Raw genomic sequence first — 72,089 nt, 5'->3', positions numbered from 1 at the left:
AGGTGCAATGAAAATCATTGCTTAGGTGTCATTTGAGTTAGCATTTTATTAGTTGGTTAATGTTATTATTTGACATATGCTGAGCCTGAGATAGAAAGCCCTAGAAGACGCAGTGAGAGGACGAAGAGAGAAGACGAATAGAGGAGACGATGGATGCTGTGAGGAAGACGAAGACCCAACTTCTAAAAACGGTTAGTTTGCATGTCTCTGATATCTATGAATGTGTGTTATGAATGTGTGTTTACCTTGTTTCGTTTTTCTGAAATGATTAGGTTTCTAGGTTTTTTTTGCCCCTTTTGAAATCTGCTATCATGACATGAATACTTGCTTGCGTGTAATGTTGTGTTTTATTGTTTGTAATGTTAGTTTTCTTGTCTTAGGTAGAAATGACAGATATTATCACATTGACTTTGCATCATAGTGGTGACTTTGTGGATTCTGAAAAAACTGATTATGTGGGGGGTAAATGTATTGAGTTAGATGTAGATGTGGATAGATGGTCATACTTTGAATTGGTTGGTGTTCTAAAAGATTTAGGTTACGCTGAGGTAACCACTATCTATTACAAAGACCCTTCATTTGGGATGTGTGTTCTTAAGGATGATAAGAGTGTAAATGATGTAGTTGACCTCTTTAGGGTACATTTGAAAGTTCACATTTTCGTAGAACATATCTTATCCCAACCAGAATATATTGAAGAACCTTTTAATGTAGAGGAAGAACCCATAGATGTAGAACCTTTAAATGTGGATGAAGAAGGGCTTTTTGATGATTCTATCATGGAAGATCTTTTTGAAGATGTCATAAAGGACTTAAATGTAGGTACTGATGTTGTGAACAATGATGGGAAGAATGATGTGAATAATGATGAGAAGAATGATGTGAACAATGATGGCATTTAGTGATTCTAATCTGAGTGAGGATTATTCCGATGAAAACTTACACAATCTTGTTGAATACGATAGAAACCATGAAGGAACAAGTAAAAGTAAGAAAAAGAAATGGCAAGAATAAGAGAATGGAAGTTTATATGATAGTGAGGAGTTAGATAGTGGATGTGATAGTGAGGAGAGTGATGCACCAAGAAAGAAGAAGTATCCCATTTTTAAGTTAGTGAAAGATATGTCTCAATATAAATGGGAGTTGGGAACTTATTTTAACTCAAAAAGAAGCAATTTAAACCTATGTTGTCCAATGTGGTAGAGCTCTTAAGTTTTTGAAAAATGACAAACAGAGAGTGAGGGTTGTGTGTAAGGAAGGCTGTCAGTGGGAGGCGTATTGTGGAAAGTTGCCTAATGAGGAGACTTGGCAACTTAGGGAATTAGTTTATATACACAGTTGCTCTAGGGAATACAATGTGAAGATGATGAGTACAAAATGGCTTAGCAAGAGTTTGCAAAACTCATTAAAAATAATCCTAAGTTGAAGCTAAAGGATATGAAAGAGAAGGCTCTAAAGAAATGGAATGTGGGGATTAATAAGAAAAAGGCAATTAGGGCCAGATTTTCAGCTAGGGATATGGTTGATGGCTCATTTTTAGGAAATTATACAAGGATATATGATTATTGTCATGAAATTCTAAAGACAAATCCTGGTTCAACTGTGAAGCTAAATGTGACACCAATACAAGAAAATAATGAGGACATAAGGCCTTATTTCAAGAGGTTATATATTTGCTATGTTGCTTGCAAAAAAAGCTTCAAGTTGTGTAGACCTATTATTGGTCTAGATGGATGCTTCTTAAAGGGACTTTGTGAAGGTCAGATTTTGGCAGCCATAGGTACATATCCCAATGACTAGATGTTACCTATTGCTTTCGCTGTGGTGGAAGGGGAAACTAAAGATAGTTGGTCTTGGTTCTTGGAACTACTAATTGATGATCTTGGTGGAAGGGAAGAATGTAGAACATATACATTCATTTCTGATCAGCGAAAGGTACCACTATGTTTAATTTCTAAAATCCAGTTATGGTATAATTTTTCATTTTCAGAGTCTCATTTTCAGTTATGGTATAACTTTTCATTTTCATTTAATTTTGCAGGGTCTTCTTCCTGCAATGGATGAATTACTACCAAATGTTGAGCAAAGATTTTGTGTGAGACACCTATACAATCATTTCAGAAAGAAGTATCTAGAAAAAAATGTTGAAGGAGATAATTTGGAAGGCTGCAAGGGCTATTTACCCCCAAGCATGGGAATGGGAGATGAGAGGAATGAGACAAATACATGAAGATGCATATAAGCACATGATGCAGACTCCACCCATATATTGGAGAAAGTCATTCTTTAGGACAACTTCAAAGTGTGATGTTGTCTTGAATAATATGTCAGAGGCTTTTAATAGTGTGATTGTAGACTCAAGAGCAAAATCATTAATGACAATGCTAGAAGAAATAAGGGGATATATTATGGAAAAGTGGGCAACAAACAGGTTGAAATTCCCTTTATTAAGTGATGGGGATGTTCTGCCAAACATTAAGAAGAAAGTGGGAAATTCCCTTTATTTAATTTAGAGTTTATATGACTTGTTAATATTTGAAGTAATCTGAGTTTATCTTTGGAACAATGATATATTTGTAGGATGTCATCTGAGTTTATATTTGAAGTAAGACACATTGAGCACCAAGGTGACATTTTTGGGGTCAACCTAAAGGACCATGATTGTTCATGCAGAAAATGGCAACTGACAGGTCTACCTTGTGTTCATGCTCTGTCTGCAATGAAGAGTAGAAACATGAATGTTGATGATTACATCCCAGATTTCTATAAGAAGGCAAGGTATATATCTGTGTATAAACCTATCATGTATCCTGTTAATGGGACAAATTTATGAGTCAGAATAGAGTATCCAGATGTGCAGCCACCGAAATTCAAAAAAATGCCAGAAAGACAAAAGAAGAGGAGGAACCGTGAGCAAGGTGAAATTGATGGGACAAATAGAAAAAATAAGAAAAACAGGTATGGTGCTTAGGTGCACCAGGTGCAGACAGATTGGACACAATAAGTCTACTTGTAAGAGGACATAACCACCACAATCAACACAAGCTAATGCAAGTCAGCCAAGGACACAAGCAACACCTACTCAACCACCAGAATCAACACAAGCTAATGCAAGTCACCCAAAAGCACCCAACACCTACTCAACCAACACCTGCAAAAGCTACTGTAAGTCAGCCAAGGGCACGAGAAACAACTACTCAACCAACACCCACTCAACCAAGTCAGCCAAGGAGGAATTTACAAGGCCACAGAAGTTGCCTTATAAGAAGCCAAGACAATCATCTGTTACAATGCCTCGTGCTTCAAAGGGACCAACCACAACATTGAGTGCATCACAAAATGCAGTTGGACCTACCACAAGGAGGACCACTCCAACAAAAAATAACAACACAAAGAAGTCCTTTTAGATTTATGTACTTTCTGTTTTAAGACTATGTTGTTTAGTTTATAATTGTCGTTTTGAACAAGGTTTAGACTTATGTTTTGGTGTCCATAAGTTTTAAGTGCATCACCTAAGTATTAAGTGTCAGTAACAAGTTATGTTTTGGTATGTAACATGCAGTGAATAAGGGTTATGTTTATCAACTTTGAACAAGGAAATGTTTATAAAATTTGAACAAGGTTTATGTCTATCAAATTTGAACTAGGTTTATTTTTATCAAATTTGAACAAGGAAATTTCTGTTATGTTAACAATGTTTGTTTCAATCATGTTTATCAAACTTAAACACTAAAACAAAGAATACAACTTGGATATTCCATATAATTAAGATAAAGAATACAACATTTTGATTACTAAAACAAAATAAAACAACAACTTGAGGTCTCCCACTGTCACAAAATAGAACATAAACTCAAAACAAAATAGAACAACAACTTGAGGTCTCCCACTGTCACAACAACTTGAGATCTCTTACAACATTTTGATTACTAAGACAAATAACACAAACAAAACATAAACTTCCAAATCTTCTTCCACCTAATGGTGTTCTTCAAAGCATCCTCTAATTCCATAGTATTGAGCCTCAAAATTTCAACCTGTTTTTTGGCTTCTTCCATCTCTTCACTAAGCACTTCAAACTTCCATTGACCCTTCATCAAGGTTTGCTCAATTTTACCTTTATCTTCTTCATAGAACCATTGAAAAATCCACAACCAGCATTACTGTAACACCCTTCTAAAACCCCGCGGAATATCAAATAAAATTCAGAGTAAAACATAAAAAGGGTATTACATCTTCATAATATTAAAAACAATAAACCGTGTCATGCATTAGGGGAATCATCAACACATATTATTCAGTAAATATGTTAACACATCGGAAAATATTTCAACAACTGAATAATATAAATAATCGGTATTCACACCAAAATTCACCGATTCAAACCAACAAAACATTATTCTAATATAAGAAATAATCCATCAAATAAATACTAAAATAAACGTCCCCCAGTGTTACAAGACCAGAGCATGACACCGACACAACCGAACTAAACGAAGTAACTCTACAAGTTATCCTCACCAAGAACAAGTCACTACTCCTTAATCTGAAAAATGTCAACAGTAAGGGTGAGTCTCATTCACAATTAATCAATGTTATAAATCCATAAATAATAAGACATCATGCATATTATTCACCCAATCGAACATATTTAGGTATTCAACAATGATACATCAAACACACCAATTAAATCAATTACAACACATTATAACATTGAGCATCTTCCATTCATGTTATAATCATACATACAACCTAATGCAATGCAACTACATGCATGTGGTACCAATCTATGGGATTAACCCATCTCACTGATCCACCATCGTCAAGGATACATCTACCTCCACTCGCCAATTCCATGCAACGGGAATTAGCTACCGCTGATCCAATACCACCAGGATACAACCACAATTATGATTATGTAGGCATGCATCACCTATCGCATGCTAATCATCAACATCAACAACAGTCATGGATAATGTATTCACACCTCAACATAATCCAAACAATCACAGTATATAGTTCACACCGAGTACAATATTTCATCACAACCATATTGTCACAGCACATCCACATTGTCACATTTATCAGTTTATGCACACAATGTACAATACAATACCAAAAATTTAAATCGAGGCATTTAAAATAAAGCCAACTACTATTCCAACACATCATTCACCAATATAGAATATTCTATTAGCTTCACGATGCTCAAAACGGTACTCAAAATGGATAAACGGTTTAAAATATATGAATTTTATAAAATACTTTATTTTTCAAAAACGAACAGCGGTAACCGGTTATCTCACTTCAAGTAACCGGTTACTGCATCTCAAGTAACCCAGGATTATGTTTTTAACAGCGGTAACCGGTTACCCCAATCCCAGTAACCGGTTACTGCCTCCCAGACAGCAACAATACACATTTTCAAACAGCGGTAACCGGTTACCCCAATCCCATTATCCGGTTACTGCACAACGAATGGCACTTCTTCGTTGACGTAACCTCAAGTAATCGGTTACCACACCCAGGTAACCGGTTACTTCGTACCTGCAGTCCCAATAACACAATTTTGACAGCATCTGACCATTTCTATTTCCATCCAATTCGTGCCAAAACGATTCAAACACAAAACAACACCAGAATTCAGGTTATAACACAACAATTACATGTTTGGGGAACCAATTAACACCATATACAATCACTATCATTCCAATTAATCAAATCTTCCCAAAACCCCAAAATTCGCAAAACCTAACATATCTCAATCGAATCAAACAACATACAATCAATCCTACTACTCATGAATCGATAAAAGAGATTAATCGGAAGAGTCCCCCCTTACCTTAGAGTTTGGTTTAGTTCTTCCCCTTCCTATGCTCTTCAGCTCTTTCACGTTCTTCTCTTTTCTCCAAAATGCTCTTTCTCTTCTATTTTTCCAATTCCCTCTGTTTTCCTTCTTTTGTGAAAAATAGACCAACTTTAGTAAAAGGCTCAACAATTGACACCCCCTCTTTACTAACTACAACTCTGGCCCAATAGTCTTATTCCCATAATTCTTCCAATTTTAATTTAATCCCCGAATAATTAAATAAATTCAAATAATTTAATTAAAAATTCACTTAAATTAATTTACGAAATTACGGGTGTTACAATTACTGTGTCCCTGTACATGTTGATAACAAAAATTGGGATGCATTACATAAACATTTCAACAACAATAAACTTATCAGAATTGAAACTAAACCTTACCTTAAAATGTTGACAACCCTAAAATAGCTTTCCATAGTTCTTGACAGTTCTTGCCTTACGAAGAACTGCATTGTCTCCACAACGACATAGAGGCTTCCATGGAAGATTAGAGGTGCTAAATACCTGCGACTCACTTTGGTTTCTATTTGATGATGACGACCGACACATAGAGCTCATGATTAGATAACAATTTAGGTTTCAATTTGGGATTTTGGGAACCAATTTCGTCTAGGGTTGATTTTGGGGAAAAACATGAACGAGCTTCAGCAACAATGGAAGAAGAAGACTGTGCTGACTAGACATTCCACTAGGCAACGAATCCATCCACGTCATCAATTTTAACGCCGTTAGCCATTATTTGACATAAATTACCAATTTGTTTTTGTTAAACAACGTAAGGAGTCAATTTGAACTTTTAAAAGGAAGATGACCAAAATAGACCCAAAGATATAGGTACGGGACCAAAAAAGATATTAAGCCTTAAAGAAATGTTTGAAAACTAGATAGTTTGTTCCATATAGTTGTGTAGTTTAAAGAAATGTTTAAGACTAACAAAAACATAACTATTTTTTTTATGGAATTATACTTTTAGATTAATCTAATATATTTTTGGACTTTTTCTTTACAAAATAAAAACGTGGCTCGCTTAAGCATTACTCCCTCCGTATTTTATTATAAGTCGTTTTAGACTTTTCACACATATTAAGAAAAATAATAATTGTTGTATGAAAATGAGAAATTATGAAGGTTTTTACAAAATTATCCTTTATTAATGACATGTGGAAGATAAATTTATATAATTGAAAGGAGAGAGAATAATAAATATTTAAGGATATAATAGGAAAAATAACATTAATTATTCATTGGAATTGTAAAGCGATTTATATTAAAATACAATTTTTTTTTCCAAAACAACTTATAATAAAAAACGGAGGGAGTATTTTGAAGTATTAGAAATGCCGCCGAAAATACATTTTTAAATTTTGGTGACATTTTTTATTTTTCACCGAAATGAAAAAACACTTTGTAAAATGGGAAAAACAACTCCTTAATTTTAGTTTTAATACTTTAATTTTGAGCTGCAAAATCATTTGCCAATTTTATAATTAAGTAACCATTACATACAAAAATAAAATTTCACGGCTAAGCTTTTGACCACTTTGGCCTTATCTTTTTTTTTATTTTTAAAGTAAAAAAATAAATCAGTTAGCTATCCCTAATTAGAAATACTGGATTTGTACCAGCATTCGGTCATATATTATTGTTCCAATGTGAATTTGTTATACTTTTTTAAAAGAACCTCAGCAAACAATATATATAGATCCAAGTTTAATATGTATTTTGTTAATTCTACCGGTGCAACATATTAAAATGTCAATATTTAAAATATGCAAATTGTCTCTTTAAATATTAATAATTTTGATTTTAGCTCTTATATTTATCATGTTTTGTTTTTAATCTTTTGCTTTTGATATATCGAAAAGTTATTAATATCTAAAACAAATTATTAAAGACAAAAAAATAATCGGTACATTTGCAATTAAAAAATAAGAAGCTCAACATGAGTCCTTATCATTCAATTCAGATCATAAAACATCAAAAAGTTCTTATCATAACACATTGCTAGCAAAATTGGGGATTACACGTACTCTGATTTAGCAAGAATATCATGTGTTCATCGTGGAGCCTAGTAAGAATAGTTTCTATGGAAGAGGTGAATCCACCATTTCATAGAGTAATTATTAAAGAAAAGTGAACAATAATCATATTTTAGTTCAAAGACTTAACAAATCCCCCATCCAAGACATCATCTTCTCGACGAAGGACTACGAATGACTCATACCCCAAGAAGACGACCTAATGGTGATCTAAGTTCATAGTTTTAAGTGGAATTTGAAGACACTCTTAATTGATCTTGGAAATTCTATCGACATCTTGTATTGTAACACATCAAATCATTTTTGCTCATCCTAAAGCAATTGCATCCCTATGAAGAGAGCCTAATGGCCTTCTCAAGAAAACAAGCAAATGCTAGGGGGTTATATCACCTTTAATACCAAATTTAGGTTGGGAAAAAGCTACAAAGTAGTAAAAGTGCATATCATAATTAGGAGACATGTCTTAAATGTAATAAGGGCGGCCTTGTTACCGAAGGAGATACCGCTAATTTGTGGGGTATGAAGGTTATTTTAAGAGCTTTTGAATTGATGTCCGGTTCCCGTATTAACTTCCACAAGAGTAACATCTATGGCTTAAATGTTGATCAATGTTTTATGGAGGCCGCCTCCAATTTTCTCGCTTGTAAAGTAGGAAAGCCCCCTTTCAAATTCCTTGGGGTGAAGGTGGGGGGTGATCCTAGGAAGATTGCGATGTGGAAAGAGGTGACGGCTATGGTGGAAAAAAGATTGGCGGTTTGGAAAGGTAGAAATCTCAACTTGGCGGGTAGGGTGGTTTTGCTAAACTCCGTCCTTAGTGCGGTGCCGTTATATTACCTCTCTTTTTATAAGGCCCCTAAGAAAGTGTTGAAAGAGATAATAGCTATCCAAAGGAACTTTCTTTGGGGTGGATGTGACTCGAGAAAAACGGTCAATTGGGTTTGTTGGGATACGGTTTGCAAACCACGAGAAGAAGGAGGGCTAGGAGTGAAAAACTTAGAAATCATGAATGTGGCGTTACTAAGTAAGTGGAAGTGGAGGATTCTTACGGAGAAGGAGGCGTTATGGAGGGATATCCTTGTTGCTAGATACGGCAAAGTGAAAATGAAGGTCCTAATCGGTGATGTTTCGGTGGTGGGGAAAAACGATTCAATGTGGTGGAGAGACCTCTTGATCTCGGATAATTACGAGAACCTTGCCTTTAATCACTTTGCCGGAGCTATCAAGTGTAAGGTCCGAAGTGGTACTGACATACCTTTTTGGTATGCTTGCTGGTCGGGCAATCAATCTCTCATGGAGGCATACCCGGACTTATACCGATATGCCAAGAACCATCTTACTGACATTTTTTCTGCAGGTTTGTTGTCCTATGGAGCGGCTGACAGCGCCTCTTCCACAGATGCAGATGGCATTTGGCAATGGCAGCTTCATAACATGGTGGAGATGTGTAGAGGGGAAGATACGGAGCTGACTGACAGCGGCGATACGGAGCTGACTGACAGCGGCGGAGATGCTGTCTCGGTACAGCAGCGACATACCCTCATTGCTGGCTTGCTGTCCGATCTTCAGCAGCAAGGGGTGCGCGTGTATGGTGATGGCGAGGACACTTTCGTTTGGAGTGCGGAGGCGTGTGGTGTTTTCACGGTGAGTTCTTGCTATAACCGTTTTAGGAAGAATCTTTCCGGTCCCCCGATAGATAATATCACAGTTGTAGCCTTATCCCATCTCTGGAAAGTTAATGCTCCCCCCAAAATTCTATTATTCGGTTGGCGTTTCATTATCAACAAAATTGCAACGAAAGACCTTTTGGTTAAAAGGGGCATTATTTTGGATGGTGATGATTCTAGATGTGTTTTTTGTGCTAAGGAAAACGAGTCGCTTCGTCACTTATTCGCTCATTGCGAAGTGACAAATAGAGTTTGGAGGAAAGTCTTTGATTGGGTTGGAGTTGACATTTGTTTATCTAGGGAGGAGTTTGTGAATTACTTTCATTATTGCGGGAAAATAACGTGTGTCAAGACTAGAATCATCGGGGCGGTGGTGTGGCTATCAACGGTTTGGAATATTTGGCTATCCCGGAACGCTATCGTTTTCAAAAACGAAACCTTTAGTTTCCTTGGTTGTTGGTCGGAGATCGTTTGTAATGCTTGGAGGTGGTTAAGCTCTTTTTATAATAGAGTCAATTATTGTAATTTGTATACTTGGAATATTCTACCGTTCTCGTGTTTTGAGACGTAGGAGTTTTCCATTTGTATCTTAGGGCGGAGCACCCCTTTTGCTCCGATTAATCCATTGCCTATTAAAAAAAAAACTCTATACATAACTGTTGCCTTAGACAATGGTAAAATCGAAGTACTAAGGGGTGAACAAAATATCTCCTCAAGGCGCTGACAAGGTAGCATGAAGCTCAAACCAACGAATGTTAAAGGCTCGTCCGTTCCACCCACATCAAGTTCCAATGATCTTAAGTCTGTGCAGAACAGGGTTTACCTGGACCAAGAGAAGACTTTCGAGAAACAAGAGTTGCCCCCATCAAGGATGTGAATTTGAAGGAATTGAAAATGATTCCCACCAAGTCACCATTCTCTGGATATCTTTCAAAGAGGTGCAAGAAAGACTCATTGTGACGCTTATTAAAGAAAAACATCGACATCTTCTAAAAATCACCCCTCATGCCTGACATATATAAAGTAAAGTGTGATAAATCATGAGTTGTTCATCGTACCAACTATGAAGCTTCTGGCCTAAAGGAGGCCGTAAATAGGTGATGAAGGAAGAAAAGAAAGTAGTAGAAGAAAAAGTATGCAAGATGAGAAAAACCAATTTAATACGAGAAATCAAGTATCTATTGTGGTTAAAAAAATTGTGTTGATAAAGAAAGCAAGCGGGAAATGGATCATTTGTGTTGAATTCACTAACCTTAACATGGCATGTCCAAAGGACTCGTATACTCAAACCTCATTCCAAGAGCTAATGAAGATTGACTTAGTTAGTAAAGAATTAACTCACACATCGAGGTGTCATGAGTTCAATTTAGGTTGTCGAAATCAGGGTCTCTTTAATAGATAATATGTAAGTACGAGCGCTCTATAAACCTTGAGACTTTTTCGACCCTGGTGAACCAAAATCCAACTTACTTAAACATTTTCTAGTAAGAGAAAAAAACCCACTCCAAAATAGTCTTAAAACACTTTGAAAGTAAGACCGTGACACTATTCAACCAATTTAAAACAATATAATTTTTTCCTCTTGTTTTTCTACAAATGATTCCATATTTGCAACTATCTTATCAAAGAGAATGTCATTGAGTCATTCCATATCAACGAAATATTTCCAGCAGTAGCTAGCCACACTAAAGGAGACAATTACTTAGCAAGCATATTTAACCTAAATTCTAATATAAGAGAGAAGTTATAGATATCAGGAAACTCCCTTATATAAAACCCTAAAAACCTGCCAACAATTATCCTTATTATACGGTAGAAGTGCTTTACTTCCAACTTCCAAGATTCTTATATAAAAGTACCATTACAATATAATCATTTAAACCATAGCTAGGTTTGAGAATATTATGAAAGAAATCACTAGTCTTAGAATTCATCATTACAATTTATCATCTGAATTCTTAATGATGAGAGCATAAATACGGAAACATATCCAATATAGAATGAGACATTTTTCCTCACACTTATTTTCATTTTCATAATCACATCAGAGAGATCAATTAATCCTCAACTTTGGAGAAATGCGCCTTGTTCGTGTTTCTGGAAGACCAATGAATAAGTCAGTCTCCACATCTGAATTTGGACTACTTTGATCTGCATAAGCTTCAACCTCAACTACATTTTCTCTCTCATCCTTTTTTGCTTGCTGTGATGAATAACTATCATACTGCAGAAGAATTCGGATTTTTCGTTATTCCATAATAACCAAAATATCCATAAAACTAAGAGAGAATGTTTCAAGTTTGATACCAAATGTTAAAGTTATCAGATAGAAAGTGAATTCACCTTCTCAGAGAGCCTGGTATTTTCAGCAACTAGGGTTTTTTCCTAAAATATATTCAAAATAATTTTCTTCAGATCAGAATCTGTTTTATGTAATGCTAGGTTGGAGTTTTCTTTTATATACATTATATAAAGACAGCTTACCTTTTCTTTTAGCAGTTCAATTTGTTCTCTGAAAACCTCAGCCTGAAAAATAGAAAGTTTCGTAAGTAAAAAATTTCTATAAACTTTTAAACTTTATATGATTTTATTTTATCATTCTAACCTTTTTAAGTCGAATATTGGTTATACTCCTCTCCAACTGTTGCTCTATCCTTTGCAGTTCATCAATGGAACAACTCCCTAAACCTTCTCCTAAAAATTTTCTGCAAAAGCGCCATATTTTAATCTTAGACATTGATTATTGTAAAAATATTTGTCAGTACGAATATAAATTCGAGATGTTTAACCGTTTTGAAGTCTCAAGAAGATCAATCTTTTTCATCATGTTTTCTACTTCTTCCTTCAAACGCTGTAATATATAAGGCAATGTCATTCAAACTTCGAGTCTCTTACTAGCTACTACTATTAACATTATAAGAATCTGTTAATAATGACAAACGACTATGAACAATCATTTCAAGGAAACACATAATTTTCAGCATCTATGAAATGTTTTCATAATTCAAGCATATAGAAATTCAATCATATTAAAAGAGTATTTAAATTCTAGATGATGAATTGGAACCTGAGTATTTTCAAGTGATTCAGATGTTGTTGGAGTATTATGAATCCTGGTATGACTGCGGTATCTTTCAATTGTTTCTAGAATGCTGCAACATTAAAACCAATGTTACTCAATACTCATTAATTCAAGGTTATATTTGCTAAGTATGCATTTGCTAAGAAAATGGGAGTGGAATTAGGGAATCAATTAACTTTTGTATGAATGAGACAAACAATATGAGTCACAACATAAGACCAAAATCATTTTGAAGTTTAGCTTTCAAAAAAAGTCTTCTTCTGACATTAATAATATGGCTATGCTTTCTCTGGACAATTGAATTATGCCGATGAATTGCTATACAAGAATTTTGTTGTAAGTTGCCAAACTTATTCTAATTGGGTTGGAAATTTAACGTGAATTGAAAGGGTCATCCTATTTTGATGAGAGTTAATTTCAATAGAATTAAGTATAAATATTAATTAATTATTAATTAATAATGAGTCACTCTTCAAAATTTAGTTTTGAGTAAGTAACTCCCTCTTTAAGAGTGTTCGCGGCGGTTTGAGCGGTTTTGACGTAAAAACTCATCCGAACCACAAGAGGAAAAAGTGTGCGATTCGTTTTGGTTCGGTTGACTTTTAAAAATAAAACCGAATCAAACCAAACCAATGCGGTTTGGATTGGTTTGGTTGGTTCAGTTTTTTTTACAAAAATTTATTGAGCCATACATACACATATTGATGACAACATAACTTTGTATTTAGTCATTTATGTGTTATCAAATAACAACAAAATTCATCATATTTGAATAACAACTTTCCATTTAATATACAAAAATAATACCTCTGTTCTTTTATGCAGAGATGTCATTCCCGGCCGCTATCCCGGCGCTCCGTAGCGGAGCGGCCCCCTCCCGCGCGGGATACAGGGTGCGGTAGCGGAGATGCTGTAGCGGGCGCTACACCCGGGAAACCGTATAGCGGATCGCGGATTGTTCCCGGGCGGAGCGGTTTATCCCGTTTTCTATGTTTTTTTAGACTTTTTTTCTGTACTTTGATAAGAAGAGGAGAAGAAATACAGAAGAAACAAGATGAAGAAGTAAAGAAAGCAGTAGCCAAAGAAAGAAGACGAAGAAGGGATACACATTTTCCCAAAAAAATGTTGAAAAGTAATAAAAATAATTAATATATTGAATATTGTACCACCAACAGCTATTTACAGCTGTAAAAGAGAACTTTAATAGGCACAGGTAGGTCCCATCACGTGACTTTCCCTCTTTTTGTCATCTATAACTCTCTCTCATCTTTATTATTCTTTTTCTTAAATTTTTAATTTCACAAAAATAAGCTAAAAAATGACTAAAGTTACAAAGTTATAAATTAACCAAACCAAAGTTACTGAATCCTGTTCCCAAGTAACAACTACTTCTAATTAAATAATATCATTAATAATAAAAAATAATAATAACATATATCAGTTTAATCTATTATTATTTTATTAAGTAGATTTTTTTTAAATTTATTATATAATTTATAGTATTACATGACATGTTTCATAAATTATTATATAATTACTAACATACAAAAATTTATCCCGCTATCCGGGATACCGCTATTCCCACTATTCCCATTCTCGGAGGTCGGCCGCTCCGCTCCGCTATCCGGGATTAACAACTCTGCTTTTATGTAAGAGACCTTTCACTTTTAGATTCATTGAATAATCAATGTATCTGGTATATATAATGACTAGATACATTAATTATTTAATGAATCTAGAAAAGTGAATTGTCTCTTATATAAAGGAACAGAGGTAGTATTAGATAAAAGAGGAATTAAAAACATAAAATAGTAGCATAAAATAATATAAAAAATATTATAATGAAATAGAAAAAAAGAAGAGATGAAATATTAGGGAAAATGAAAAAGAAAGAGAAGAAGAGATGCGATTATATAAGAAGAGGAACATTAAAAATGTAATTGGAAGAGAGAACAGTGGAATAAAATAATAAGATGAAAAAGAAAGAACTTGAGATATGAAAGATTAGAAAAGAATATGTGATATATATTTGGAAAAGAAGATGAGAAGAAAGTGCAATACCGCTAAGAGAGATTTGAGAAGACTTAAACTGAAACCTTAAGTGTGCGGATGAGAAAATCATTCGTAATTGAAAGGTTAAGGAATAATAGGTTTGAGTTTGGGTTAGATATAATGTGGTTTGGTTCGATTTGTAAAATACAAACCGAACTAAACCGCGCGGTTTGTTAAAAAAAGGCCCAAACACATCTGAACAAAATGCGATTTTTTGCGGTTTGGTTTGATTCGGTTCTGTGGTTTTCTATTGGGCCGATTTGGTTTTGAACACCCCTATCCCTCCCATTATTTCTCTCCACTCTCCCATTATTTTCTCTCCACTTAGTTGAATCATTTACTATTAATTTGATTCTTAAGTTTATTGGAAATGTACGCCAGATTTCTAAATTTTTGAAATCTCTCTTCTTCCTCTCTATTCTCTTCATCTCAATACAAATTCTTTCTTCTTTATTTTTCAAGTGGCCTTGTGAGCCATCAACGATTGAAATTGTTTCATATACTACAAGTAGTTTAAACACCATCTGAAAGAGTATTTATTTGAACGATTCATCACAGTGCAAGTGATAATCGTAACCCTTTTGTGAACGAGCTATTTTATCCGGGTGGCGTCGTGGTTATTAATAGTTATTTTGCATAATTTTGGCAGTACCGCGAAACGTCTTAAAGAAAGCGTGTTGTTCCACGACTCTGCCGATAACTTCCTCCGTGATAATCTTTTCAAAATCCGAAAAAACAACAATTTTAAGACGTTTGTATTAACTGCCATGTCTACTAAGGAAATTATCGGAACTACCGCAGCCGCTACTGTGTCTGAAAAACCATTTAAGTTTGAGGGTTCTCACTTCAAAAAGTTGGCAAGCTAAGATAAAATTCTTCTTAATTTTAAAGAAGGTTGCCTATGTTCCGACTGAGGATAACCTTTTTGCTCCTTCTAGATCAATTGAACTAACTAATGGTAAGACACCGGTGGAATCAGACGGGACTCCAAAAACGTCTGATTTAGACTCTGCTGCAAAAACTAAAGATGCGGCAGATAAGTTACAACTTGGGAAGGAAATCGCCCTATGGCAAGAGAATGATTATCTTTGCAAAAATCACATTTTGAACAGTCTTGCTGATGATCTGTACGATTACTACAGTAATTATTAGACTGCTAAACATGTAAGGGAGGCTTTGTAGAAGAAATATGATAGAAGCAGGTCCAAAGATATATGCTGTCAGCCGCTCTTTGAACTATAAGATGGTGGGTGAAAAATCTATGGAAGCTCAGAGCCACAAAACTAAGAAGATCGCTCATCAAATCATTAAAAAAGGTATGCCCCTCAATGAAAATTTCAAACTGGTGATATCATTGACAAATTATCCCCTGGTTGGAAAGATTTTAAAAATGTGCTTCGGCATAAAACGAAAGAGTTTTCAATCAAGAGTCTGATCACTCTCCTCCGAATTGAAGAGGAAGCTAGAAAACTAGATCACAGGATTAAGTCTTAGTTGTTTCTAACAACAAACAGAGATTTAGTGCGGTTCTGAAGCCTACAGGGAAACCGTTAAAGAATCAGAACCGCAATGTTGTGAACCAAATTAAGAATGGGAATCCCTCAAGGGACCCATCTGCTCCGATTTCTAGACAGCAACCACCAACTCAAAGAAATGACGCTCCGATTTTCACTTGCTATAATTATGGAAAACCGAGTCATATGGCTAAGAGATGTAAGAGCAGGCACAAACCTGTTGGCTCTAATGCACAGGTTAACCTGATTGATGAGAAATTCATTTCTATGGTCATTGAAATCAACATGGTTGGTGGAATTGATGGTTTGTAGGTAGACATTGGCACCTTTCGTCATGTCTTCTATGATTATGCTATGTTCAAGTCATACACGAATGCTGAAAAATTAGAAAGTGGTGTTGGGAGATGCTCAAACCACTGATGTTGTTGGAATTGGAGACATTGAGTTGAACTTCACCTCAGGAAAGACTTTAATCTTGAAGGATGTCATGCATGTTCCTGAACTTAAAAAGAATCTTGTTTCTGATTTTCTTTTGAATAAGGCAGGTTTTAGTGAGTCTATAGGGGCAGATTTGTATACCATCACTAAGAATGGTACTTTTGTTGAGAAAGGGTACGCCACTGATGGCATGTTTAAGTTGAATGTTGATTTAAAGTAAATTTCTCCTTCAGTTTACTTTTTGTTTGATTTTAATATTTGGCATGCTAGACTCTGTCACGTTAATAAGCGAGTTATTTCTAATGCAAGCAACTTAGGCTTAATCCCTAAATTAAATGTCATTGATTCAAATAAATGTGACTATTGTAGTCAAGCTAAAATAACTAATACTTTGCATAAATTAATTATTAAAGAATATGATCCCCTATATCTTATACACTCTGATATATGTGAACTAGATGGAACTTTAACTAGAAATAGTAAACATTATTTTATCACTTTTATTGACGATTGCTCTAGTTATACTTATGTATACTTAATGAATAATAAAAGTGAAGCGCTTAACATTTTTAAGATGTATGTAGCTCAAATTGAGAATCAATTTAGTAAAAAGATTAAGAGACTTCAAAGTCATAGGGGAACTGAATACGATTATGGGTTATTTAATGATTTTTAAATTAAACATGGAATTGTACATGAAACGACTTCTCCATATTCTCCTAAAAATGAATGGTAAAGCCAAAAGAAAGAATAAAAATCTTATTGAACTTGTTGTTACAATTATGATGAATTTTGGTGCTGCACCTCACTGGTGGGGGGAAATTTTATTGATTGTTTGCTATGCCTTGAATAGAGTTCCCAAGTCAAAAAGTAAGATCTCACCTTATGAAATATTAGAGATAAGGCAATCAAACTTGTCTTATTTGAGAACTAGGGGTTGTGTGGATTATGTTAGGATTCCAGGTCTGAAACGAGTTAAACTCGCTAGTAGAGCATATTAATGCGTATTCATTGGGTAAGCAGCAAACACTAAGGCATACAGGTTTTATAACCTAAATGCAAAAGTGATCATAGAATCAAATGATGTTTAATTCTATGAAGACAAATTTCCTTTCAAATCGAGAAATAGTGGGGCACCCAATCAAGTCACATTCATGTGATAAGAAGTACAGAAAGCAACGACAATGTAGAAACAGAACATCGAACAAGTAAAAGAGTAAGAGTTGCTAAAGACTATGGGCCCGATTATGCGGCTTATAATGTAGAAGAAGATCCAATAAATCTTCAAGAAGCACTGTCATCTCTGGATGCAGATAAACCTAATTTCCTTTGGTCGATAGAGGAAAAGAGAAGATTTGAATGAGATTTCAAAACAAAAGATTTCTTAGTCATGTATTTAGATGATAATTAACTTTTCTATCTTCATAATTGTAACTCCGCCATATACTCTTGAAATGATATATGAAGTTTATCCAAGTGTCGAGCAAGAAAGAATGAACACACGAGGCCAAGAAGATGGATGTTTCTTATATAAATGCTTCTATAAATTTAGAAATGTTGAAATAATGTTAGAACTTTGTCACTAACAAATTTCTAAGATTTAAGAGTTGGAACCAGAAACCTGATCCGATCCTTAAATCGAGGTATGAGAATATTTACGATTTTAGGAAAAATTGAAGAAGGAAGAATTCATTGAGAAATTGAATGATTTAATTCAATAATTACTAAAGGATGAAGGCATGAGCTCAAGTCCAAAAGAATTCCTAGAAACTTCAACAAACTCCTGTGAATATAAATTAACTTCATAAATCTCATTAGAAAGAAATGGTCTCAGTAGTTGAAAGATCCTCGAAGAATTTAACATAAAAAAGGATATTTTCATCTAGAAGAGATTATAAAGAAAAATATTCATCTAGTGAAATCTTCAAGAGAAGAAAATTGAAGAAAGTCTCAATGATCAACACAATTTAATATTCAGCATCAAGGAGGAACCTCAAAGAATCAACCTCAGGCAAAACCTTCAAAGAATATTTGTCCAACAAAGAAGATGAGGTTTTCTTGAGAGCATCTCATGAAGAAAATGAATGTGAGGTAACAAATATATCATACAAGCAATTTTTTTTATTAAGTGCTAAGTTAATAGACAAAAATTATAATATTAAAAAGCATTATTTAGACCTTAAAAAATATCTTGAGTTTCTAAAAAAGAGTAATGAAACGCTTAAGTACGAAATAGTTCATATTAGAAACCTAATTGGAACATACGAGACATGTGTCTCAATGAAAAAGAAAGTGACATATTTGCATGAAACCCTAAGTAAATTTATTAAGGGAAAAAGAAAACCTTGATTTGATTCTATCAAGTCAAATGTCTTCCTTAAATAAAACTTGATTAGGGCTTAATTCTAGTAGAACACATAGTAAATGATTAAATAGGGAAAAAGTAAATAAACCTATATATAAATGTTCTCAGTGCGATAGATTTAGTCACCTATAGCTTTTATGTTTTGATAAATTGAGAAGATCTAAAGGTGATAACCTTAGACCTCTAGAATTACTAAAGTACTAGGACCGAAGAAAAGTTTGGTACCAAAGGTGAAAACTTAACGTGTTTTTGCAAGGATGCTTTGCAGTTTTAATGAAGTCGTAGTGCATATTACGCAAAGCAAATAATATAATTTCGAGTATGTGGTCGTGCTTACTTGATGTGAAGCTTATGATCCAAGGATGCTCATTGATGGTGTATATCAATGATTATGATTAAAGTAAATTTTTATTGAGGATGGTCTCAACATTTATGATCCATGACGATTAGATGACCTCTTAGTAGGTTGAGAAGATAAGTCTGCGGTGGACGAATCTATCTTGTGTTTAAACAACTCTTAATCCAAAGATCCTTAGAGAAGGACAAATAACATGTTGTTGTAGTTCCCTCGAAACTGGGAGTTATTATCAAATTTATTTTGCAATCGAGGTAGTACACTGTTTAAAGGTTGAATAATCAGAAAATTCTGATTAGTCATTTAAATAAGTGGTCTTTAATTCGCTCATCACTTTAAAAATTTATTTTACTAATAAAATACATGAGTTCTTAGATTTTGTTAAGAAAGAGGTGCAAACAGAATGAGCAAGAGTGCAAAAAGTATGAGAACCAAGGTGGACTTTAACCCAAGGCCAAAAAAATCCAAAAAGCCTGAAAAAATATGCTAAACAATGGATTAGGCTCTGGAACTAATCAATTAGATATATTCAAAATTCAAAATTCAAAATTTTGGTGCAACAAATAATTGATTAGGGACATGAACTAATAGATTAAACCTTGAAAATCAGTGCACCGACTAGCCCCAACGTCCACCTTCCTGAATTGAATGTACCTAGTCAATTAGAATCCTCGTATAATCCATTAGACAGTGAGTATATATAGAGGTATGTTTTCTCATCTTTATCATCTCATTCCACCATCTCCTTTGTGCATTGTTATAGTATTTTTTTTAGAGCTTTTTCATCTCTTCACATCACCACAATAACATCCAAAAGACCTCGCACCTCCTAATCATTATCCTCCTACCACTTTGAAATCTTTTCAATACAAGAACAATAAACCAACTTTACTTGATACTTTGTCGATAGAGCAATCTTTGAATCTCGCTACTTGGATAAGCAAATCTTCAAATAGTTCAATTTTTTTTGAAGCCTTCACCACAGCCGAATTGAGGAACTTTTTCTCCAAAGTACTTTGATAAGTGCCAAGTTGTAGTTATTTGTGTATATAGAATTACGACACTTATCATATCTTTTTCCTCAACTTATGCGTGAACGCGTACATTTTTGTTATACTTGTACATATTAGATATTATTTACGTTTTTGATTCATTTATGTAAAGTTTGATAGTTTTCTAATCATTTTGTAGGTATTGATGCGTATATGGAGCATGAGCAATAAAGTGTCGAAGACACCGCTTCAAACGCGTGATTTTGAGCAATTCATCGGTGGATAAGACTCAAAATAAGGATGATAAAAATCTTCAATTTGGTTTCCATTTATTCATTGTTAGATAGAGCATGGAATATGCTTTCCAACGCTTCGAACCGGGCGCAAATCGGAGTTACGGTTCTCAAGTTATGACAAAAACAAGATTTCATTTTTCTATTGAGCGAGCTTAGCACGGATTTTGGCGCTATGTGCGGTCTGGGAGCATTTTTGACAAGTTTAGCTGAAGAGAGCCCGCTTAGCGTGGATTTTGGAGCTAAGTGCGGTCTCGGTGGTTTGGAAAGTCATTAAATAGAGAAAAATCACATTTTTTAGGTTATGTTTTAGGGTTTTTTTGTTCCCAATCTATCAACCATCATTTTTTGGATAGATTAGCTTAGAAAACAACTATGGAGCTTGCATTTGATTGATCGGAGGTAGATTGATCATCGATCGGAGCTGACAAACCGGGAGATGTTTGGTTCATTTCTCTTCTTCTTTGTGTATTTGTTGGGTTTTGTATATGTATTTACAAATCTTTGTTGATTGTTGTCTTAGATTTTTGCTCTGTACTAGGGATTTGGGTTATTGTAGAGATAAACTTCTTGAATCCTTATCTAGGATGATTATCTGTTAGTTTCTGAAATTTAGATATAGATTTAAACATAACAATCTATATGGGTGTCGAAGCTTAATGCTTTCGTGTTGGTTGTGTCGATTGAGAGATCGTCGATACGATTGATATGAATGTCTGCTGTGTTGTTCAGGTTGGCTGAGAGATTGTCGTCGAGGTGATATAGTAGTTCTTTCTACTTTGGGTTAGAAATGACTCAGGGTGTGAGTGATGCTGGGTGACATTGACGAGTATTGTAGGTTGAGTATAACCAGTCGATAAATTTAAGTTTGTGATAAGTAGATTGTGTGAAATACTTGAAAAGTCTTATCTTTTTAAAGAATGAATTATTTTTGTGTTAATATTTACTTTTCCGTTTTCATATTTCAATTGATTTAAACCCGAGCTCGAAAACATAGAAACCGTTGTACGGCATTCTAACGACCATCTCTGTGGACACGATAATTCCCGGATAAATATCTCCAAATTTTTTGTTGCATGCGCTCTGAAGTTAAGAAGTGTAACTCCCCGAATTTAATTAATTATTTAATTAAATTAATCAAGGATTTATTCGTTGGAATTAGTCGAAGTCGTGACTTATCGGTTTTATTCTAAAGGCGTAATTGGATTAATATGTTGATTTGAGCAGTTAAGTTTATGGTCGGATTTATTAGTCGGATTAGTCGGAGAAATACGAATCGCGAGTTGATATTATTTAAGTTATGGATCGATTGTAGTTGTGGAATATTATTGGGAATAATATTCGTTTATATTATGTGACTATTTAATTATTTACCGTGTATTTTATGATTTATTTGATATAATATAATGTAGTTAGTAGTATTGGGCCCAAGTTAGTGTTAGTAAGTGAGAGGTGCTAATTAGAGCCTATTAGTAATCATATTATTTGGTGTTTTTAATAATTACTTATTTATTTAGTTATTATGTGATGTAATAATTATTTAAGTATTTAATTATGTGTGTGTTTGTGTTATTTGGCTTAATTGAGTAATTAGAGAGATATTATGAATGGGTCTAAGTGATAGAAATATGATACAATAGATGGATTATGGGTTAAGCCCATTAGTGAGATAGTAAGAGTGAGGGTTTTAGAATTTAGTCTTATAACTCATTTTGGGGAAAAAGAGGTAAAGAAGAAAGGAAAAGAGAAGAGGAGAGGAAGCTAGGAAAAACCTCATAACTCTCTAAGGATTGGCATGATGATGTGTATGATAGAGATTAGGCTTCATAATTGAATATCCATGTTTGTGTGAGAATTGCAATCTTGATGTTGTTGATGAATGATTTGTGGAGCATTTGGTGGAATTGATAGAGGTTTATATGATAGAGTAGTGTTGTGTATATGGTTGTGTATGATCTCTAATTCTCTCAATTTCATAAGTTTATAAAATGTTAGGGTTTGGTAGATTTCAAAATATTTTGTGAATCAAAGCATGTTTGATGATGTTTGTATGTGAACCCATGGTTAGAAACATGTTTAGGAACCTTATATATGTGCTAAATTGTTATCAATTCTTGTATAAGTTGTATGAGGGTTAGTGGTTGTTGTATGAGGTGAATGGGGAAGAAAAATGGTGATTTTTGGGTTTTTACGCAGCATGAGTCGACCAATACAATAGGCAGGGTCGACCTGAGCAAACCCGCAGGTTATCCAATTTTTTGACAGATTTTTATAAAGGCCATAACTTGAGTTTCCAGACTCCGATTGATGCACCGTTTGAAGCGTTAGAAAGCTAACGCAATGAACTATACCATGATGCAATAAAATTATTCATAGGATATAGTATCCTATTATGTTTATTAGGATTAAGTGATGAACTATATTGTGCTAACATATGAAGTATGCTCTTTGCTATGAATGGACATAACTGTGTTGTAGTATAACTTGATGTATGTTTTTCTTATGAAGATACAATGCTATTGAGATGATGATACGTACTTTCCTTATGATGAGATAATTATGTATTGTGATGAATTAATAAATAAATATGCTTTTAATTAAGAAGTTGAACTAATATGTTTATGTTGTGTTTTATGGATGTGCATCACTTGAGTCGCATCCATTGCATTGTTTAAGTTGACCTAAATGGCAAATGTTCAAATTGGCCTAAATGGAAAATGTTCAAGTTGGCCCAAATGGAAAATGTTCAAGTTGGCCTAAATGGAAAATGTTCAAGTTGGCCTAAGTGGCAAATGTTTAAGTTGGCCCAAGTGCCAATTGTTTAAGTTGGGAGTTTTACTCCAAATGGTACCACATGCATACGCATAACACGAAGTTGCATTTTGAATTGTTGTGATTATGATGTGAATGTTGTAATGTGTTGATGATTTAGTTATGAATATGAATATGTTGTTATGATGGATTGATAACCTTGTTGTGATGAAAGTTGCATATGATTAAGTCGCATATTAAGTCGTATTTTTGAATGGTTGTGATGATGAAAAATTTGGCATACTGTGTTGATGTTATCGTTGTGAAGTTGAAATTTTTGTTATGCTTTGTTGAGTGTTTGTTTATGATCAAAGCTGTATTATGTGGATAAATTGTATAGTTGTAGTATTTGTTGCATGAAGTGGTGAAATTATGTATGATTTATATCTCCTATATTATTTATCATGAATTCCTTTATATTGTAAGATATCTCACCCCTTCTGCTGATATTTCCCCTACCATAGGAAATGGGAAGGTACTCGAGAATAGCTGTGGATGTTCGAAGTAGTTTTATTAAGTATTTTTGTTGCTCTATGACAAGTCAAGAGGGTCTGACTCTGATATGTTGCACTCGGGAGGATAGTCGTTATTATTTAAGTTGTTGTATTCCAAGTTAACATTTATTTAAAGTTGAATGAAAGATGTTTCTAAGTTGATTCTAATTTATAAGTTGAAGTTGGAAGTTATTGAATAACGTGGTGTTTTCCGAATGCTATGTATCCATGTTAAATGAATTACAAGTTGTTTGTGGTTTTAAGTTAAAATGTGACATCCCATTGTATGTTGAAAATTTTTAAATTACTCTGATTTTCGCTTATAATTTGGGTAGATTTGAGGTGTTACAAGAAGCGTCTCATTCAACTAAGCCTTGAAAAGTTCAATGAAGTTTGATACTTATTGTGCAACAACCAAGTGTATGATGAAAGTGAAGAAGGTAACGAATCCAATGTTGATCTTGCTACTAATTCCTTTTTAACTGATCAAAACTCCATCATTCCCACTCCTTTCACCGTTGGTTTGATACGCCAGAATATTCTATTAGTTCACTATATGGTGAATCATGCTTTCTTCTCGAGAAAGGGTAACTCTAGCTACATTAAGAAATCGGACGTACCTCCTGTTGGTTTTTGGAAAACAGGTTGAGAAAAAGTGGGTTGATGTCGTGATTCATCATATGATGGATAATAGAAAAACACGACTTTACTATATAATGAACTAGTATAGAAAATCCTGATGTACTCTGGCTACGATTTGGAGGGGAGGAATCAGATATCAAAGATCAAAAATAGGAAAGAACACCTTGAGTCAGATGAGGTTCGAAATTAAAAATAAGGAATTCTTGCACCACCTCTAAAGGCACCACCAAGAGGAAGACAACAAGTAGAGAACACTGACCTTCCTCCTTCTTCCTCAAACATCCTCAACAACCTCCGTGAAGATAAAAAGTTGATGATAAGGACGCATATGAGAACAAATTCAAAGCTTTGTCACCTCATTGAGAAACTCAAGAAATCTCATCTTATATCTCTAATTCTATCTTGTGAGGATGATGATGGAGAGGCAAACTAGTTCTTTGCTTAAGAGTTCTTACTCTATTGTTTTTATGTGTCTTGCTCTTTTGTTTTGCAAATGTCTTCCTGTACTTTGATTTTCTATTAAAATATATTTTTCCTTTAATCATAACATAATTAAAAAAGTGGTGGTATCATTATCTTATTATATTATATTGTCGAATTAATTTATATTCGATAAAAATAAAAGTGAAAAACAATTTTAATATACATGTAAAATTAAAGATAACATAAAAATGTAATAAACATCTATATATATTAGATTCTTTTATATTGTATAATTATATTCGTGTCAACTCAAAAGAAGATGTAATGTTTCATATTTTTTAGCAACATCCAAATTACATATCTCATGATGAATTTTTTTTTATAAGTAAAATCATATCTTCAATGAATTTTGATAATGTTGATAATTATTAAGTTAGTGAAAGGTTCGAGTGGGATCAATCAAGACGAAAGAAATTTGTAATAGTATTATAACTTTATTTTAGAATATTAGACGATAAATTTATTTTTATTATTATTTTAAATTAATATAACTAAATTCAAAATTCTAATACTATTATTTCATGTATTTCGTTAAAATTTAATATAAAATTTATATATAAATGTCTTATATATTTTGATGTTATCTTTAATTTTACATATATATTAAAAATGTTTTGCGTTTGCTTATTAATACTTTTTTTTTTATAGAATAAAAATTAATTTGATAATATAATATGATAAGATAATGAGACCACCAAATTAAATTATTATATTTTTATACTTAATCAAATCTTAGTTAATGTGGTGAAGGCAATTATATATTATGCATATAAGAATAGTAACTTTCTTTGCTTTTCTGGTTATAATAGTAGTTATGATTATATTTTATGTGTTTGATATCATTAAGTTTTGATTTTAGTATAGATTCTGTTAAAAACCAGTAGCTTAAAATACAATTTTTTTTATTGGTAATGTTGAATTCTGAGATTTTCAGCCCTCAAATTTCTATATGGTTTGAAATGTTGTGTACTCAAATATTATCAGATTCAATGACACAATTTGAACATAGAGATCAGTAAAATCTAAAACAAAGACAAGGGCACATACCTTGAACTAGAAAATTCATAAATTCTCCCTCTTGGAGAGAAAACAATAAGAGCAACTTCAACATCACACAAAATTGATAGCTCAAAAGCTTTCTTCATCAAACCATTTCTTCTCTTTGAGAATGTTACTTGCCTACTTGTTGCGTTCTCTATACGCTTCATCTGTGTCTTTCCTCTCACCATCTTTGCTGAAATCAAAACAAAACAACAAAAAATGGTATGAAAATTATAAAAAGAAAAGGGGATGAAAATAACAAGAGAATTTAAACATTATTTGCAAGGAAAAAAGAAGAAAATATTAGCTTTTAAGATCTAGAAAAGCTGTAGGAGATGAAAAAATTGCAAGAGGTTTATTAGAATCACTTACCAACCAACTCAACCTAATTTTTAAGGTTGATTGAAAAAATTGAAGAGAAAAACCAAAATATAAAAAGTTTTCAACGCAAAAAGTGACATAATTGTCAAAGTATTTTGATGAGAAAATTAAATAGTGTAAAATAGCTTCCTAGGATGAGGTCTATTACAAACACCTAGGTTAAGGATTTATTTCTCATTTGAAAGAAGTGATTTTTCTCAACTTACCAGCAAGAAAAGCAACTTCAAAAGGAAGCAGATTTGCTCTAAATATTGAGAAAATGAAGGAGAGAAGAGATAGGAATAAAGGGTTGAGTCTAAAAAAGGAAAATAAGGTTAAAAATAAATAAGAGCTAAGGAATCAGAAGAAAGAAGAAACTATGCATCCCCAAAAGTAGTAATACATATAAATGAGGCACTAAGTTTAAAGAAAAGGGCTTGATTTGGATTTTACATTCTTTTTTAGCTAAGAGTGAAAGAAAACACACATAGCAACCTTTCCTAATTAATCAACCTTATAATTTGACATCTTTGTTTCAACAAGCTATACCCCACCATACTAAGAAACCAATCAATTGTTTTATATATTTAAAAGTTGAAACCCTATAATTTGCTTGTTTTGGTAAAATCATTAAATGAAACTCTACTGGCCCATAAAGAGAAATTTCTAGATTAAAGTCAATAGTAATAGTATTATGAAAATGATACCGCAAAATTTTCTACCAAAGGAAAAAATAAAATATTTGTATGTGTGTAAAGTAAGGACACATTTAGGTATTTTTTATTGTGCAGGATTATTTGTTGGTGCAAGGACATGTATGGGTGGTAGTGTTATTAATGAATTCATGAAATATCCTCCTTAATATGCAGAGACATTTGACTGTAAAGACGGGTGTTTGAATCGTTAGTCATAGGGAGAGTTCGACATTTTCTATGGCCCCGCTTCTAGGATAGAGTTGGATTCGTCCATTTATTTGGAGTAATTGGACTCCGTCGATGATGTTTTCTCTTGATAGCGTATGCAAGACAAACTCCTTACTAGAGAGAATTTGTTGAGAATAAGAATTTGTTTTGACCCTACTAGGCTTTATCGTTCCTTCTGTGAGTTTTCAATTGAGTTAGTTTCTCATCTTTTTATAATTTGTGAGGTAGTCTCGTCGGTGTGGTATGAAGTTTTTATGTGGCTGAGATGACAAGTTGTGAGGTGACAAGTTCTTATTCATCTGGATCCTAGGATGAAGTCTTTTCTTTTTTTTAGGAGATAGAATTTAATATATTGGTGGTTATCTTCTAGTTTCGCAAGTTGTAGTATGATCCATTTGAAAATTTTGAAATGATGTCATTTTTAATAGTCACAAAGAGAGAGATAGTGTTAAAGGAGACGAATATCTGTTTGTTTTAGAAATAATTTTTGGATAGATCTGGGGAGAACTCTTGCACCTTCACGAACTGATTTCAAAATCATATTGAGTGGATGTTTGTCTTGATTCAAAGTGTAGTATTGGACCTTTTATTCGTCTTATGATGTGATTTGATATGTTGATAGTAAATCTAGTTCGTTTGAGGTCTAATACGTGAGTAGTAAGGGGGTTCTTAGATAGCATTGGTTTGGTTTTGGGTGGGCTTATCTTTTTAATACTATTTGATTACTTGTGTTATTTTTTTCCTCTGTTATTTATTTCTTATTTGTAGCGATTTTCAGACATTTCTTCTGGTTAGTAGATACTTTATACTTGTTGGTAGTTTTACCTTTATAATATATTCTATTTGCTATTAAAAAAACAATTTATGTTTTTAATTATTTTAAATAAACAAAATCAATTTAATAGAGGAATCATTTAATATTATATTCATAATACGAATATAGAGAATTTTAAATGATTTACATATTTATTGTTATATAATTTAATAGCGTGTTACTTTAAATATAAAATATATTATTTTTAACAACAAAAATTTAACATATAATTAATTAAATATAAATAAATAACTATCTATTAGAGTTTTGTTATAAAACATTAAAAATAGAGAAAAGGGGTGATGCACTGACAGTGTAAAATATTTTTACATTGTCAACCAATCACCATCCATGTATCTAATTAAACCACTTTTTTATTTAAAAAAAAATTAATGACATGGAACATTTATGATTTTCTATTGGATGACAGTGTAAAATTATTTTACACTGTCTGTGCTCTACCTTTTAACTCTTAAAAATAACATTTACAAGAATTCATGAATACAATTTCACCGTCTTAAAAAAAAATAGTTATGTTTTATATTAACGGATTGGATCTTGTTAAAAAAAAGAGAGAGACTTATACTTGAGAGAGAAAAATTTAGATTTAAATGTAAGTGGTTAACTATAAATAAATAAATACAATATTTTTTTTATATATAAATTGGAGTATTCTCTGTGTAATTGTAGAGACTAATCTTTCGGGTTATGTAAAATTATATAGGTGATTAAACTCGATTTTATAAGGTTTAACTGCTTGTTAGGGCATATATTGAACTCATTCTCTAGTTAAGTTGGAAAAAACTATAGTTATCTCATTCAATAATAAATAAAATGTTTAATATATGATAGAAATAATTTATATATTTGATACCAATAAATAGTATCTATAAAGACTAATCTAACTAATAAAAGCACATTCAATTTCATTTTTTAATTTTAATCTAACTAATAAAAGCACATTCAATTTCATTTTTTAATTTTAATATATTCAAAATTTATAATATGTACAAGAACCTTGAAGAAAAAAATAGAGCAATAGTAGTGGTGCATAATGTATACAGCAAAAAAACAAAGGAAAAATGGTACAATGCCACTTGTGTTCGTACATAAACCTGGCCAAGTAGCCAATAACGAATCGTAAACGTAGCACTTTGTCTTCAAGTGTTATCATCATTATCTTATTTTTTAGGTTCTCATTATCATTACTATTTTTGTCCCATCATGATGCCCCTTTTTATTTTCATTTTCTCTTTTTTGTAGTAATGGCTTTTGTACTTTCATACAAATGATATTTTTAAATTACAGTTTATTTTTATATTAGTCAGTCACTTGTTTATAATTAAATGTAGAAATTAAAGGCTATAAATATAATATAACAAAGTTGTGTAACATCTTCTACTTATCTGTTATAGTGTTAGTCACCTTCTACTAAAATATGTAATCAGATGTTCATGTAATAAAATATAATTGAATGATTGTATGAAAGAATTTGCTATTAGTGAAACATGAGAAACCGCAGTTAAGGATAGAAAATAGACAAGACTTAAAAAAAACTAGAAATTTTATTCTTGCATCAGCTGGTAGTGGTAGGGGTAAGCTATATTAGAATTTATAAGACTTGAGTTTGCCCTATGATAGATTTGAAAGGTCTGAGTCTGACTTGTGGTATATAATAAGTCTGACCTAACATTTTTAAAAGCTTGACATGGCTTGGAAGCCTATTTTCATTATTTTCTATTAATTCATATTATTTAAGAAACATTATAAGTCGGCCTATATATGTATATATAGGTTGGCATATTTTATCTTTGTTCTAATATATATGCATATATAGGTTTATCTATTTAGCTTTTTTATATATATATATATATATATATATATATATATATATATATATATATATATATATATATATATATATATATATATATATAGGGCATATCATATGAGAATGCCATATTTCGATAATTTTTCACTTGCCGTTTTTCCAGATTCCATGTTTTTCTTTGTTAATTAGTAATTCTCAAAATATTTGTTATATCAATAAACAAGAATAGACAATAATTGAAAAGGAAATATTTCAATGATAATAAAAAAATAGGACAACAGATAACTATTTCACAAATTCAAACTTCTGACTTCATTCAACTTCAACATTTTCTGTATTAACTATCTCTAACTGAGAGAAAAGTTCATAAAGAACTCTTCCATACGGCATGAAGAAAGTCATTTCCTCCCGAGAGATGATTATCATTTCCTTTAAGAAGTCAAAAATGGTAAGAGGAAAATTAACTCTAACTCTGCGGACAAGGAAGTACAAGAGATGTTTGTTATCCAAAGTAATCGTATCCAGTAGTTTCTCTCTTGGACGGAGATTTTACACTAGAAGTTGAAAAATCAAACTTTTACAATTGAGAGTAGAGTAGCAGAACGGGTGGATTTATCTCTCTTGGCATATATTAGGTGTAGGTGGGTTGAGTAGCTATATGGTTGATCAATCTATAATATTCAACACAACTACCTTCCTCTTTACAATTTATTGTCTGAGAAATTAGTGATGGAGTAATGCTGATAGGAGAGTCATTGACATAGGACTGGATTACCTTAGCATCATGATCAGTTGGCATAACATATGCATTTAACCATAATTCTTTAACGAAATTAATGTAGATGGGATCATGAAGAATGTCAAAGTAACCATTCAACTTTTTTTTGGAATTATATTTCCTTATATCAAACTTGTGTTTTTCAAATCATCCAAATCAACAAACTTTTCATTGATACAGAAAAAAAGATTTTCATCCATTTTTGAAGAAAATAAAATACTTTGAAACTAGGTTTGAAGACACAAAGAGTTGGAAATGTGACGTTGAAAGTAGGTATATTGTTTAATTAACTCAAAAGCCTTATTGAAAATCTAATAGTTACGTTAAGTTTTGAATAGGGATGATCATTGCTATTCTAGTGATATGATTCCAATGCGTACCACATATTAGAAATAAAACCACATCTTACCTTGGATTTTCTTAAAATCGAGGGGAAAATTCAGGAACTTTTTTAATTATATTATTTATTTGAAATCTAAATGATCTATCATATCGATTTTCTTAATAATCGAGGGATAAAATAATCTAATTTGACTATAAAAACACTCCTTAAACAGATTTTAACCTAATCCTAACTCTTACGCATCATTCTTTGGGATAGATTGTAAGATAATAAAATCTTGGAACTGAAGAAACTTGATAAAGTTCTCTAAGATGGATTGCAAGTGTAGAAAAATATTTTCCAATGGATAGAACAATTATCTCTTTTAGAAGTTGGTTGATTCAATCCATAAAATATTTTTCAATGTTTCGAACATATAACTCCTTACAACAAAGATTTTTCTCCAAGAATATGGATTTGTTGTAATATAGTGTTTTAATATTCTGTGTAAACAATGTAATGTAAAAAAAAATCACCTCGATTTATAACAAATCAGAGGAGATAATTTAGCGTTATAATTGAAGATATTGATAACTGTCCTTAAACAAATCATTGTTGTCCATTTCATGACTATCAATGCTCAAGACACTACCATTAGTGATCCGTGTGAATTATAAAAAACTTTCATTATAAAAGCATTATGAATATCAAAAATTGGTAATGAAACATCATGAGGCGCTTGAATCTACATCCTCCACTTTAAGGTTTGTAAGAGTATTATCCATGAACAGTTCTCTGTGATGAATTTGTAAGAGCTGAAAATTATTTGGGTTTAAGATTTGTGTTCTTAAATATTTATTTGGGCAGAAAATCATTTATTTATATAATCTTATTTTTTGTTTATATCAGAAATATATGCAAGGAAAAACAATAGAAAATATATTGAGACCCAACATTTGATCTTGTCCAGAATATCAATAAATTGAATATTCAACATATGATCTTCATGCACAAATAAAATTTATTTTATTATTCTGTGTAAATAATGTAATCTTCTGGGTAAATATTGTAGTTTGTAAAAAAATTATTTTATTAATTTTCTGTGTAAATAATATAACGAATTTTTATTAAAAAAACAATCTAACATATCCGAGAATATATGAGACGCTAGTTTTGTAAATATTAAAAGTGCATATGATGGGGTTTGAACCCATGCGCAAATAAATTTACCTCTCAAAATTTTTAAAACCAAGGTGTTAAGTTGCTACTTTTTATGACATCCTTCGTTACCTCGCTTCTTTGGTCGAGAAAAAATACATTCCGTGTCAGAAGTTAAAAGCATTTTTTGTAGTAGTGTTAGTAAATAACAAACACTTGTAATCCATATCACATGCCTAATCTCAGTCAACATCTTCTACAAATGAAAAATTATCATGTCCTCCACTAAACATGATACCATTATGTGTTGTACTTGTTAATTACATGAAAATTCACTTGACTTCTTCCTAATGATATTTACCTAGTTTTCACATAAATTTACAAACTTGACTTAAGGATTATGTCAAATATGATCTAGGAAAAACCATAATATATATTAAGAAACCAACAACATTGGCAAAAGTAACCATTTGCTAGGGGTGGACAAAATAGCACCGTCCGATGCAATCCGTCCGATCCGAAGCAAATTTGAGGCAACGGGTCGGGTGATTTTGGGCTAAGGGTTGAAATGGGCCATCAATTTGGGTAACATCGGTTGATTTTGGTCGGTTTCAGTTGACAATATTTGGTCCTTCGGAATCCGAATCCGACCGAACCTTCACATTTGAAAACTGGATTTTAGTTACTTTGGCCCAAGCTAGCCCTCAATCCATGGCCCAAATTAAATATTTATAAGGTTATAACCACAATTCTCAAACTAGGGTTGCCGTTCTGAATCAGATTAGGGTTACCGCCATGTTTTCAAACTCCACCACTCCACCATTTTCATGAAGCGTTACTGCCTTCACTCAGAAGTCCATCACCCGTTTCTACATCTCTCAATTCCTCCATGATTCTAGATTAACTTTCTCAGCATCTCCCTTGCAAAGGTAATAACTGACACTCTCCCAGATCAATGATTTCAATGTGTTATTCAATCTTTTTTCCTCTCATATTTGACATATCTTTTATGTTTTCCATATGTTCCTTTTAATTTCTATTTTGTTAACAAATCACTAATTTAATGTATTTATATAAGCCACTGTGAATTGCAGGAGCGATGAAACTAATTTTATGTTGATTTATTTGTTCAGATTTATGGTTTGTGTCATACCCCAAAATTTGCCCATACATTTTTTCCTATTCCAATTCAAATCAATACACAAAGCTCCAAGACACACTCTCCTATACAAGGCTCTAAAACTAGGGTTTGGCTCATTCAAAAGAAAATCAGTGAATCAATGGCTCCAAGGCATCTCATATGGCTCAATATATCTCACATCATCCTCATGACAAGTATCAAGTCTCATCTCAAAGGATTGGTCACTCAATTGTTCAGAAAGTCAACAGTCGACTAAGTTAACCTAAAAGTCAACTGTGGTCAAAGTAAAGTCAAAACTCCTGATTTTTTGTCAATATCCTCATATTGAAGTATCATTCACCATTTGATCAAGAATTGATCATGGTTCATCAAGGAAAGATCAAAAATCAACAAATCAAAAAGTTTCTAAATTAGGGTTTTGCATAGGAAAAGTCAACTGAACTTTGACCAGCCATAACTCTCACATGGAACATCCAAAATTTTCCATCTAAAGCTCATTTGGAAGGAAATTTGATTCTCTACAAATTTGTCTCTCACATGCCAAGTCTAAAAATGCTTCATTTGAGAAATATGGACCAAAACATTATAGGTCATTTTCAAAAGTCAACAAAGTCACTTTATTCAAAAGGACACACAAGGAGCATGGAAAATCATTTTGATATGAGACCAAAGACACTGGTTAGAGGACTCTCTAAGGTTTCCAAAAAGTCCACAAGCTTGAAAAAATATTGAGATATGAAGAAATGACATGGTGTACAAGTTCACCAATTTCCAAGGGTGTACAAAAGAGAAAAAGCTCAAAACTCAAAATATTTCCAAGTGGGCTTGAATTCATTTGATTCTAATCATATCCTAAGCCCATACACGTGCTAATTACAAAGCCATATTATTTTTACTATTTTATTAATTATTTTATGGATTTAATCCATTTAATTCATGATTTAATTAAAATAAAATGTGAAAAATCAATTCTTTAATGCAAGGATTGTTTTTGGCTAATCTTGAGGTCCAAGTTATCCCACAATACTGACCAAATTCGTGCAAGACCAAATATGGCAAGTTTTGAATCAAAATATTTGATTTTTCGATCAATGATAAAATCAAATATTTTTGCTTTCAATTTTCATTCAATGCACAATATTTTCCCTTGCTTAAGATCCAAGCAGACTCCTCTACATAGAGACATCATTCACAAACCCTAGAGAGGATTTTTTTTCTGCGGGAAAGAACCCTAAAAAGCTTCAAAAAAATCAAGAAGAAGTCCAATTCGGTTTGGAAGTTGCAGGCATTCTCAAGCCAAATTAAAGGTAAAAACGTAATCCTGGGAGTATTCTGAAACCTCCCCAATCATTCATAGGCATTGCAGCGCCGAGAATAACAACACACACGAACTCGGTTTGCTCTTCTTTTGCATAGCTTCGATTTCAATGTTTTACGAATTTTAAGTGTAATCTAACTGCATAATCATGTTCATGATCGTATTTGCAATCTTTCTGGGCACTTTGATTTGAGTTTCAACGCAGGAGACGTAATCTGCCATTGCTAGGTTTTATATGCTCGAAATTGGGAACTCGAGTTGTAGGCCGAATTAATCCAAACCGATTGCGTTTTCATGTTCAGAGGCTCGATTACGTCCGATTTAGGTTGTTCTTTTGTGTTTGTTGACGAGCTTTTGCAGGTTTGGAGAATGGAGGCTTACGGCTACACTCAAAAACCGTGGTCTAAGAGCCTGCTGTTTCAGAAAATCCACGAGGAAGATGACGAAGCTGGGCGCGAGAGCGTTTCAGTTTGAATTTTGTCCATTCGTTTTTTTTTACATATTGATGTTAATGTGTTTTATTATCAAACTTGGTGAATGGCGTAGCTGGCAGGGGACTTTTGGAGCATCAACAAGAACCTAGGTTCGATCCCCAGGCTTGCCATTTATTTTTATAATTCATAAACCGAGCAGATCCAGCATGGTCACTCAACATGCAGCGCACGTTACACCCCCAGGCTTCTACCATTGGATCCCCGTAAGATCATATCTGAAGGCTCAGGATGTGCAAACTCCACCATGGTCCTTCTCTGCCAACCACACTGAATTGAAGCTAAGAAATTTTCTATTTTTTTTTTATTTTTTCAATTACATAATTTAGTTTATTTATTTGTTTATATTTATTCTTTCAAAACTTTTATTAAAATATTTTCTCCTTTATTAAATTTGATATAAATTTTCTTTTTCTCACAAAACATTAAAAATAAAAAAAGATATTTTCTTAATTTAATTATTAATATTATCTTTTGTTGATTAAATTAACTGACTTATGTTTATTACACATTAGGGTTAAGATATTTAATCGAAATCTTATTGTTCACCGATTTAATTAATTAGGTTGAAAAACCAATAATTAATTAATTTGGCTTTTAGTTATTTTATTAACCATGGTTAACTTGTGCCATAATCAGGGTTTACGAAGATCATTCCATACACTGAGATATTTATTTTTCCCACCTTTTCAGGGTTTGCCCATTGCCAAAGCGTCGAATAGTCGGTAACCCTAAACCCTAAACTCTAATATCTTTTGTTATTTATTATCCCGCTGGTTTCAATTCCCCTCTCCCTCCGCTGGTTTCAATTTCCCTCTCCCGTTATTGCTTTAATTATAAATTGCTGTGGTTAGTAATTTTAGGGAGTGATAACCTTGAATTGAATCTAGAATCATTAATTTTACAAGATAAATGTCATCGAAGTTAACCACGTGATTGTTGCACCCACGCACACTTTTGGGGTAACCTCTCTGTTGCCTGTTGCCTGTTGCCTTTGTGTTTTTTTGCAGAATAGCCATGTCCCTCGAATACGAGGATACCTCAGCCATGTTGCCTCGATATAAATAAAAGTCATAAGTCCCTAAAATGATGCTGCTGTCGGTACACGAATATGACTTCGACCCTCAAAAGTTGCTTACGAAAAAGGCTGAGGTATCTTCTGACTTCCTCCGAAAAGGCTATTCTGGTACTTCACTTAGACTACCCGCCTCTCTATGGCATGGGATAGTCTTATGGCGAACGACAATGCGATGACCCTTCAACCTCCAAATGAAAGGTTTCCTGCCCTCTTATGGCAAGGATAGACCCTTTCACCCTGAAAGGCTAAAAGAACCTCTTTTTCAAACTATAAGGTAATTGCCCCTAATTGCTTTGCCTTTCTCTAAAACCTTTTTCTATATTCTTTCTCATAAATCTTCAAAATGGCTATGCTCATTTACGAGCTAAAGTCCGTATTCACTTCTTCTACATTTCTGAACGAAAAAGAGCAAAGCAATTAAGAGCCCATGGAAAACCATGGATGCAAAGGGTGCCTTAACCTTCCCTTTGCATAATTACCCCCCGAACCCTGTTTTTATTTAAAAGGTTTTTCCTGTTCTTTTAGCCTTTCTAATATTTGGATAAAATAAAAGTCGGTGGCGACTCTTGCTATCCGCGACATTTCGATAAAAAAAAGTCAGTTCACCGTATTACAGTTTGCATGTGTTAAACTTCTCTAAAAACTAATTTTATCTTGGTTTCTCTTTGTTCAGATTTCCTTTTTCTTTCTAGACCTAATTATATTTGGTTTCTGTGAGTTTTGTTTTTCAATATTTTCTTTTGTTTTGTTAAAATATCTTATGATTCTGATAAGATGAGTTTTATTGTGTTCACATAATTCTAGACCTAATTATAATTGGTTTATGTGAGTTTTGTTTTTCAATATTTTCTTTTGTTTTGTTAAAATATCTTATGATTACGATAAGATGAGTTTATTGTGTTCACATATTTGTACGTGGGGGTTTTAACTTTGAGCTAGCAGTAGTAGTAGTTTGTAGTTTGCTAGTTTTGATTCAAAGTTGGTTTGATAATTATTTATTTTGATGATAATTATTTATTTTGATTGTAGGTGTCATGTGTGTAGGACCAAAATAATAGAGAAATCCATCTCTGTACTGTCTAAAGTTGATCTTGAAATAACTCATAAATTTGCAGAGAACTAGAAGGTATGAATCGGGCTAACTGCTTAGCCTAAGTCCCTTTTGTCTTTTGTTTTAGATGGAATATATAAGTCATTGGCATATACTGTCTCTTATTTGTTAGTTTTTTTTATAGTTCTTTGTACTCTGGTAACACACATGTATATTTAACAGGAAAAATATTAACTACACTCTTTGATTGCAGATTAAGAATTTTCAACAGATTGAAGAAATGATATTATATATATATATATATATATATATATATATATATATATATATATATATATATATATATATATATATATATATATATATATATATATATATATATATATGTTGTTAATTTAACAGGAAAAATATTAACTACACTCTTTGATTGCAGGTTATGAATTTTCAACAGGTTGAAGAAATGTTATTATATATATATTGCTAATTGCTACTTGTTCAATTACTAATATTTTATATAATTGTTTTCTATTTTATTAATTTTTCTAATATCACTTCTATCTTTTTTATGTAGGATTCTGTTCTTATTTGGATTATTTGGAATTGAGAGAAGATTTTCAAGTCTATTAAATATCAAAATAGAATTTGAAGAGGAAAAAAAGAAAGTTGAAAAGATTATAATCAAAAAGATTATATTTAAGAAATAGAATATAAATTGTCACAATTAGATGAAGCATCATGACTCATGAGAACACAGACATCAAATATGGACAAAATAAATATTGTGTTATTTAGACTAGATAGACATTTTTAGTTGTCCAATTTTTGAATGATAAAAGATATATAATTTTGTTTTTTAATGGAAGCATTATAATAGCCAAATTTTTTAAATAAAAAACTGAACAAAAATCATACCATTTTTAAAATTTAAAATGGATTTAAAAAATCAATGATTTAAGTTGGGCTATAATTTATTCTAACCCAATCAATGATTTTAAAATTGGGCTTAAAATTTGATATGGCCCAATAATGCCTAACCGAAGGAAACCGTTCTAATAAACCGAATCGATTTTAACCGAACCCAAAAAAACCGAAAATAAAACCGGTCGGAATTGGGCCAACATATCTCACCCGAGGGTTGTGCCGGATTAAGGTTTTGGGCCCAAACCCGATCCGGCCCGAACCGATGTCCACCCCTACCATTTGCGTATACTCATCATCTAAATTTGTCTTTGCGCACTTATCCAACTAGAGTATTAAAGTGATTTTCCAATGTAGTACTCACAACCGTCTAGTTGTTCATGTCAAATCTTTCTATCAAATTTTCAAGATACCTTTTGTGATTGAGCCGTAGTTTTCTAGCACTAATTTCCACGTGAATTCACATCCTAAGAATCTTCTTAGCGACACCTAAGTACTTCACGACTACCTCTTCTCCCAACAAGAATTTAAATTCATTTACATATTGTGAGTGATTAATAACAACCAACATATCATTCATATACTTTAACAAGAAAAAATTTCAGGTACATGTCAGGGCTCAACCAGTTTAAAAGCTTCAAGAGTCAGAATAATAACTTGACAAACTATCAATTAACAATCAGTCTACCTCACTGTATCAAGAGATACATGGGTGACTTAAAAAAACACAAAAAACTCTCAAAACCTAAGACTCTAAGCTTCCCCTAATTTTACAATTGCTAAAAATTGATTGCATTAGGTTTAAGTTTCTCTTTAATTACACCTCAAAAGTCCACGGGCTTTGAAATCTTCACTTAGATATTACTTGATCCACAAGCTTCTCCGTGCACCAATTATGCAGAAAAATCTCCTTAAATCTTGAAACAAAACATTAAGTTTCCTAAATTGTCTCAACAACCAATTTTAGAGACTTATGTACAGTTGGAGATCAAGTCACTTATTCCAGCTTAAATCTTCTTGACATGCGAAAATAAGTTAGACATATCCAAATGGAATCTCATAGAATCAAATCAAATCGATCAAGAAATAAAATAACCAGTACTCACTACTAGAAAATTCTCTTTCAGTGACCGATTTAGTGACCAAAAAATTTCGATTCCTAGGTATCATAATTTTTAATTTTATTTTCTGAAAAAAGTACACTAATTCAGTCACAATTTCGGTCACTAAATTCGTCACAAAAGCTTAGCAACAAGCATTTTTCAACCAAAAAGTAGTGGTTGCTAAATCGGTCGCTAAACATTTGAGTGACCCATTTTTAAACCTTTTCGGTCACTATAAGCGAAATTTCTAGTAGCGACTGATGTTCTGGTACATCATGTTACAACCGCTGTCAGAGCATCTGTCTTCAATGAGCTCACCAACATGTTAGGATATCTCACATAACATCTTGTTGTGAACTATTTTTTAGCAAAATTGCTCCCATTGATAAAACCATGGTACTAAACCCCCCCCCCCCCTTTGGAAAATTTAGTCCCAAACAACCTTTTCAAAATAAACATAAAGAGAGAAAAAAACCACAAACAAAAACACAAGCTACATGAAAACATATAAACTTTATACAATCTGTAATCTTATAAATATATCAGTGATACATGTCGTTACATAGCAACAATTTCAGTACTCCACTTATCACATATAACCATTTCTCCCTTTCGAGGGGAAAGCCCAAATCACCAGAAAAGCCAGCCTGAGATATCCAAATTCATACAACAGAGCACAGTAACCAAGGTTCTCCAGAAACCATAATAAGCATGATGTTAGAACATCTGGTAAGACATCTTGCACACAACCACATCAGTAGTAGCAGCAGAAGCAGCAGCAACAAGACAACATTTACAAGCACGACAGACTATCATGCTTCCCCTAAATAGTTGCATACAACAAGAAACTACAATAGACTACTATATTCTAAGCAGTAGTACAGTCTTATAAACATATTAAGACATGTGACATGACAACAATTTTTACTCCTAATAAAATAACTAAAACACTAAACTTACTCCCCCTTTTTAGCAAAATTTTTGACAAAATAGAGTAAATGTACAAAGAAAAAAATTGGAAGTACACAATAGCAATGGAAACAAACATAAACATATCTTTTTTTTGTTTTATTTTATTTTAACAGAAAAAACAGCTATCCAGTTCTTCCACCTGAGTCATTGAAATTGACCCAATCTTCATCAACATCTGAGTCATTGAAATTGACCCAATCTTCATCAACATCTGAGTCTGGGTCATGTAACTAAAAATGATTTTTCTTGAAGGACTTCATATTAGTCACAAACTTCTTCCCTGTCACTGAAGCTGCAATGGATGATCCAACAAATGTTATAAAATTGGACTCAACCTTCTTTGGATCAGTACTCTTATCCTTCTTGGATTCCAGTAGATGAACCTTTTTATCATCAGCATTTTTGGTATATTTGCTTATGTTGAAACGCAGCTTGAGAGGAGGAACAATTATTAAGGTATTAATCAAACAAAGAGTTACCTTGTTTGTAATATTACCTTTCTTGTAAAGAAAAATCAATCAATGTGAGAGTGATTGAAATAAGTGAAATCATCCTTATTAATATTACACTGCTCATCATAGGAGAGACACACTCTTTTGTTCTTCTTCCTTACTTCCCAAGCTTTGAGTGATGGGAATTCTCACAACAGTTGAACTGATATTCCCTTGATCAAAGATTACCATATCTGGTTTGAACATATACCAATATTTTGTCTTGAATTTGCATGCACCACTAGATGAAAGGAAGAGAAAATATAGTTAGTAAGTTTCCCATCCTGCAATAACTTTTCAGTAATACAAATTCCCAAATCACCCCTCAAACTCTCAAAATGGATTGCCTCCATATACTTAAGAAACTCCCAGTAGATTCTCAGAAGTCCAAAGCGTAGGCGAAAAATTATTTGCTGCCGCAAGACCCCTAACAAAGAGATTACCAGTATTAATGAGCTTTGTCCTACTATGCAAACTGACATCCTTGAGTATCTACACTTAAACCACCTTTCCACAGTACAATGTCATGACTTCCTGTTGGACATTTTATTCCTTTAACATTCAAAACAATTGTGGGCAACATCTTCATTCAGCATAATACATATCCTTAGAGACAGACTAGGATACATAAACTGCCTGTTGGACATTTTAGTGTTGATCCAATTGATAAGATTGTTTTTCAAGAAGAGACATCCTCTATTAATACTATTTCCATCAAACTTGGCCAATAATTTTACTCCTAAATTCACCATAATTAGATATTTTATCTCTGAAACAAGAGGTAATACAAACTCCAAATAATGAATTTCTTTGTATAAATTAACTGAGCTCTTTGTTGACTTGAGAGTTCTCTGAGTCAATGCCTGCTAGCTCTTTAGATTACGCCTCATTTTTTGGAGTGCCAATCTACTAAGATCATGTTCCAATAAATGCTTAGACATCAATTATGCTATCAACAAAGTAAATCAGAAACATCCCTCTGGTATCTTTGAAGGAGTTGATAAAGATCTTTGATTTTTATTTGCTAGAATTCATCCAGGTCATTTTAGGAAAATCATCAACAACCACATATACATGCCTCTATCCACCAAGTATCTTACCTTGCATGGGGTTTACTAGATCAATAAGATGACGTTTTAGAACTTTGGTAGTTGTATAATGTTGCAACGTCTAGTGTGACATGTAGACTTCATCATCATTGAACTTCAAGCACGTGGATGAGCAATTTGTTCCTTGTGGTACGTACAAATAGTAACTGTCTTTGGACTTAACTTCCTCATTAGAATTCATTCATCTCATTAGTGACCAAACATTTTTCATTAATAGAACTAACCTTTAGACCTTGATCACACAACTGACTTATGTTTATCACAATAGTCATCAATCCCTTATTAAGAAGAACATTATCAAGACTGGGAAATCTTGTACAATCTAGTTTCTCAATCACCTTAACTACACTTTTGGAATTATCACCAAAGTAACATGGAAGATGGAGTGATACTTAAAGTCCACGTGAAACACCTTGACTCCAGTCATGTGTATGGAACAACCAAAGTCAAAGAAAATATACCAATGTTCTTTTGATAAAATTCCAAGAGATATATGAGCAATAAGATAATTTGCACCTTCCTTGAGTTTTTATCCACTGCTTGATCAATCTTAGGTTGATTTGTACCTTTGGGATGGCCATACAAAGTGGCATGATATGATCAATTTTTACCACAGAAGTCACATTTCCAGTACAAGTACTTGCCATTTCCTTGAGAATTTTGATGTCTGACACGATGTTGAGACATTTTTTTAACATCATTGACTCAGCTTTTCCTTTTGATGGAAACAAATTTATGTCACTTAAGATTTTATTTGCTTGTTAAAATCTTGAAAATCAAACCCTATCCCTATTAGGTTTCTATTCATCTTCCAATCTTGAAGAAATTCCTCCATCATATCTGAACTATTGTTCAACATCCTCACAAACTTGATCATGCTATCAAGTTTGTAGATAAAAAAATACATCATCCTGCAGGATATCTATGGTAGACAAACATCATTCCCTTCCATCCTGTAATTGAGAAAACGTTACCTTATATTTTTCTCCTTTTTGGCATACTTCCTCACTTTTGATGCACAAATCTTTGTAGGAAGTAGCTAGCTCATCATGAGTAATTTCTTTATTACAGGAGTTTACATAAGAACCGTGTCTTCCTATGTTGACAAGTTCAACATCAAGATCACTTCCATGATCAGATCGAGAAATAGAAAGCCCCTTTAATTGTTTCTTGAAGTAGGTACGGCATTATGCCATAATAAGTCCAAATCCTTCACATTCATTGCACTTAATGCTTTTACTTTAGTTCAAGTTTTTCTTTGATCATCATAGATCTTGTTGATGTCATTAATGATGTTCTTGACATTTTGCCTTGACCTTATATCCACTTTCCCATAACCTGATTTAAATGCACAATAGTATTGAATAACCCTTCATTAGAAATCAAGTCACAAACTCCTACAATCTCCCTGAAGCTCACCCAATAATAGAATAGGGTGCCTGCTTTGATGCAAATTGAAATCTTGGCATTTGCAATACATGTTAATACTGATGTCCCAACATCATAACATAATATCAAGACAGATGTTACAATATCTTTTGATAGACATAACCAATATATTAAGACTGTAACTTATGCATAAATAAATTGAAAAATGATAAATAACACAAATAATTGTTAACCCAGTTCAGTGCAACGTCACCTACTCTGGGGGCTACAAAGCTAGGAAGGAAATCCACCATAACTGTATTACTTCAAAGCCTAAACAAAACAACTTATCACCTAATCATTATTTCTATGCAAACTCTACCTAGGAACCTCCTAGATATGAGAATACCCTCTCACTTCCACAATCACCTCAGTGATAAAAATTAGTCAGAACCTGTGACAAAAACTTAATAAATGAGTCAAAAACCAGTGAGAGTATCAAAATAACCAAATAGAAGATTACACTTCAAATACAATACTCTGTGTTGCTTAAAAGCTTTTAATTGAGAACAACAAACAATACTCAACTCTATGCTTAAAAAATTCAAGAGTGAGAACAATAACTTGACTAACAATCAAGTACCAATCAGTCTACCTCATTGTATCAAGAGATATATGTGTGACTTATAAAAACACAAGGTACTCTCGAAACCTAAGACTCTAAGCTTCCCGTAATTTTACAATTGTGAAAAATGTTCACATTAAGTTTAGGTTTCTCTTTAAATACATCTCAATAGTCCATGGGCTTCAAAATCTTCACCCAGATATAACTTGATCCCCAAGCTGAGGGTTGCACCAATTATGCAGAAAAATATCCTTAAATCTTGGAACAAAATATTAAGTTTCCTAAATGGTCTTAAAATCCAATTTCAGAAAATTATGTACAGTTGGAGATCAAATCAAGTGTTCCAGATTAATTCTTCTTGACCTGCGAAAATATGTGAGATATATCCAAATGGAATCTCACAAAATCAAATCTATCAAGAATTAAAGTAACATGTACTGATGTTCAGGTATAACATGTCTCAACATCTGTCTGAACATCTGTCTTTAATGAACCTGGCCAGCATATTAGGACATCTTCCATAACATCTTATTGTGAACCATGTTTTAGCAAAACTGCTGCCAATCCTAAAACCATGGTACTAACAACACACAAGAGCAAATCCAAGAAGTTTTCTAAAGACCATCAGATTTGTGATCAGAGATTAAAGACATCACCTCATTGCCATCCGCTAACACCACTAATTAAGGCAACTGTCCAAGAAGGACATTTGATTAGAGTAGTCAGAAGACTTTTGACCATTTGATGGTACTTGCAAGCATCCTTTTACATTTTTTCTCTCATAGAGCTCTAAGAATCAGAAGGTTCTAGGAATTTTAAATCCTACAACCCTATTATAAAATACAAACAAAAGCCTCTCCTTCAGATACATGTGATTCTAACCCTAAAAACCTCTCACTTTCGACTATAACTAACTAAGGAAATATAATATTTATTGGTACCCCCCTCTCCTCATAATTGGACTAAAACAAATACAAATCAAGACTTTAAATAGAATTCAACAATAGATCTTGGCTTACACCATTATCTGTTAATCGAAAAGAACCCATTGATAATTTTGGTGTTGTTTATGGGAATTAACTCCTAGGTTTCAACCATCTTAGAGAATGATTTTAATGCTGAACAAAGGGATAATGTTGTTGAACTAGTGACTCCAAACACAAGAGGGGAGTAAATTATGAAGTGTAGAATTCATGATTAATTTAAAAATAGTTTTACTTTGAAAACAATTTATGTTTGTACAAAGATAAAACAATAGAAAATATAAAGAAAGAATTAGAAAGAAAAGATTTTTTTATAATTTTTAAATTAAATTAATTTGTAAACATTCCTACGAACTTTAATTTTTGTTCAAACATAAGTGAAAATATTATTTCTAGAAATAATAATCTCAGAAATATAATTCCCAAAAATATATTCTTATAACTTGAAACAAACACACTATTGAATTCATGAAAAGATTCCATAGAAGTCAAAATGTTTTAATGAGTTCGCAACATTATACTATTATTTAGTATAATTGGAGACTAATAAACATGAATGCAGTTACAAACTATTAAAACTTAGTTAAGTCTAGAAGAAAAAAGTTGTAACTACATATACTCAAATGATCAAAAAACATCTTGTCAAAAAAAAAATGATCAAAAAACATATAATATTATAAGTTAATTTGTGGAGAAACTTTTATTTCAAAACACATATCAAACTCTAAGATGCATGATTTTATAGATAACTAGACTAAAACCCACGAGATGACGGTTGTAAATTAGTTTATTTGTTTTTCATTAAATTTTAAATATGTTAAAAATTTATTTTGATAAAAAAATAATACTAAATTTATATTACAATAATGTATGGTGATTTATAATTGTGACAATGGTATGAATTAATCACATATATAAATATATTTTTTATTTGAAAGAAAAATACATACTTGTAAATTGAGAGTGACATTTGATTTAGTTTTGTAAACTTAAATAACTATAAAGTGGTTTTTGTTTTGTTTTGTTTTGATTCTCTTGTCTTTTTAGTACTTTTTTTTTTGTGTGTAAGCAAGATATATTGATAGGGAGAACTAAGGGTTCTCCAACCCGATTACACAAGAGACGGGAAGAACCCGACAAAAAATAAGAAAATTACAACCAATTAAAATTATGAGAGAACAAAAGCGGATCTTTAGTAAACTCATAAAATGAATAATTGGAGTACGTAATTTTCCTGCAAAAGGACCACTTTCAAACAATAGACTTAATGTTCCAAACCGTATCACTATGGTTCCACTTTTCCTCCCGGAAGCAAGCACCATTTCTCACCAAACACAAAGTCCATGTAGTAGCCAACCACACTACATCCGCCTTACCTTTTTTAACCTTTTTGTCACGGAAGAACCGATGCCAATTCATAAAATTTGACAAGCACCTATCCTCCATACCGCCCTCTTTACCCACCCAAAGAGCTATATCCAACCAAATTGCCTTCACCACCCGACAACCAAAAAAAGAATGGTTTCTATTCTCTACTTCATATCCACAAAACGTATACTTCAATTTAACTAAAGGAAAAGAAATACCTCTATACACCAAAAGATCCTTAGTCGGGATCCTAGCAAGAAGAAGCCTCCACCCGAAAGCCTTAATTTTAAAAGACACCTCCGCCTTCCACACAATACCAAAAGCATCCCCAAACTCATTTGGCGGCCCAAGCGGAATGAAAGCTAAACCCAAAAGAGTGTAACAAGATGCCACCGAAAAGACCCCTTCCGGATTGAACTTCCATGAAACAACATCTCTCCCTTCCCCCACACCAATGAAATCGGCCACCAACTCCTTCAACCGCCTCATACTCGCCGAAAGACCTCTCTCCACCTCCGACTCCCTCGTGACCCCAAAATCCCCCCACTTCCAATTTCCCTCCACCCATCCACCCATTAATGCCACCGATACTCCTTTCAAACAAGAAGCTTCATAAACTTCCGGAAAAAAATCCTTCAAAATAGCTCCTCCCCACCAATTAGCTTCCCAAAAAAGAGTGTGATACCCATTACGCACGACAAAACTAGATCCTTCAATAATTGGATCCCTTAAAGAACCCCTCCCAATATTCATTATATCCCTCCACCAAAGAGAAGAATGAGAAGAATGAGATGAAAGAGATGGAAAGGTATAAATCTCCCTAACGTACATCAACGGGGATAAATCTCCATAACGGGCCTTTAGAACCCTTAACCAAAGAGAATCTACACATTGAAGAATTCTCCACCGCCACTTGGAAAGAAGAGCTTGATTAAAGACCGCAGTATTTTTTACTCCTAGACCCCCTTTGTCGAAAGGAAGCGTAACCTTCTTCCAACTCACCCAATGGATTTTCCTCCTATCCTCCAAACCTCCCCATAAGAAATTGCTTTGAATCAAATTCACCTCTTTCACAACTTTCAAAGGTATCTTGTAAAACGACATAGTGAAAATAGTCAATGAAGTGAGAATAGATTTCAAAAGTGTGATTCTAACTCCCAAATTAAGGAAACGATTTTTCCAACTCCCTAGGCGCTTCTTTAACTTCAGCACTAACGGCTTCCACTTCGCCTCCTTCCTCTGGTTTAAACCAATCGGAATGCCAAGTAAAAAGAAATTACTATCTTCCACCTTGCAAGAAAGAAAAAGAGTCGCGGCTTCCCAAAAACAATCCCTTGTATTAATGCCGATTAACTTACTCTTGTGATAATTGATCCCAAGCCCCGACACCACTTCAAACGCCCTTAACACCCCTTTAATCACCTTCACATGTTTCCATGTCCCCTCTTCCACCAATAAAGTGTCATCCGCAAATTGAAAAATGTCCACCCAACATGATCCTTTAATGCAAAAACTACCGAAATGCCCAATATCTATAGACTTTCTCACCAACCCCGATAGACCTTCCGCCACCAAGACATAGAGAAAAGGTGAAAGAGGATCACCTTGTCTCAAACCTCAATGAACACCGAATTCCTTCATGGGACTTCCATTAACAAGAACCGACATACTACTATTGAAAACCAAAATCTCCATCCATCCCATCCACCTACTACCAAAACCCATTATCTTCAACATATACCTCAAGAAACCCCGACATACTTTATCATACGCTTTCTCAAAATCGACTTTAAACATCAAGCAATTTTTTCCTTCCCTCCTTGCGTAATCCACCACTTTGTTTGCAACTAGCACCCCATCCAACAATTGTCTACCGGGCACGAAAGCATTTTGGCAAGGAGAAATAATACCATCAAGAACACACTTTAACCTCCCCGCCAAAAGTTTAGCCACCACTTTATACATACAACCCACCAAACAAATGGGTCTATAATCATTCAAAGGCAACGGATTTGTAGACTTAGGGATCAACGGAAAAAAAGAAGAGATAACCTTGGAAATAACATTGCCGGAATAGAAATAATTGAAGAAAAGCACGAAATCTTCTTTAACAATGTCCCAACACTTCTTGATACAAAGGAACGAATAACCATCCGGTCCCGGACATTTGTCACTCTCACAACTCCACACCGCCTCTTTTATATCAACTTCAAGAAAAGGTTTTTCTAGGTTTGCCGCCATATCCTCACTTATGCTCTTAAATTCCACCCCTTCCAACAAAGGTCTACTATCCTCCGATTCTTCAAATCTATCTCTAAAATAATCAAACACCGTTTCCTTCACCTCTTCCACCGAAACCGCCATCCCTCCCTCCGTCACAATTGGCCCTATGTGGTTAAAGCTTCTTTTTTCTTTCATGACTTTATGAAAAAATCTGCTATTAGTATCACCCTCCTTCATCCATCTCAACCTAGCTTTTTGGAGAAGCATGTTTTCTTTAATTCTCAAGTTCCTCCAAATCCGACTAGTCACTTCCTGCTTTTTCCTAAATTACCAACAAGCAAATCCTCGGAATCCACCTCCAATCTACCATCGACTATATTCAAATCTCGAACCCCTTCCTCCACCTCCAAATTATACCGATCGAAAACCTCCCTATTCCACACTCTCAACTTTTCCTTTAGAAGCCTAAGCTTTTCTTTAAGTACAAAATCCCCCCTCCCATTAACTTTCAAATTCAACCACTCCTTCTTCACAAACGGCATAAAAGCTTCATGAGAAAACCATTGGTTATTAAATCTAAAGGGTTTCGATCCCCAATTCAAGTCATCCATTTCCAACCATATTGGACAATGATTGGAAATATCCCTCTCGCCAATCAATTGCCCAATAACTCCCATCTATTCACAACGTTATCCGCCACTAGGAACCTATCAATTCTACTCATCGACTTTCCGTCACCACTATACCACGAGAATTTCTTCCCCTTGCAAGGGACATCCACCAAAAGACTTTTGTTAATGAAATCCGCGAACAAGCTCATTTCTATGTTATTCACCGCCCCTGATCTTCCTATCCTCTCCCTTCTTTCTTTAACTGCATTAAAGTCTCCTTCTATGATCCACTCGCTATCAATAAAGATTTCCTTCAACCTTAATAACTCCTCCCACAATGCTCTCTTCTTAACCAACTCACAAGACAAATAAACATTAGCAACATAATAATAATGACCCTTCCATACAACTTTAATACCCAAAAAAACCTTCTCCTTTAAAACTATGAAGAACTTCCACTTTACCGGTATTCCACAAAGTCAACAAACCTCCCGACATACCCATCGAATTGGAGAAAGAAAAACCAATCTCCGAAGAATTCCAAAAACTCCTCGCCACATCGTCCTTCAAAGAAGAAATTTTTGTCTCTTGAATCATGAAAATCTCCGCCTTTCCCTTTTTAATCAAAGCTTCTATCCTTCTTCTTTTTAACGCATTCGTGCCCCCTCTAATATTATAAGAACCTATAACCATTGCAATAATTTTTTTAATATTTTTATAAATTTATGTCTATTTTGTCAAACTTTAGTTATCTCATGAATAACAGATTAAAAATGCTAGTTTTTATATTAGTTTATAAAAAATTTATTTGACCTCATGATATTAGTTGAAAATGAGTGTTTATTAGTAACTATTATTATTCTCGATTTTAGTATACTCTCCATGGACACTATTATAAAAAAAATACTAAGCTACAATTCATTTTGAGAAAACTCTATATTCTCATATGCGAGAAATCAAGAATTTTTTTGTTTGTCTTTATTTTATTATTTTATATTATATGAAAAATATATTAGTAAAGTATATAGACATAGTAAAACACGTTTGCATACTCTATTATATTTTAAGATCAACTCAGAGTGACTTATCTTTGAAAATTGTGTAAGAGTTACTTTAAGATTAAAAACATTTGTTTCAAGTTTTACTTTTATTGCTATATTTTTAGAAAAACATAATATTTTATTGTTTCAAGTTTTATTTTTATTGCTATTTTTTTAGGAAAACATAATATTTTGTTGTGTTTGGATTTCCACATCTTTTTTAATTTTTGAAACTTGAGAGAATATTCTTAGTTGAAGTAATAGTTGTAGTAACTATTAATGAAATAGACATAGTTTGAGTAATGATTAGCTTGTTAGAGCATCTCCAACTGTGAACTCATTTTTCAGTTCTTTGTTGGACCTATTAAACCAAGTCAGCTTAAAACAACTCAACTAGTTTTTCACTCCATTAGTGCAACTTTGAAGAACTCATATTGAGTCCCACAACTTTATTTTATATATTAATATTTTATTCATATTAAATTTTATATCACTTAAAATAATAATGAGAATAAATTGTTGGAAAAAAACTAAAAGTTTATGAATAAAATGATGAAATTGTGAGAGAGAAATTTGAAATTGAAGAGAAAATAAAAGCGAGAAAATTGTGTTGGTAATTTTTTTCCTAAAAACTATATTTATATTAAAAAAAATAAGTTGAAAAAAAAAAGCAAATAGAGTTTTAGTATATTAATATAAAAAATTGATGAAGTGACGTTGCATATTTTTAATCCGTTGAACAGATGTAGCAATGCTTTGGTCAAAAACTTTGCCACCACGCTGGCGAACCTTGATGAAAAACCTCCGCTGGAGGTGGTCTTAGATTTTTTTGTTCAAAATGATATTTTTTCGTCATTGCGGCGGTTAGAACCCGTGACCTCAAATAGAGTAGAATTATTGTATTTGACATTTTGAAAAATAAAAATAAATTTTTAAAAATTACACATAGGACTAAGAGACGATGTGGCACAATTGAAGTATATGTGTCAAGCAAATAAAAAATACAATTTTAAAATTCTGTTTTAATATAGATATAGATATAGATATATATATATATATATATATATATATATATATATATATATATATATATATATATAATAGATTCATTTAAACAATTATACTATGGAATATATATTAGCTGTATGAAAGATTTTTTATAATGTTTTACATTCTTACATGTTTGCTCCAATTAATTTATATTTCTCTCAACATATCACAAAAACAACAATTTGAGTTCTAGCATACTAGTTTTACAGTTATACAGTGGGAATGGCGAAGGCAAAGAATGCCATTTCAATGGAAGTACTAAGGTTTCTTCTATGATCGAAACGTGTAGAGTTCAGACAGCATCCATAGAGAGTATGCTAATCAAATTAATCCAATAAATGAGCAGATAATTATAGTGCTTTGTGTAGAAGGGACCACTTGGCGTGCTGAGTTGTTTCGATGCAATTTTATTGGTATCCACAAAAATAATGCCTTCGAAAATGTAATATCCATCAGATCATATAGTTGCATTCCACAAATATGTGTGCTCCCCATTAAACCTGCAGCTGATACCTTTTATCTGATTTTTCTGTGTTAAGTTCGTGCACATACTTTTTCTTCTTTAGGTTTAGGTGAATTATTACTTTTGGAATATTCTTCCACATTATTTAATGGTGACTTCTGAGACAAACACAGTCTTTTAAATTTATGCAAAATCAGCATATCATGGAGACTGCAATGATGAAACAATAAGACGTTTCAGTTGCAACCATAAAAAGATAAATATTATCTTGACATCTCTTATACTCCCTTTCTTAAGAGTGTTCAAATCTTATCCGACTCAATAAAAAACACCTAATCGAATCAAATTAAATCGAAATCACAAAAAAATATATTTAATTTGAATGTGTTTGTGCCATTTTTTTAATAGAACTGCGCTGTTCAATTTATATTTTACAAATTGAGTCAAACTAAATTAAACCGCATTATATTATAAAATCCTACTAACCGTTATATATTTCTTTAATTCATTAGAGAAATCAACAAATATTATAAGTACTATAAGTACTATTTTGACAAAAATATATTTTATCATATTTTTGTATGATATTTATTTAAAAATACAATTTCATATATATCGTTATTTAGATTTATGATAAAATTGTAAGAAGCAATTTTATGCATTAAATTACAAATTTATTTTAATATTATAAACTTATTTAATGATAATGAATGAATAATTAATCACAAATTATGTTTTCCTTTATATGTATATTTATCATTTAATAAATCTTTTATAAAAAATCGAACCAATCCAAACCATATTGATTTTATTTGGTTTGATTCGGTTTGATTTTTAAGAGTTAACCGAATCAAAACCGCTCAAACTACACCACGAACACCCCTAAATTAAGTTGTTATTGCTGAAATTCGAAGCATGTCTCCTAAATTAGTTTTCCCTTTGGTCATTTATGCCAAATGAGGGAATATATGATTTTTTATAGTTTAAAAGAGAAAGACTAAAACTTATTGAATGGATGTTTTTATAATTAAATTTGGGTATCAAACCACTGGTTAGTATTGTAACCAAATGAATAGATCATTTAATTTTTAAATAAAAAATAAAATAAAACAAAAGTGCCACTTTTAAAAAGATAAAATCATAAACCATAGTTGCTTAAATTCGAAATATGTCTCCGGAATTAATTTTTTCCTCGTTCTTCTATTCAACTGAGGGAATAGATGACATTTATAAAAAAATTGAAATGCGATGTATTCAAGAATTATAAAATATATTTTTTTAGTAGTGCAATTAAATTTACTTAGTTTAGAATTAAAATAAGCAACCCAATTTAAATACCATGGAATTTTTGTTCAACTGAAATATAAGAATTAAAATAACCAACCCAATTTAAATACCATGAAATTTTTGTTCAACTGAAACATAACGAGAAACTCATTAATCACAAAGCAGTATTTGAGTTCGAAATTTGGGACTTACCAATTTTACTACTTGCACTATATAGTTCATTTGTTGAATCGCAATAAGACATTGATGCAAACAAAGAAAAAAAAAACATATTTTTGAAAACAATTGTCTAATTTTTCCGACACTTCTAATTTTTCCGACACTTGTTTAATTTTTTTGACAAGTGTAATACAATTGTCTTATAAATGTCGAACACCGATATGTATTGGATACTGCTACCCGACTACTCCTAAAAGTGCATGTCCTTCGTTGATTCCAATATATCTTTAAGGTTACAAACCACAGATTGATACGTTGAATTGAATAAAACCTTGGACCATATTGATCCAAATACCTAAATGGTTCCTCAACCATAACTCAAATAGTACCAAACTCTAGTTGTATATCTTTAACAAAAGATAGTGTTAATATAGGGAATTTTTTCCATCTTTAGATTGTGGTTCACACACAGCTAAAAATCCAAAAAATTTCTCACAGGAGTTTTCGAAGATACATGTCCAGACGCACCTTAAATTATCTCATTTTTCATAAATCAAATAGTTATCCCATTTTTTTATTAAAAATTAGTTCAAAGATGTATCTCCAAAAATTTCAAAGTCCATTTTAAACTATTTAAACAACATTATTTTGGATATATATTTCCGAAAACTCCCTTGAATTTGAAAGTAAGGGTTTATTCGGAGATGCATCTGCAGACATACTCTAAAACACATACGAAGATGCATTTCTAAATTTAATTTTGACAAAATGACAAACGCTCACCCAATTGCACTTGTTTTGTGTGAAAACGGTGTGTTCGAAGATGCATCTCTGAAAATTAGAGACATTTTTTATTTTTCTGAAAACCTATAGAGGTGGAAAAAGAAATTCCTTTAATATAACAAAAGTTAATATACAAAATAGGCCTCTATATTCTATACTATGAGCAAGTAATCCCAGGGGATCCTACCTTCCTTTTGCTGATGCTTAAAAGAAATTCGTCCTTACACTGATATAAAAGTAAAGATATTGAATGTCATTTAGAGCATAGCAAGGTTTGAGATTATTATGAAACAAATCACTACACTTAGTATTATTATTTATCATCAGAATGATGAGAGAGCATAATAAAGGAAACATATCCAATGTATAATATTGATAAGACACTTTGCCTTACCCTTATTTTCATTTTGCATAGTTAAAGGGATTAATTAGTCCTCAATTTTGGAGAAATTTGCCTTGTTCTTGTTTCTGGAAGACCAATGAATAATTCAGTCTCCACATCTGAATTTGGACTACTTTGATCTGCATAAGCTTTAACCTCCCCTACATTTTCTCTATCATCCTTTTTTGCTTGCTGTGATGAATAACTATCATACTGCACAAAAAAAATTTGGATTTTCATTCCATAACAATGGTTTGTAAGACTAGAGGAAAATGTTTCAAATTTGTTATCAAATAGAAAGTGAACTCACCTTCTCAGAGAGCTTGGTATTTTCAGCAACTAGGGTTTTTTCCTGAATTATATTCAAAGTAATTTCTTTAGATCAGAATCGTTTTTATGTAATGCTAGATACACAATATAAAGACAGCTTACATTTTCTTTTAGCAGTTCAATTTGTTCTCTGAAAACCTCAGCCTGAAAAATAAAATTTCATCAGTAAAAAAATTTCTTTAAACTTTTAATATTTTATCTAATTTTTTTTGTCATACTAACTTTTTTTTCTCGAATATTGGTTATACTCTTCTCCATCTGTTGCTCTATCCTTTGTAGTTCATCAATGGAACAAGTCCCTAAACCTTCTCCTAAGAATTTTCTGCAAACGCGACATGTTTTCATCTTAGACAGAATATCGTCAAAATATTTGTCAGTATGAATATAAATTCAAGATATGTTTAACCGTTTTGAAGACTCAAGAAGATCAATCTTTTTCATCATGTTTTCTGCTTCTTCCTTCAAACGCTGTAATATATGACAATTTCATTAAAACTTTATTGTATTGAAATTGAGGTGTAGAAAAAAGAATAGGAAGACAGTAAATGTAATTAAATTAACCTGAGTTTTTTCTGCAGATTCAGATGCTGTTGGAGTATTATTAATCCGGCTACGACTGCGGTATCGTTCAATTGTTTCTAGAATGCTGTAACAATAAAACCAGTGTTACTGATTAATTCAGAGTCCAAATATATAAGTAGGCACTTGCTAATAATTGGTTAGAAAATGAGAAAACTCACAAGGATACATGTGAGAAAATGAAATATCAATATGATATGTAAAAAGAAGAGAAAATTGAAAAGTAAAAAACTCACTCATTGCTTTTCTTTAATATCATATGCAGTTATGCACTATACAGATAATCAAATATTTTGTAATTTATAGAAAGAAGTGACCGATGCTCTAATTCAGTTATGCTGTTAATCACCCGTTAGGTAGTTAGAAATAATACAGTTGATTTATTACTAATTTAATTACTTGAATAGCAAGCAATGACTCTTTCCTTTACATACAGCTTACACACCTTGTATTAGCATAAATAACAATATACTCTTGTAATTAATTAGGGAAATGGCAATTTCTTCATTTCACTTTCATTTATAAAAACATATATAATATATATATGCTAGAAATTGTTAAATACATGCGAAAGGAAGATAGATAAGATGTTTTGAATTTGATTATGATCTTTGCACTTCTTATTCATGATAATACGTTCTGAATACATACATTCATGAGTTTTAACTATTATCCGCTGTGAGATATAGGATCGAATTTTAGTCTCGATATGGATATTTTCTTAGTTCGATAGAGTTTAAGCATGTTGTCGAAGTATGTTCACATGCTCGTGTCGAAGTCTTGTATACTGTAGTCAAAATATGCTCAACCATGCAGTAGTTGAAATGCTAGAATTATTAGCATATTAAATTGGGTTTGTTTGTTCAACCCAATTGTTTAAGTGAATAGTAACACAGTTAAAACCAATACTAAGTTTTCTTCTTCTCTCTTCTCTCTTTTTCATGAAAACCTAATAGGATTTCTTGTGTTTGTTCAAGAAACTCAATCTTTCTCATAGTATTGGTTTGTTCTTGACAGCACTCTATTACAACAAACTAGTGCGGTGAGCATGGTGAAGATGTCGTCAACAAAGTTTAACATTAAGAAATTCACTCATATGAATGATTTCGATCTATGGCGTTTGAAGAATCGAGCCCTTCTTGCTCAATAGGGTTTGCTATAAGCATTCAAGGGAGACAAAACCATATATGTTGCCTTAACGGAGAAGGAGAAATCACGATGTTGGTGAAAGCTAACAGTGCAATCATCTTGAACCTTGGTGATAAGGTTCTGAGACAAGTGCGAAAGGAGAAAACTGCAAAATTATGTGTGGAGTAAACTCGAAGGATTGTACATGATTAAATCCTTGGTAAATCATCTGTAGCTGAAACAAGCACTATATTCATTCTAGATGAGTAAAGACAAAGTCTTGGCTGAGCAGTTGAATATGTTCAACAAGTTGATTCTTGATCTTGAAAATATAGATGTCAAGATTGATGATGAAGATCAAGCATTGTTGTTGCTGTTAGTGTATGCTTTATTAGGTTCTCATGCTCACTTCAAAAAAATTCTCTTGTATGGAAGACATTCACTAACCTTTAAAGAAGTTCAATCTGCCTTGTACTTTAAGGATTTGAACGAATAAAAGCAGCATAAACCATCGTCTATTGGTAAAGTTTTGTCCGTTGTGTGGAATTCTTGAATAAATATGGCAGGTTTGAGAAGAAGAAGTGTAAAGGTCGGCACAAATCTTATGGTAGTAATACTTCTGCAATAAGGTGTTATCACTGTAAGAAGGAGGGTCACACACGAAAGTTGTTTCCTGAGCGATAGAACAATCATGGTGGTAAGGACAATGGTGCAACCATTGTGCAAGATAATTTTGAATCATCTGATGTTCTTGTAGTTTCGAGTTACAATTCTTGCAAGGAATGTATCATGAATTCAGGTTGTCTTTGGCACATGACCCCAAATAAAGATGTGTTTGAGGAATTTTGTGATCAAAGCCTGCATAATTGGATCTGTAACATTCAAGCTCCATGATTAGTCAATAAAGCAATTGAATGGTGTCAGGTATGTACCTGATCTAAAGAGAAATTTAATTTATCTTGGTGAATTCAACAAGAAATGACATGTTTTAAAAGGAGAGCAAGGTATCCTAAGGGTAATGAAGGGGTCGAAGGAAGTCTTGAGAAACAACAAATAGCAAGGCATATATACCCTTGAGGATAACGTTGTAAGTGGTTCAATATATATGGTGTCCACAAAAACAGTGCCGAAGACTGAGCTATGACACAAGAGACTTGACCATGACAGTAAAAGGGGCTTAGTATAATTATCGAAACAAAAATTTGTTATGTGGTGACAAGGTCGAAAAACTAGATTTTTTTGAACCTTGTGTATTTGGTAAATCCTGTAGAGTGAAGTTTAACAAAGGTAATCAAAGAACACATGAATCCCTTGATTACATCTATGTTGATTTTTTGGGGGATTGCAATGTGTCCTTCACATTCAGGTGCAATGTATTTTCTATCCATAGTTGATAATTATTCTAGAAAGTTATGGATATTCATTCAGAAAGCTAAGGATGAAACTTTTGAAAATTTTAGAAGTTAGAAGACTTTGGTCAAAAACCAAACTGGAAAAAATGTCAAGAGGTTGAGAACAGACAACGGTCTTGAGTTTTGCAATAAGGCGTTCGACAATTATTGTTTTGTGTCTGGTATTTCAAGGAAAAAAATTAATACAGGTACTCCCCAGCAAAATGGTTTAGTTTAAAGCCTTAATCGAACCATTTTGGAAAGAGTTAGATGCATGTTGGTTAGTTTTGGATTAAAGAAGGTGTTTTAGGCTGATGCTATTTTGACAGTAGCATATCTAATAAATAGATGTCCGTCGACATCCTTGGGGATGAAGACACCTGAAGAATTCTGGTCGAGACATCCGCCTAATCTCGACATACTTAGAGTATTAGGTTGTGTAATCTATGCTCACATTAAACAAGACAAGGTCAAACCTATAGCTATGAGATGCATGTTCATGGGGTATCTTAAAGGAGTCAAAGCTTATAGGTTGTGGTGCTTAGAGCCAAGTCATAGGAGGTGTATCACTATTCGAGATGTAGTTTTCGAGGAAGTAGAAATGACATTCAAGAAAATTGATGATGTTGGTCGAAATGCAGAAATATCTAAAGAGGAGCTGGAACAGGAAGAGATTCTCATTGAGGTGAGCATAGTGATGATGAATTTCATAATCCATATGAAGTCGAAGAAGAAGTAGAAGTTTCTTATGAAGTTGAAGAGACTGATAATGACTATATACTGGCAAGAGACATGTTGAAAAGAGTCATTAAGCCACCTTAAAGACTTGGTTATGCAGATCTCATTGCTTTTACCTTAATCTATGGAAGTGAGGTCATTGATGAAGAATCTAGAGACTATAAGGAAGTTGTGAGTAGTCTAAATAAGACTGAATGGCTGAAGGCCATGAATGATGAGATGAAATATCTCCATTATAATAACAAGGCAAGATTGTAAGTGGATTTTCAAGGTTAAGGAAGGAATTGAAGGAGTGATGTTGAAGAGATACAAGGCAAGATTGGTTGCAAGGGAGTTCACTTAGAAAGAAGGAGTCGACTTCAAGACGTGCTCTCTCTTGTCATGAACCACAAGTCTATTAGAATGTTGTTTGCTATGGTAGCAAAGTTTGACTTAGAACTAGAAAAATGGATATGAAGACCGCTTTCTTGTATGGTGATCTAGATGAAATAATCCTCATGAAGCAACCTGAAGGGTATAAAGGAAAAGGCAAGAAGGACTATCTGTGCAAGCTGAATAGGTCTTTGTATGGTCTGAAACAATCCCCTCGACAATGGAATAGGAGACTCGACAAGTTCATGGCATATATAGGTTTCACTAGAAGTTAGTTCGACCACTGTGTTTACACCCGATTTCAACCAGGAAGTTCACTTATGATTTTATTGCTTTACGTGGACGGTATCCACATAGCCAACATTAGTGTCGAAGATGTATTAACGGTAAAGGCTGAACTCGGAAAGGAGTTCGAGTTGAAGGATCTTGGTACTGCCACCGGAATCCTTGGGATCAACATCTAGAGAGATATTACGCATTTGAGATTATGATTATTTCAAGAGATATACCTACAGAATATTCTCAACAAATTTGGTATTTTGAACTTAAAGCATGTTAAAACACCGATAAATCCATAATTCAAGTTGAGTACGACTCAAAGTCTAAATGTTGAAGGTTTTGACTGAAGATAATGTTGTTGATATGATTATCAAGACATTGACAAGTTGCTAGATTTTTCAGTGTATGCAATTGATAAAGCTACATGAAGAAAACTATTTTGTTTCCTTGATGTTATATAGTTTGTTCCAAGGTGGAGATTTATGAGATTTTGGATCGAACTCTAGTATTGACAAGGATGGCTTCTTTGTTCGAAAAAGTTTAAGCATGTTGTCGAAGTCTGTTCACATGCTGATGTCGAAGTCTTGGATGATGTAGTCAATGTACGCTCAAGCATGCAATAGTCGAAATGCTAGGATTGGTAGCATATCATATTGGGCCTATTTATTCATCTAAATTGTTTAAGTTAACTTGTAGCTTAACTTACCTTAGTAGTCTATAAATAGACTAGTTTTATCAGTTTGTTGAGAGAGGTTGTTTATTATTATTCACCTGTACTCAGTGAATCTTTATTAAGTAAGTAAATAGTAAAATTGTAATAACCAATCCTAACTTTTCTTCTTCTCTCTTGTCTCTCTTTCGTGAAAACCTAATAGTGTTTCTTGTATTTTTTCAAAAAACTCAATCTTTCTCATAGTTTTGGTTTGTTCTCGACGACACTTTGTTACAACAACAATTAACGAAGGAAATAATAAAAGACAAATAACATGTAAAGATAATCCTTATAATGCCTCGTAAGTTAGGGAATGTATATTTAACACTCCTAGCTTGGAAAAATATTTTGAAACTATGTAGGTTTTAGAGATTTGGAGAATAAATTTGCAATATTGTTTCAAGAGGTAATGGGAAGAAGATGAAAGAAACCAACTAGGAGTTATTGGCCCACAATATGACAATCAATATCAAGATGTTCTTTTATTTCATAAAAATTATGGTTCATTTCAATGTGACAAGAAAGTTTGCTTGCACGTTTGTCAAAGAAAAAAAGAAAGATTTGTTGTTAACACATGAGAGGAAATGAGAATGCATTAATTTCCCCATTAGTGGCTGTACTTCCTTAATGGTGGTTGAACTCTTCATGTTTATTATTGCATGAAAGATTTTTGAGTTGACCTCTATCCCCTTTCTAGTTTAAATAAAGCTAAGAAAATTTCCTGCTTGAACCCCAAACGAACATTTGATCGGATTCATGTGCATACTATACTTCCTAATAGAGATCATTATATCTTCATAGTGTTTTTTAACATTTGAAGTTTCACGACCGTATCTTATATGTAGACTTCCATTTTTTCCCAATCTAGACTGCATGATGGTCACTTTGAGTGCGTCTAGGATATTAATTTTAATATGGTTATAGCATGAGTAAGCGTCCATGAAGTACAATGAAGATATTTTAATTTTTATGTCCATGTTACGCAAGAGATATGGGTTTTGATGGCATTCTAGGTTGATATCAGTGAGATCTACGCCTGTAACGCTCGGAAATTTGATTATTCGCTTAATCTAGACGTTTGGAGTGTTTAATGAAATTTTTTGTATTTTGGGACGATTTAGTCGGTATTAGTTCGGGATAGCGGATCGATAATTAATTGAGATTTTTAATATTTTTAGTATTAGAAATATTATTAGAGTGTCGGGTATTATTTTGGGAATTTTCTGAATAAATAAAATTAGATCGTAAAAATAAGAGTTAATGAATAAATTGGGAGTTTTAATAAAATAAATTAGTTGGGCTTAGTGTTATTTGCACGTGAGTTAATTTGGCCCAAGTTAGAAATCGTGGGGGCATTGGTGGTTATTAACCTAGGCTCCCAAAACAAATAATTCAGTATCACCACATTGAGGAAGAGAAAAGCTGCAGAAGGGAAATAGGAGAAACCAGTGCACACGAGAGATTTTCGTAGCAGAGGAATTTTAGGGATTTTGCGATCGGGACGAATTAGAGCAACCTTCAATCCAAAGGTAAGGGTGGGGTTCTTGCTCTATAAACGGGGATATGATAGACTGTATGTGGGGTTTTGGGGATTAATATTGTCTCTATGTGTTGCTATGATTTTTGTGTCTCTGTTGTCGCTGTGTGAATTTTCTGGAAATTGTTTGTAGAAATTGTTGTTGTGTAGATGTTCTAAAAATTGTATGGAATATTATATTGATGTGTGATTTTTGCTGGCTGTGGGTGATGAATTTGTATATTCTGCACTGTGAATTAAACTGGTGACGTTGCGATGGTGAACTTTTCCGAAATCGAAAATTGTCCTTGAGTTAGAAACTGATACCGGAATTGAAAGTTGAGTCTGGAAGAGAAAAGAAAATTTTAGGGACAGAGGCCCTAATCATGAGACAGACGTCCCTCAAGAAAGGAGAAGTGGGATGGACCCCACATAACTAGTGGGGCGGGCGGCCCATATGGAAGGGCGGGCTCCCCTTGTGAATTGAAAAGTCCCACATGGGACGGTTGGCTACAAGTGGGGGACAGGGGTCCCTTATTTGTTATGTTGGTTCCTTTAATTAAATAGCAATTGTGTATTGGTTTTGATATATTAAGTACTAGTATTAGAACTAGTGATAATGAATACTACTGGCAGATTAAAGTGCAGGCTAAACTTAATTAACCCATTAGGCTAAATTAGCAGTGGACCAATTAAAGGAATTAGTAGAGTAGTAAATATTAATTTGGTAACAGAGGAACATAATCCTGGTATTTAACTGAATAACGTTTTGACAGCCATAGTGTTAGTACTTAGCCGGATAACTATTATAAGCAGTAACAGAGCAACTTTTAGCAATAACAAAACGAATTCTTAGCAGCAGCAGAAAAGATTAGATATTATGTCAGTAGCGGGGAGATGAACAATAGCAGACCGGGACTAATTTACCGAGTAGAATAAACTAGGCTAGTCCGGAAATAATTCGGTGTCCGTGATTTGACGACATTTTTGTCGATGTTATGACGTAACACATGTCATGTAATATTGCGATTTTGTGAATTGCAGGAAAATAATGTGACATTTAATTATCAATAATTATTGGTATATTGTGACGATGTTTGGCGACGTGTTTGTGATATAGGTGTATGCCTCGCGACGTTGTTTTGCGATGTCTGTGATTTGTTGCATTTCATCAGTGTCTCATAATTTGCATGTTTTAGCGACGGCCTCGATTGGCAAACAACGACGAAGGCTTATGCCTGTTTTTGATGCCTCTATTATTTGGCAATTAGCAATGGGGGCTGAAGCCCTGGGTACCACATGCGTATGCATTTGTTAGAGTCGCATTTCATCTGTGTGATTATGATGCTATGTGTTTTGATGTGTGAATTTATGTGACTTGTTGTGAACTTTGAATATGATCTTATGTGAGATATTGTGACTTGTGTTGTTGATTGAGTCGGTGGTCGCTCTGATACGTAGCACTCTGGGAGATAAAAGATTGTTTTACTTATTGTTTTATTTGCTGAATTTTAAATGTTTTTGGTTTAAATTGTAATTTAAAGTTACCATGCAAAGATGCTACGATGTTATTTGAATAATTATGAAGTTTGTTGATTCAGCTGCGAGTTAATTACTTTAATTTGAAACAAAGTGATTTTTGAGTAATGATTTAACTTCCGTTTTAAATTCATGTGCTATGTATCTATATGAAGGCAAGTAAGCCGTAAATGTTCTTGAATGACGAATATGTGACATCTCATTTGTATGTTTTCTTGAATTTATACTCTAATTTTTCCGTATAATTATCGGGTAGATTTGGGGTGTTACAACGCCAATTCTCCATTTTCACGAGTATTTCTTCACAATGACCACATTATCAAATCAAGTCGGGTACTGAATCTCGCTGATGAACCTCAATTCTTTCCGTTTCTCATCTGTTATTTGATTGTTGCTTTAGTTTTCTCACCTATCTTTATCTTCTTCTAAATTATTGGCTTGGCGGAAACATTGAGGGCGAGGAAATCGCAAATAATACTAGGATTTATCTCCATCATGTCTTATGGGCTTCTAGAGAACACACCTACATTCTTTCGTAGAAGAAAATGAGCTCTTCTTCATTTTTAGTTATGAAATTATCAAACTTTAATTTACTTCTTCCAAGCCTTATACGGGAATCATAGCTTCTAGGTATTCTTATCGAGTGCATTGATCCATGAAATTCACATTGTTGAAGTTGGACCTTGGTGTCGGGCCAACAATCATTGTCGCACTTTTTATTCTAAGACTGTCTTGGTAGAATTTTATGGATAATTCATAGTCTCCTTTTACCACACTTATACTTCAACTTCATGTATAGTGTAGATAGTACTTCCTATATGACATTTAAGGAAAATCAAACTATAATTATGTTGTATGATGCTACTGCATTCACGACAAGGTATTTGACTTTTATGGATTTAGCATTCTACCCTAATTCAAAAATGGTCACATGGCTCTCGTTCTATAATTTCCAAAATGGAAGACCCAAATCATTATTTTCACTTCTTCACAGATGTGGTAGGTCAAACGTCACTTCTCATTTTACATTATTTTTATTGTTTTTGTTGTCATTGTTTGTTCTTGCGTTAGTTGTTATTTGTTGTTTTTTATGTTTAGACGAGAAACTCTAGAGGTTTAAACTGAGATTGACGTTGTTGGTTAAAATAATATTAATTATTTTTGTAAAACTGAAATTAATGTTATAGATATATGGTTTATGTTGTTGTCATTTTATTAAGAGATATTGAGATTATTTGATTTCTTATCTTGTGGTCATTTTATTTATGTTGTTGTCATATTGTTTATGATGTTGTCATTTTGTTTATGTTGTCATTTTGTTAAATTGATATTGATTGTTGTTGTTAAACAGAGATTGATATTCTTTTGATTATTTGTGCAGCTCTCCTCAAGTTCATGTAACTCACCTTTGAACATATAACCTTTTAAAGTGATTTATTAAATGATAATAAGTAAAACTAAATTATATTTGAAAAACAAGTTATATTAATAAATGTTTTTGGGAATTTGTTAACTCATTATTCCTCTATGTTTTTTTATGGTTAAAATCTCTCCATATGCATAAATAAAGAGAGAGAGAGTAGTAATGAGTTGAACGATGCCAAAAAGCTTTTGATTAGTATAAGTTATTTTTCAACCATAAATTATTTTTTCATATTATCATTTTCTAAAACAAATTTCAAGGTTATATTTTTAGTGTTTGGTGGAATAAGCAACCCACATAGATAAATAAACTCAATCTTATTTAACCTGTCAATTATTTTCAAAATCGAGGGGAAAAATATTTTGCCATTTAGAAATTCCAAAAATGATATCATTGGGGATCGAATCAGTGACAACTTTACAAATTACCCGTCAGTTTAGCAATAACTGAGAGGTTAAGTGTTGCACTTTTCATGATGCTCGTAACCTCATCTGTTTAACTGAGGTAAAAGTCATTTCGCGTCCGAGGTAAGATGTCTTATTTGTAGTAGTATTTGTGGAAGTAAGAGATGCGAAAAAGAACCTCCTAATGATATTGTTCCTCCACTTATTTCAAAATCGTGGTATCCATGTATCTACATCACACTTTGAGCAATTTCATATTTGATTGAGTTTTTCAACTACATCATGATCATCGTATTGCAACGATCCCACACGATTGATAAGCGATAAGACATCGTAGACAGAATTAGGGTTCCAACAAAAAACCCTAATATTTTTTGGGCAAATGATAATCATTATAAATCAAAACCAACACCAAGAATGGTGTGTGTTGCTAAAGATGGAGAGACGATTGTCATTCTTAGGTTATCTGTTGAATGCAAGAAGTAGGGGTCTAACATATCCATTTATAACTTCTGAAAGTGTTTGTGGCTTGGTTCTCACCAGTTATAAGAGTAGTATATGGTATGGGATGAGGTGGTGTAGGCGGTTCAAAGTGAACAACATTATCGATGGTTTCTTGATCGTGTTCCATTAGAGGGGAAAAGGAAAAAAAATATTCAAGTTGTACTAATATCATGAGAATAAATAATATGTAAATGCCAAAGGAGCATTTATTACAAATAATATATATATAGGTTTTAAGTAACAAATAAGGAGAGAATTATGGTAACAAAAAATTATTATAAAAACTTATTGAAAAACTTATTATGGTTTTAAAAACTTATTGAAAAAAAAATTATTAACTCATAACAATTATTATACTAGATATGTTTAACAATTAACACAAATAAATAAAAGGTTAAAGCTAGCACCATTACACAAACAAGACCCAACAAAACAATAGATAACAATAAAAGATAATAACCATAGAAGCGCAAGAATAGAAACTCTCGTTGGTTTTCAGTATATGATCTCTCACTTCATCTCAATATATAATATATATCAGATGCATGGTTTTAAATTACGTTCCGCAACCGCAATTGCAGTCGTAATATTGCTGATGCGATAGTCTCTACATCCGCATCGGGCCACAATTGCGGTGTGATTTGTAATCACACATTTAACAACACTACAATTTGCATCAAACACCTACGTCCATGTTTTTTCACACATTTTTATCATAACTTAACATTTGAAAACCCAAAAACTCAATTTATATGTGATTTATAATATAAAATATTAACATTAAGAGTTTTTTAATGGTGTATTTCAAATATCTCCTAATAAAAATTCACGCCGCAACGCACATCACAACAACCGCAATGGCCACAATCGCAACACCCGCAACCGCATCCGCGACCACAATTTAAAACCATAATCAGATGATACTTATAAATCACTGATTTACATGTACTTGAGTTTGAATACGGACTTTCTCACTTCTCCATACTTAAGGATATCATATATTTTCTTACGTATAATAGTTTTGAATATTATTTATTTTATGTTGGTGTTATTATGTTCTTTTGTTAATTTTTTATTTTGGTCATGGATTAAGCTAAAAATGAGTAGTTTAAGATACATCATTTTTTATTGATGATGTTGAATACATTGTGATTTCTACACATGAATCTTTTCTAAAAAACAAAGATTAGTATTGTTATAAATTTTAGGTCACATCTCTGATTCCATTTTTCTTTAGGTTGGAAAAAATCTAAAACAAGTACATGGTATACGTACCTTGAACTAGCAAATTCATAAATTCTCCCTCTTGTTGAAAAAACAATAAGAGCAACTTCAGCATCACACAAAATTGATAATTCAAAAGCTTTCTTCATCAAACCATTTCTTCTCTTTGAAAATGTTACTTGCCTACTTGTTGCGTTCTCTATACGCTTCAATTCTGTCTTTCCTCTTCCCATTGTTGCTGAAATCACAACAACAACAACAAAAAGATTTGAAAACAAATTAAATTTTAGGGTTATGACAAGAAATCATACCAAGAAGGAAAAGAAAAAATTACAAACTTTAAAAGGAAAAGGAGATTAAAGTATAATAGCTTTTATGATCTAGAAAAACTGCGGGAGATGAAAAAAATTCAACCAATGAAACAAAATGAAAAAAAAATTGAAAATAAAGTTCTATTAAATTTTCAACGAGAAAAGTGACTTAATTGTCAAAGTAGTTTGATGAGAAAAATAAATCGTATAAAATAGCTTCCTAGGAAAAGGGTGTATATAAACATCTAGGTTAAAGATTTATTTCACATTTCAAAGAAGTGATTTTTCTGAACTTACCAGCAAGAAAAGCAACTTCAAAAGGAAACAGATTTTCACCAAGTATTGAAAAAACGAAGGAGAGAAGAGATAGGAATAAAGGGTTGAGACTAAAAAAGGAAAAGAAGAGTAAAAAAATAAATAATAGCTAAGGAATCAAAAGTAAGAAAAAACTAGGCATCTCCAAAAGTAGTAATACATATAAATAAGAGTCAAGAGAGGAAGCAAACACAGAGATTTACCTTTCCTAATTAATCAACCTCATCCCATCTTGCAACCCCACCATATTAATAAACAAATCATTTTTTTATCAAAATATTGAAACGTCATAATTTTCTTGTTTGAATAAAATCATAGTCTACTTGACCAAAATAAGAAATGTCTTAATACAAGAAAAGAAATTAGTGTATATATATATATATATATATATATATATATATATATATATATATATATATATATATATATATATATATATATATATATATATATATATATATATATATATATATATATATATATATATATATATATATATAGGGCATATCATATGAGAATGCCTTTTTTATATGAGAATGTGAGAATGAATCTTAACCATTGGATTTTAAAATAAATGGTGGATATTATGTGTGGATATTTTTTTCTCTCTCCTCCATCATTAAAATAAAAGATTGAAGAGAGATAAAAAAAGATTCACACATAATCTCCACCATTTATTTTAAAATCCAATGGTTAAGATTCATTCTCACATTCTCATATAAAAAAGGCATTCTCATATGATATGCCCTATATATGAGGGCATATCATATGAGAATGCCTTTTTTATATGAGAATGTGAGAATGAATCTTAACCATTGGATTTTAAAATAAATGGTGAAGATTATGTGTGAATCTTTTTTTATCTCTCTTCAATCTTTTATTTTAATGATGGAGGAGAGAGAAAAAAATATCCACACATAATCTCCACCATTTATTTTAAAATCCAATGGTTAAGATTCATTCTCACATTCTCATATAAAAAAGGCATTCTCATATGATATGCCCTCTATATATATATATATATATATATATATATATATATATATATATATATATATATATATATATATATATATATATATATATATATATATATATATATATATATATATATGGGGATGACTCAAGTGACAACACTTGGTTATTATGAGAAATGAGAACAATGAATCACGACCATTAAATTTTGATTTTGTTGATTTTAATGGACTGGATTGGTTTCTCTTTCTATGTTGATTTAAAATAAATACTAAGGATCATAGAAAGAGAAACCAATCCAGTCCATTAAAATCAACAAAATCAAAATTTAATGGTCGTGATTCATTGTTCTCATTTCTCATAATAACCAAGTGTTCTCACTTGAGTCGTTCCATATATATATATATATATGAGAATGCCTTATTTATATGAGAATGTGAGAATGAATCTAAACCATTAGATTTTAAAATAAATGGTGGAGATTATGTGTGAATCTTTTATTATCTCTCCTCCATTATTAAAAGAGTTAAATATATTAAGCCCCCTCCATTATTAAAAGGGTTAAATATATTAAGCCCCCGCCATTATGCGAGTTTTGATTTAGGCCCCCTAAAGTTTTTTTATTAAAGACCCCTTATAATTTATAAATCCTGAATTTACCTAACCCTTTTACCACATTTGCTGACTGGGTTTTGAAGTATTGGCTACGGTGGCAATTGTTTCTTGACTGGGCTTATATGAAGTTTGGAAATGTGCATGTTGGTTGTTTAACACCCCCCCCCCCCCCCAAAAAAAACAAGTGAACACAGAATTAGGATTTTCAAAACTTGGAAAGTGCGAATCTCTGAAGTGGAAATCGGAGAAGACGGAGCTGCGATGGCTGGAAACGGTGATGAGCTGGTCGAATCGGCTGAGGTAACTAGTCATCTCTTTCTTTCGTACTTGGGGATAGCATTGATGTTTGTTATTTTGCTTATATTTCGTTTTTGTTTCAATTGAACGTCAAGTTTAACACTGTGTTTCACCATGGAGGAGAGTTCGTAAAGCTTCAAAATGGTGAGACGATTTACAGAGGCGGCGTATCCACACTTATTACTGGGGAACACATTGAAACATGGACTCAGGAGCACATTCAAAACATAGTAAGTGGGTGGAGTTACGTAGCTGGGTCGTTTAGGTTATGGACGAAAATCATAGAAATAGATCCTAAGTATTTCCAGATTAAGAATGATGGTGATGCTTATGACACTACGCCTTACAAGGGCTTTCACAGTGCTTTGTTTGGGCTTTTAGAGCGCTTAAAAGCACTGCCATAGGCAGCGCTGTCGTAGGTAAAGACAGCGCTTTTTGGTACGCCAAAAGCGCTCTCGTAGCATCCCCTATAACAACGCTTTTTCTAGAAAAGCGCTCTCGTAGCATCCCCTATAGCAGCGCTTTTTCCAAAAAAGCACTCTCGTAGCATCCCCTATAGCAGCGCTTTTTCTAGAAAAGCGCTCTCGTAGCATCCCCTATAGCAGCGCTTTTTTTAGAAAAGCGCTCTCGTAGCATCCCCTATAGCAGCGCTTTTTCCAAAAAGCGCTTTCGTAGGTAGCGCTTTTTTTTATCTTTTATGCTTTTTTTATTATCTTAGGCAGCGCTTTTAATTAGAAAACGCTTTCGTAGGTAGGCCTTTAAGAGCGTTTTTGAAAGCGCTTTCGTTGCTAAAGGCAGTATTTTAAGGTGCAACCTGTAATTTAAGCCTCCCAGTTCGACCTGTAATTTATATTTATTTTCAACATGTAATATTTTTGAAAATAATCACTAAACATGTAATTCAAGCCTTATATATATACCATTATTTCAACAAAAACCCATATGTAGGACATGATATACCATTATATACCAATATAATACCATTATAATCCAAAATAAATATATACACCATTATAGTTCAATTCACATGTTTACAACAGATACATATAACTAAACCATCTCTAACAATAACTAAATCAGAATATAAGCCCGAAATTCTTAAAATTCGACGAGCGGACGGTCCTGGTCCTGCAAAGTATGAACAGAACAACATGGTCAATTCACATGATTTTGCTGCGTTTGCGTGTTCGGTGGAAGTAGACGGGGTTTTGTTTGTTGAACACGATGCATTTAGTCATAGTAACAGTCCTAGGTGTGTGAATGATAGTGGTAACTTAGAGGTTAGTGATGAAGAGCTTGTCGAAGGGTTGAACAATAGTGAGGATGAAAGGACCACAACTCTTGTTGATGGTTTTGAAGAGATTGATGTGACTTTACCAGTCAATGAGGGGCCTGATATAGCAGGTTATTTGACTTTTCCTAGTAAGACTAAGGGTGATAATGATGAGTATGTTAGTGAAGATTTATTGAGCTATGATCGTGATAACTCAGAGGATGAAAAAGGCCCTAGGTTTGAGAAGTTTAACAAGGAGGAGCTTAATATGGATTTTAAGTTTAAGTAAGGTATGGAGTTCAACATCCTAGATGACTTTAGAAAGGTCATTTGTGAGTGGACAATATTAAATGGAACGGAAATTACTTTTGTAAAAAATGAGGGGTATAGAGTGAGGGTTGAATGTAAGCTAAATATGGGTTTTTAATGCTTTGTTTTAAGATGGGCCATAAGCACACTTTTGCCATCAAAACTATAAAAGACACCCACACATGTGCTATGATTTTGGACAACAGAAGTGCAAGTTCAAAGTGGGTGGCTAAGGCTGTGGTTAAAAAGATGCAAACCTCTGATAAGGTAAGGATCTGTGACATAATCCAAGACATGAGGCAAAATTATTCTGTTGGCATAATTGTGTGTAGGGCATGGAAAGCTAAGTTGATTGCAAAGAAAATCATTGAAGGATATGCAGACAAGGAATATGCAAACTTGTGGAGGTATGCAGCTGAGTTGCATAGGGTTAATTCTGGAAATACTACGAAGATCAACATAGATAGGCCTTTACCTTCAATCCAACCAAGGTTTGGATCATTTTATTTCTGTTTTGATGGGTGTAAAAAAGGGTTTATAAATTGTTGTAGAACCTTCATTGGGGTAGATGGTTGCCATTTGAAACAACTAGAAGTAACTTAAATAAGGGTAAGGCAAAGATGACTGTCAAACCAACTAGAAGGAGGTCAAGTGAGAGGATAAAGGAGAACTGGTTCAAAAAACCTAAACCATTCACAGGTCTTGGTTCTGACCCTGATCAATCAATATGCATGGACAATAAGGAAAGGGAGGCATCAAAGACTACTCCTAAGAAGGCAGGGAAGGATACTAAAGGTACTCCTAAGAAGGCAGGGAAGGGTACTCCTAAGAAGGCTACTCCAAAAAAGAAGTGATTTTAGCATCTATTTTTTCTACTTATGTTTGTAATGCACACTTTTGGTGCAATGTTGTTTTGTAATCAACACTTTTGGTGCATGTTATTTTGTGCACACTTTTGTTATGACTGAATTATGTAACACTTTTGGTGCATGTTATTTTGTGCACACTTTTGTTATGACTGAATTATGTAACACTTTTGGTGCAGTGTTGTTATGCACACTTTTTGTAATGACTGAATTATACACTTTGTATGTGCTATTAAGAACTTAATATAATCAGTGATATTGAACCAACTTAATGTATTGCTATTGAACACAGTCATTCAATAGCATGTTTCAGAATTTAGTACTGATATCGGATCAACTTAATGCTAACTTAAGCTGAATTTTGTATCACATTATGTTTCAGAATTTTGTACTGACATTGTACTGATATTGAACCATAATTACAGAAAGACAATTACTTTCATTTAATAACATGTTTCAAAATTACATTGTACTGAACAATTACATGATTCATCATTCCAAATTACATGCCTCAAGCCTAAACAATGGCAATATTGACCCAACTATAAATTATATGATATTGTAAAACAAACCAACAGCCAAACAACACAACACAATTGCTAACTTAAGCTGCATATTATTCCTTTTTTGAGCTTCAAACTTCATCTTCAATTTCT

General features: G+C 32.8%; 2 protein-coding genes across 2 annotated transcripts; both read right to left on the bottom strand.

Annotated features, from left to right (window-relative positions):
- Positions 1–11,365: 11,365 nt before the first annotated feature.
- LOC131618387 (MADS-box protein SOC1-like) lies at positions 11,366–14,288 on the bottom strand. The gene is made up of 7 exons (XM_058889620.1): positions 13,461–14,288; positions 12,639–12,723; positions 12,361–12,422; positions 12,177–12,276; positions 12,056–12,097; positions 11,915–11,956; positions 11,366–11,795 (listed from the first exon to the last, which is right to left on the bottom strand). Exons 3-7 carry the CDS (start codon positions 12,396–12,398, stop codon positions 11,625–11,627), a joined length of 393 nt encoding a protein of 130 aa, XP_058745603.1. The 5' UTR covers positions 12,399–12,422; positions 12,639–12,723; positions 13,461–14,288; the 3' UTR covers positions 11,366–11,624.
- A 39,855-nt stretch (positions 14,289–54,143) lies between these two features.
- Positions 54,144–67,164, bottom strand: LOC131618386 (MADS-box protein SOC1-like). Its single transcript, XM_058889619.1, has 8 exons — positions 67,081–67,164; positions 66,524–66,710; positions 55,225–55,309; positions 55,070–55,131; positions 54,886–54,985; positions 54,766–54,807; positions 54,644–54,685; positions 54,144–54,546 (listed from the first exon to the last, which is right to left on the bottom strand). The coding sequence occupies exons 2-8, from the start codon at positions 66,703–66,705 to the stop codon at positions 54,376–54,378; spliced, it is 684 nt and encodes a 227-aa protein (XP_058745602.1). The 5' UTR covers positions 66,706–66,710; positions 67,081–67,164; the 3' UTR covers positions 54,144–54,375.
- Positions 67,165–72,089: the final 4,925 nt, after the last annotated feature.

The sequence above is a fragment of the Vicia villosa genome, linkage group LG7 (genome assembly GCF_029867415.1).
Source record: "Vicia villosa cultivar HV-30 ecotype Madison, WI linkage group LG7, Vvil1.0, whole genome shotgun sequence".
Taxonomy (NCBI): domain Eukaryota; kingdom Viridiplantae; phylum Streptophyta; class Magnoliopsida; order Fabales; family Fabaceae; genus Vicia; species Vicia villosa.
Note: the sequence above shows the minus strand (reverse complement) of the source record. Positions and strands in the feature narration are given on the sequence as shown.

Coding starts and splice junctions, on each gene's coding strand:
- LOC131618387 (XM_058889620.1), bottom strand. CDS start 12,398: ATGATGAAAAAGATTGATCTTCTTGAGACTTCAAAACG. Junction 12,277..12,360: donor CTTCTTGAGACTTCAAAACG/GTTAAACATCTC, acceptor GCGCTTTTGCAG/AAAATTTTTAGGAGAAGGTT. Junction 11,796..11,914: donor ATACCAGGCTCTCTGAGAAG/GTGAATTCACTT, acceptor ATTCTTCTGCAG/TATGATAGTTATTCATCACA.
- LOC131618386 (XM_058889619.1), bottom strand. CDS start 66,705: ATGGGAAGAGGAAAGACAGAATTGAAGCGTATAGAGAACGCAACAAGT. Junction 54,686..54,765: donor TTGAACTGCTAAAAGAAAAT/GTAAGCTGTCTT, acceptor AATATAATTCAG/GAAAAAACCCTAGTTGCTGA. Junction 54,547..54,643: donor ATACCAAGCTCTCTGAGAAG/GTGAGTTCACTT, acceptor TTTTTTGTGCAG/TATGATAGTTATTCATCACA.